Genomic DNA, 72,089 nt, shown 5'->3' on the forward strand with positions numbered 1-72,089 from the left:
AAAAAAAATCTGTCATATTTTATTGTGCTTTGGTGTGTAATGGTTTTACAGCAATAGAAAATATATATAAAAATGGGAACTTGTGTTGCTATAAAATTGTTTAGGTGTATAATATGCACAAGAAAATGCAACAGGTCCGGGTAAGAGAAGGTCGGTGTGACCGAAGGAAACGCGAGACTGAAGGGGTCTATGAGTTGAGAGGGTCTGGGAGACCGAGACGCCGACCATGACTGGTAACCAAGAGAAAGACAAAGAGATGGAAAATGTGAAGCAGACAGTAGTCCCAGGTCAGATCCCGACACCACGAAAAACCCCAGAAAGAGGAAGGCGGGCACTGGCAATGATCCGGTAGGGGAAGATGATTGTCGGGGAAGACAATAGACAAAGGAAGGGGGAGTGTAGGGAAGGTGACCTGATGGACGGACTGACTGGTCAGGTTTCAAAGGGGTTTGCACTTGTCAGGCAGGATGTCAGTTATGACGGAAGGGAAAACAGCTAGGAAAGTGTAGGTGACGTGCAGTACCTGCAATTGACATTAGAGGGCAGGGAGGAGTGTGAGCATAGGACTTGACATCAGCTTAGGGCTAAGAAACCGTTGGTCATGGGGGGCGGAGTTACAGGGAACCGGGAAAGCTATAAATTTGACAGGAGGGTTCCAGAAGATTCCAGTCTCCACAGGGAGCTCAAGTGACAAGAAGACTGTGACAGTTGGTGCACTGTGAGGAAAACCTAACTAGGGGACTGAGGAGAAAGGAAGTCAAGGGGGGTGGTCCTGACACGAAGTACCGCAGTATAGACGAGGCTCCGGGTGGAAAATACTGTATAAGGAACGACGTTTGATCAGTAAAATTACCGTTGGTGTATATGCCTAAGGCAGCCACGGTGACGGAGCTGCCAGAGTGTCACTAAGTGTAAAGGGACGGTGCGTAAATATACGTCCCAGGCAAAAAGTACGGTATGTCAATGTATTCTGTAACCGGAGAGCTGTGAAGAGGATAGTGGTGTGCTGTGAGGCCGTCAGGTGGACGGCGAGAGAATAAACTTGGACCTGTTGCACCTGAAACTTGCCTCCATCTTGTGTCTGTACGTCACTGCGCGGTACACAGAGGGACCACCCCCCAGCCCGGTCCAGCCCGACCCTACACACACATATTGGTCATCACACCCCTAGCAACCAGCAGAAGGTGAATGGGAAATGTTAGAAATTCTTTGCAATAAATCTGCTATAAGTGAATTTACCCTAAAACCCCCATACGCCCTCTCTCTCTCATATATATATATATATATATATATATATATATATATATATATATATATAGTATATGTGCACTGTCAGTCTTTGTATTAACAGGCTATGTATCAGCCACTTTGGTTGGACAATCGTTATGCAGTGATCTGGACTACTCATGGTTAAAATTGACAAAGTGGTTGAAAGCCAGTAGACCAAGAAAGCAAAGAAAAATGGTTATATTGAGTCAGTATCAGAAGATCTAGGTCAGGGACAAAATTGGGCAGTCAGAAACACAAGCCAAGGTCAGGAACAGATAATCAGAATGCACAAGAGGATGGAGCTAAACTAAGCAGTAGACCAAGGTAAGTAAACTTTATAACTGGCAAACGGCAAAAAAGAGAGTGGTCACACCCTCTATTTAACCCTGGATCCTAACAAATACTCATGTTTCCTCTTGTTTCTTAAAACACTTACAATGTAGAGTCACAGTCAATAAATCCATATGTCCAATCATATAGTCCTATGCTTTCTCTGAAGGGCATATCCAAGACTGACATACAACATAACAACTTCTGAAATAAAACCCACAATTGGTTGCCAGTTTCGCATAAGGCTTGGGCCACTTTGCGTCATGGCAGTCCGTTAGACGACTGCGTTACACCGCGGCATAACGCAGTCCGTTAACGCTGCCATTGACCCCCATTATCGGGCGCATGACGACGCCTGCCGTAAAGCGGCATGCATTCGTGATGTGCCGTCATTCAGTGATGGAGCCTCAGACGCGGGCTGCAGCGTCTGAAGCTCCGTCACCGCTAGCGCAGATGAATCATCTGCGCTAGCGAGTATAGCATAACGCGATCGATTGCGTTATGCTATACCGTTAACACAGCCCATCAACGCTATGTGTTGAATGGGCTGGTTAACGCAATGTGAACCTAGCCTAACACAGCATTACATCACTTCCTACACAAGTTTTGATAATTAATGCTAGTTTATTTTTATTATAATTATGTAAAACATCCTTTATAAAAGGTAAAAGGTGCAGCCTCAATAGGTTTATTTTCTGATCACATCACTAGGAAATAAGATTTATAAAAATCCCAGATAGACTATCTCAGCTGATACTGGATAGATGTATTTGCATAGTTGGCATGGCACAAAGACTTAAGCGGGTTTTACACTAAGCGATATCGCTAGCAATATCGCTAAAACTTCACTGGTTTTGTGACGTTATAGCGATATTGCTAGTGATATCGCTATGTGTGATACTTACCAGCGACCGGCTCCCCCGCTGGTTATCGCTGATCGCGCGAGAATGTCCGGCTCCATTTCTCGTCGGGCGCTTCCTGCTGACGCTTCCTACTGTGACGTCCAGCGACGCGTGGAGGCGGGCGGGAGGACGCAGGATCGCTGTGTGTGAATGGTAAGTATCGTGCGCTGCATCGCTGCTGCATCGCTGTGAGATCTTTCTGTATGAAAGCTCACTAGCGATCATTTAGCGATGCACCAGCGATCCTGACCGGGTCGGATCGCTGGTTGGATCGCTGGTTGGATCGCTGGTGCATCGCTTAAGGTACTGTCACACTTAGCGATGTACCAGCGATCCCGACCAGCGATATGACGCGGTCAGGATCGCTGGTACATCGCTAAGTAGTCGCTAGTGAGCTGCCACACAGGCAGATCTCACTAGCGACATCGCTGGGGACGGGGGTCGCTACTTACCTGTCACACCAGGCGATCCTGCGTCCTCCCGCCCGGCTCCACGCGTCGCTCGTCCTCACAGCAGGAAGCGCCACAGGAAGCTGACGACGAGAAACAGTCCTGAACGTTCTCGCGCGATCAGCGATAACCAGCGGGGGAGCGGGTCGTAGGTAAGTATCAGACATAGCGATATCGCTAGCAATATCGCTATAACGTCACTAGTTATAGCGATATTGCTAGCGATATCTCTTAGTGTGACATGCCCTTAAATGTAAAAGGGCCTTTAGTGTTAATAGGGCTTACAAGTAAGTGAGTGAGCCACACACTCTGGTAACAACAAGGCCATTGTCAAATTGTATATTGTCCTTTTAATGGTCTTACGCACATAATGTTATTAATAACATAACATTGATTTACTATGACCGTACACCTATACACCTAACAATGTTACAAGTGCAGTCATACCGAACACCAGATTACATAAAACATAGAGAATGTGAAGTCCAGACTCACAGACAATCATACCATACCCAGAAGCTATTAGGAATGTTCGCGTTTGGGCGCCTTGTGGTTACCTCAATAACTGTTGGATGATTAATGGTGTGAAAAATTGTGGTCAAGCAAGCATCTCAGTCATTGAGAAAGTAGTATCCTTGCTGCTTAGGTCTCATGAGATCCTTGTACTTTTAGTGCTCATCCATAGAGGCTGTTGTAGGGCAAACTTGGGGAAACAGACAGTAGATATATATAAAGGACATTAAAGTTATCAGACAACACCTTTAAATCCAATTTGTTAGACCTGCGGGAACATTACAGCAGCCTATTTCAGTGTTTGGTGGCCCTAAAAACAGAAGCTGTTGACAGCACATCTCATCATGCAGCTGAAAAATGATTTAGCCCTATAAATCCATGTAAATTTGCCTCGGCCATGTAGAAAGGTTTTAACCCTTTTCCTGGTAAGACACGGTTTAAGGAACTGAGACAGCTACAAATATAGCAGATATGCCTGTTTTATGCAGTCGGCACCTGCTTCTAACAGCAGCGATCGGTGCTAGCTCCAATTGCTGCTGTTTAAACACTTAAATGCTTCTGTCAAGTTCTGATAGCAATATTTAAGTACCAAATTCCTGTATGCCCCCCCTAATGTGTCTCCTCAGAGTCATGTATGATTTGTTCCTAAATGACTACTTGGACAACTCCTTCGTAATCAGCACATTTGTCCCAGTAAAATAACACTTCCATTTGTGTTAATTTTCTCTTTCCAGGGGCTCACATTAAACTGTTATTTCATGAGAGCCCCAGGAGAACAAGTGATGACACCACTGAAACAGCAGCGGCATCGGGGGTGAGTATAAGTGTTGATATCTTACAAGGACAAACGTGCTGATTGAGAAGGGGTTTTCTAAGTAATGGATAACCCCCTTACTTTAGTTGACAAATATATTACCTTCTACAAACTATTTTATACATCCAAGAAACAAATTTGAGAGGGCCTAGTCATTTTGGCTTGTGTCTGAGGCTTTAATTGCTGTTTCATCCCCCTTAATTATTAGCTAACAAGGTTTATTAGAGCTATTATTTTACTTATTGCACTACTATCATCTAGCTTGGAAGTGTAAGTGTGAATGAATTAGAGGGTGGTAGTGAGTGCATGAATTGATGTCTTTGAATTTCCCTGAGAATCTTTAGAAGGGTAGTCCGGTCTGGGTCTGATGGGTGTCGCGGTCCTGGTCCGGCGCCTCCCATCGTCTAGCGATGATGTACTCTTCTTTGCTTCCCGTCGTGGCTCCAGCGCAGGCGTACCGCTCTGCCCTGTTGAGGGCAGAGCAGAGTACTGCAGTGTGCAGGCGCTGGACTTTTCTGACCTTTCCCAGCGCCTGCGCACTGCAGTACTCTGCTCTGCCCTCAACAGGGCAGAGCAGTACGCCGGAGCCGCAACGGGAAGCAAAGAAGAGGAAGTCATCGCTAGAAGATGGGAGGCGCCGGACAGCGACACCCATGGCGCCGGACCCGGACCACGACACCCATCGGACCCGGACCGGACCGCCCCTGGGTGAATATAATATAACTCGTTTTTATTATCCTTCAGGTTACATCGGGGGCTTATCTACAGCATTACAGAATGCTGTAGAGAAGCCCCTGATGGCGATGGCCGCATCTTCTATGTGAAAAAATAGGTGACAGATTCCCTTTAATGTTCTCCTCTGGATGGTGGGCTTCATAAAAGACTATGATTTTCACTACATACTGCAATACTGAAGCTGTGTGTAGTGCCGGCGTCTTTGCCTTCTGCCCCCTCCTCCAGCAGAGTCGTCAACTTACTCACCACTGTGACCCCTGTCCTGCTCTGTATCCACAGATCCCAGGGTGCTGTGCTTATGGCGTGCATGCGCATCCTTCCCCTTTCTTAAAGGGGTTGCCTGAGTTTCCCTAAAATGTCCTCAGCCAATAGCTGGAGGTCTTCTGCCCTTTCAGGCACTTCCTCCAGCATGGCGGTGCTTGAGTAATGTTGTTTGTATGTCTAACTCGCTTGCTAGCTCTCAGGTTCCAGTACCTGCAACCTGTATACCAGTCCTAAACTACAGTTGTGTCAGCCATGCACGTCTGCCTTTCTATAAGCCGTACCCGCCTGTCCGCCTGTCCATCAGCTGTGCCCGGTGGCACTTGCCTACCAGGATATCTGTCCTGTCACCAGTACCAGTCCGTGTGTCACTTATGCCACCTACTGTACCAGCCGAGCCTGTCTGGACTTGCCCAGTCCACCGTCCCTGCCTCCATTCCCTTGTGGGTCAGCTGCCATCCACCTGAGGTCTGTCCTGATGTAGCACCTGGTTCCACCTCCTTCACCTCTCCTTGGATCACGGTGTCATCAGCCACCTGTATTCTAGGTTGGTCTTGGTGAGGCACCTAGTTAAGCCCTGCCAGGCTTTCCTTGAGCCTCGGCACAGTGCTTCCACCACCCAGCCCGTTACAGTGTTTCCATTGAAGTCTTATATACTGTATATAATGTATATATCAACATATAAAATTATTTATAACCATAAGGTAAATGCCATTGAGAAAAAAATGAAACCCCCAAATTGTCCTTTTCATTACTGCACATCGCTAATAAAAAGCGATCAAAAAGTCATATGTACCTCAAAATGGAATAAAATAAAAACTACAGCTCATCCTGCAAAAAAACAAGCCCTCACACAGTTCCATCATTTAAAACTATTCAAAAGCAATGGGTCTTGGAAGAAAAATTGAAAAGTGCAAAAACTAAAACTGGTCATAGCGGGAAGAGGTTCAACAAGCACCCGTCAGCTTGGCATATAGTCGATCTGCGCAACCTTACAGATTCCACCTTAATATATTGATCTTATTACAGTTATACATTTCCTTAAATCAAAACATGACACTCAGATGAATGATTGATTATTGAGTCTATTACCTGACTGCAATCCAAAAACTTAGACATAAATGGATTACCCAGGGAGAAAATGTTAGGAAAGGTAAGCGCAGAAGTATGTGAGCGGTTTCCACCGCTAAAGTCAGCAAAAAGCGCTTTCTCCTAACTATTAAAATGGATACTGCTCACACACCTAGTTGCACAGGAGCCCTGCCTTTACCCTTTAACCTTTATGAAGGGATGCGATCTTAAACAGGGACCCTGGGTTGAGTCCTCGGAGTAGTCACTGGAAGATGGTGTAGGTCAGTAGGAATGGTCAGATCATCTGTTAAGGACCAATAGGTATTGATAGGGACAAACTCGTCATGCAGAATAATAGTCATTAAATGAGCCGAGGTCTGAAATAGGAATATCCACTAGAATCACTATAGCTGAGAATAACAGGAATTAACCGGAGCTAAAATGGGCAACATGGTGGCTCAGTGGTTAACACCGTTGCGTTGTAGCACTCTGGTTCTGGGTTGAAATCTCACCAAGGATAAAATCTGCAAGGAGTTTGTACAGTACACTGTATTTTCCCTGTTTTTGCATGGCTTTCGTCTCAATTCTCCCACACTCCAAAGACATACTGATAGGAAATTTAGATTGTGAGCCCCAATGGGGACATCAATGATAATGTACAGTGGGGCAAAAAAGTATTTAGTCAGTCAGCAATAGTGCAAGTTCCACCACTTAAAAAGATGAGAGGCGTCTGTAATTTACATCATAGGTAGACCTCAACTATGGGAGACAAACTGAGAAAAAAAAATCCAGAAAATCACATTGTCTGGTTTTTTTAATTTTATTTGCATATTATGGTGGAAAATAAGTATTTGGTCAGAAACAAGCAATCAAGATTTCTGGCTCTCACAGACCTGTAACTTCTTCTTTAAGAGTCTCCTCTTTCCTCCACTCATTACCTGTAGTAATGGCACCTGTTTAAACTTGTTATCAGTATAAAAAGACACCTGTGCACACCCTCAAACAGTCTGACTCCAAACTCCACTATGGTGAAGACCAAAGAGCTGTCAAAGGACACCAGAAACAAAATTGTAGCCCTGCACCAGGCTGGGAAGACTGAATCTGCAATAGCCAACCAGCTTGGAGTGAAGAAATCAACTGTGGGAGCAATAATTAGAAAATGGAAGACATACAAGACCACTGATAATCTCCCTCGATCTGGTGCTCCACGCAAAATCCCACCCCGTGGGGTCAGAATGATCACAAGAACGGTGAGCAAAAATCCCAGAACCACGCGGGGGGACCTAGTGAATGAACTGCAGAGAGCTGGGACCAATGTAACAAGGCCTACCATAAGTAAAACACTACGCCACCATGGACTCAGATCCTGCAGTGCCAGACGTGTCCCACTGCTTAAGCCTGTACATGTCCGGGCCCGTCTGAAGTTTGCTAGAGAGCATTTGGATGATCCAGAGGAGTTTTGGGAGAATGTCCTATGGTCTGATGAAACCAAACTGGAACTGTTTGGTAGAAACACAACTTGTCGTGTTTGGAGGAAAAAGAATACTGAGTTGCATCCATCAAACACCATACCTACTGTAAAGCATGGTGGTGGAAACATCATGCTTTGGGGCTGTTTCTCTGCAAAGGGGCCAGGACGACTGATCCGGGTACATGAAAGAATGAATGGGGCCATGTATCGTGAGATTTTGAGTGCAAACCTCCTTCCATCAGCAAGGGCATTGAAGATGAAACGTGGCTGGGTCTTTCAACATGACAATGATCCAAAGCACACCGCCAGGGCAACGAAGGAGTGGCTTCGTAAGAAGCATTTCAAGGTCCTGGAGTGGCCTAGCCAGTCTCCAGATCTCAACCCTATAGAAAACCTTTGGAGGGAGTTGAAAGTCTGTGTTGCCAAGCGAAAAGCCAAAAACATCACTGCTGTAGAGGAGATCTGCATGGAAGAATGGGCCAACATACCAACAACAGTGTGTGGCAACCTTGTGAAGACTTACAGAAAACGTTTGACCTCTGTCATTGCCAACAAAGGATATATCACAAAGTATTGAGATGAAATTTTGTTTCTGACCAAATACTTATTTTCCACCATAATATGCAAATAAAATGAAAAAAAAACAGACAATGTGATTTTCTGGATTTTTTTTTCTCAGTTTGTCTCCCATAGTTGAGGTCTACCTATGATGTAAATTACAGACGCCTCTCATCTTTTTAAGTGGTGGAACCTGCACTATTGCTGACAGACTAAATACTTTTTTGCCCCACTGTATGTAAAGTGCTGAGGAATTAATAGTGCTATATAAGCAGTCAAAAATAAATCTATTTATATAATTGCCTTGTAATGTTTTCATTTCCTGTTCTGTCCAAATGTCACCGTATCCCAGAATTCCAAGTGGAGGAAGTTCACCGACCGCCATATTGGGATGGGTGTCTCAATATGGAAACTGCTGCTGGTACCAACCTATTGAGCGGTACCACCACCGGAACACCGTCGCACCACACACATACACACTCTATACACCGTATGCACCACACACACTCTCACACTCACAAACTCACACACTCAGTCACACTCACACACTCACAGTCACACACTCAGACTCACACACTCACATTCACACTCACACACTCACACACACACACTCACACACTCACGCAGCCTCTTGCGTGGTACCACCAGCAGAACACCGTCGCATTGCGCCTGCGCAGTGAATCATTCGGCTGATCCTGGCTGCAGATGCGCGACGTGTCTACAGGCAGAGGAAGCCGGTCACATTAAAGGGGTTTTCCCACGAACAAAAGTTCATTTTAAAAATTGTCTGTGTCTGACCGTGCACGGAGCATACCACATCTCCTGGGCAGGGGAGGAAGCAAAAGACAATACTGACATTACAGCAGGGGATCACAGAGGATTCATTTTGTGAGGTAAAATATTTAACTGACTGTTTTTAGACAATATTTTACCTCACAAAATGTATCCTCTGCGATTTCCTGCTGTAATGTCAGTATTGTCTTTTGCTTCCTCCCCTGCCCAGGAGCTGTGGTATGTTATGTACACGGTCAGACACAGGGGTGAGAGAGACAGAGCACAGGGGGGAGACAGCTCAAACAGGACAGCACATGAGGGGAGAACACAGCACAGGAAGGAGAGAGACAGCAGGCAAGTGGGATAGCACTTGGGGTAGACAGGTCAAAGAAGAGAGCACAGACGGGAGAAGTCAGCACATGGGGAAAGAGAGAGTGGATAGGTGGGTGAGCACATGGGGGGGAGAGATTCTCAACGCTGCAAAGCCTTCCCCCATCGGGACATTACCGCCCTCCCGATGCGATAGCATCGGGCCTCCATCTAGTAATAACATAAACTGTAACTGGCAGCTGGAGGTTTACATAGGAATGAATCTTGCCCATTGCTCCAGCAAAAAAAATATAAGTACATGAGACCAGGTACCTCACTGAAGGGAAGAGAAAAATTAGGTCCATGGACAGAAGTCCCAACAGAACTAGAGTTGTGCGTTCTGGTTTGACTTTGACTCCTCTGTTTTCATTCAACGTTCCTATGAGCTAAGCAACACAAATAGTTTTGTGCCATTTTGGCTACCAAGAGTATAGACCAGTAACTGTGACATGCTGATTTACACAAGTCAGTATATTAGGTTGTATATGTAAAATGTATAGAATGTAAAATGTATAGTAAAGCTATTCATATCCATACACACAACAGGAAACTCCCCCACTATAAAAAGGCACAAATCAGATGTGTTCCCATTGAGATATTTGGGATTTCTTTTGGTCTTCATTCTTCCTTTGTTTTCAATGTGATGTAGACTTAGCAGTCTTTGTGTCGCATAACGTTTCTCAAGTGCTGCCAAATTTCAAAGTCTGTTTGGCTGGCACCAACTTATAGATAAAGACCTGCCCATAGGGATTATGTCTGTCCCATAACTGCTCCCACGCCTATAAATTACAATGTAAAGGGGAGTTTTTACATCAGAACCAGGAAGGTAAGTGATGCTCGGTATCTGCAGGGACTGATCATTGGATGACTTGTATATTCATACTCTTTGTGTCTTTCCAGGTTTCAAAGATGCATTTTCTACATAAATGTACATTGCTATCACTGTCAATTATATTGATACAGACAAGTGCTACTGCCAACAGAGGTAAATAACATAATCTTATTACTGTTGGTATTAGTGTGAAGGGAACTCGTTACCAGCAAATTAGGAAACACAATGTATTTGTACAGTCTCAATATTGGAGCCGCTCTCCTTCTTAAGTGAATTACCGTATTTTTCGCTTTATAAGACGCTCCAGATTATAAGATGCACCCCAAATTTTGAGGAGAAAAATAGGAAAAAATGTTTTTTTAATAAAATGGTGGTGCTTCTTATAATCCAGGCGTCTTATTGCTTACCTCTCTGTCCCCGGGGTGCTGTCGCCCGCTCTTTCCCCGGGTGCTGCCGCCCGCTGTGTACCTGGTGCTGCCGGGTGCTGCCGCCGCGCTGGGTCCCCCGGGTGCTGCCGTCGCCGCGCTGGATCCCCTGGTGCCTGCCGCCACCACCGGGCTCTGTCCCGTGCTGTGTGGGGGGCTCTGCCGTTCCATCCATGCCTGTACGGTGGATTGCTTCCAGGAAAATGGCCGCCGCGCAAGCGCAGATGGAGATCTCTGCATTGAAATCCCGGGAGATCCCAATATATAGAACCCAATAATAGTTCTATATACATTGTAGAACTGCTTTACCTGCCTATAACATGGAGGAAAACTGTAATCCTTCAGCGATTGCTTCAGCAATTATTAGCACCTTTTACCCTCAGTGATACAGTACATGTCATGGAGGATAAAAGGGGTTAATGATCTTTATAACGTAGAGTATATAATATGTGCAGAGTTGTGGTTGTGCACATTAGGCAATGAAGTCCCTGTGGCACCACACTGCAGAGCTGTTAAAATTGTGTGTATACATATGTATACTGTGTATATATATATAAATATATAATTTAAATAAATAAAAAGGTATATGTATATATATATATTCAAGAATTATAAAAGTTTGAATGACTCACTTTTTCCCATCCAAGAATGGAAAAAATAGGTAAATTTGGTTTGATTGTATTCAGAAGGTTTCAATCTGCCAAAATATAAAATTATATAAGGTGATAAGACAAATACGGTACAGAAGAAAAAATAGAAACTACAGAAGAAAAAATAGAAATTACAGAATCACTGTTAAAGCAATCAGACTGTGGAATGCCGACCTTAGGAGGTAGTAATGGCTGACACATAACATTGCGGGTAAGGCCTCTTTCGCACATCCGTTTTGCACCGTCAGGCGCGATCTGGCATTTTTTTGTAAAACCGGATCCGGCGAAATGTAATGGCGGATCCGTTTTTTCCCATTGACTTGTATTAGCGCCGGATTGCGCCGCATGGCCTTGCGGTTCGTCCATTTTTTGCTGGACCCAGCTAATTATCTCATTCCGGTGTCTGGAAAAAACGGCTACTGTAACGTTTTTTGTCTCCGGCGAAAAAGCAGGAAGCGCCGGATCCGGCGCTTCCGGCTTTTTGTCACAATGAAAGTCTATGGACGCCGCAATGTGCTGGATCCGGAAAAAGACGGATCCGGCCACCGGATCCGTTTTTTTAAGTCTGCGCATGCTCAGATCCAGTTGGCCAGCTCCCAGGAAACAGGAATCTGCTAGACGGATTCGGCAGAAAAACGGATCCGTTGCTTCAGTTCTCCAAAATTTATGCTGGATCCGGTTTTTCTAAAAAATAGCCGGATCGTGCCTGACGGCACAAAACGGATGTGTGAAAGTAGCCTTATAGCTAGATTAGTGACGAAATGTACAGTTGGTGGAGAAACGCTGAACTTGATGGACCTTGGTCTTTATTCAACCTAAGTAACTATGTTTTTTGGTTGCTGCATATCCCCTCAAAAGTGCTATATAAAAGATTCAAAATATTATTGCACTTAGAATAAATTGTGCTATAATAATAATAATAATAATAATAATAATAAAAATATTGTATCTTCCCAAAATGGTACTTACAATAAATTCAGCAAATCAGCACATAAAAACAAGCCCTCATACAGGTTCCAATTTTTTTGAAGCCACCAAAACTATAAGTAAATCATGTTTGGTATTGTTGAAGAAAGATTTTACTGCACAATGAATCTTCTAAAAAATAAAAAAAACACATTTTTTTCCCCTTCACCTCACCCCGTTTTTCATTACCTTAAATGGTAAAATGAATGGTGTAACTCAAAACTCTAACTTGTCCTGGAAAAAAAATGCCCTCATATAACTATGTGAACGGAAAAAAAAAAAAAAGGAGGCAAATGTGGAAGTGAATCAAAATTGGTCACATCCTTAGAGGTTAATACAATTTAAATATAATAATGTGGGCGGACAGTGTTGACCACTTTGTAAATATGATGACCACATCAAACATTGCTGAACAGCCAGAAATTAAAAAAACATTCAAGATATATTTACTCAGTGATAATATTGATAATAACCATAAGTTATGTGTGCGAATAGACAAAGTCATTGTCATATTGTGACACACAGATGCCCAATTGCTTGGGGCAAGATAAAAAATAGGCATCATAGCAAAACTTAAAAGTCCTAAAAAAGTAATCTGCCATATTGACGGTGATGTCCACTGTCGATCATTTTATCATATCTGCATTGGAAACCAGTGTAGTGTCAAGTACGCCACCACCATGGTATCCATGGCAGTCTATGCCTCTGATGGTAGGCGCTAAACTACTTCAGAATGGCAATAAGAAATATGGACATCGTTGCATAAATGGGAATTGTACTATTAATACATTTACATAATTCAGTAGTGCTATATATTTTGCCAGAAAAATATATTTCATTCTCCACTCATGAGCCACTTTTTCCACTCCCCCTGCCTACCGATCTCATCCTTTACTCAGCTCAAATTCCTCTTGAAGTCTATGTAAAGGGGAGGAGGGTGGAACAGAGTGAGAAACGGACTGAGAGGCAGAGAAACAAATTGTACAGATTAAGTAAATAAAACAGTCTTTTTCAGCTCACCTGTCCACTCTGTTCATGGCTGCCATCCTAGGGAAATCCAGCACCAAAAGGATGCACTCGAACAAACTTTATTCCAAAATCTTCATATAAAAATATGGACAACCGACTGCAAAAAAATGGCAGAGATAACAGAGGTCTCAGACAGATTGTTACTAGTACTGTTTCACAGATTTGGTGCTGGATCCACATCTGCACTGCTCAGTACTGCTGGATAATTTCCTCCATGCCACTGCTGCTTCTTTCCGTGAGATCTCAAAGGGAAAAAAGAGCAAGAACTGTTCTTTCTCTTTGTTAAGTGTATGTCAGATATCATAGCAGATAGTCTCTGCCCACTAGCTGAGTATCAATTGCAAATTAGCAAACAATTTTGGAGCTGTAAGTGAAACACTAGCCCTCCCACTTGAAATTAATAGAGCCGCTCTCACAAAAAGCACCGAATGCGTTTGAACTCAGAAATAGATCAAATAAAAATAATTAGAAATGAAGGCTCTAATAAAAACTTTTCAAAGCTAAATAATCAGATATCAAATGAATTTCAAATGACCTTTTGAACACATTAAAGTGTAATGTACGAATGAAGCTACCATTTAATAGCCTTATTCCTACTGTGAGGGGGATCTGTTATATAGGTGGAATGTGGCAGCACCTTCTTACATGGAAAATGTTTCTTTCTTTGCCTCTTGATTTGTAAAATGTATGAACTGCCAAGAGAAGCATCCATTGGTTAAGGAAGTTTGAATCACCACGTCCCGGCTGGTGGTGTGGGATTCGTTTGCGAGTTGGTTCTGGTTTCACAGTCTATGGAGTATCTTGCTGATCAGAATTGATCCATAAAGAGCCTTCAAAGGGGAAACAAAAGAAAAATTCAGGATAGAAGTCATATAATGTCCAGAAATAGTGTTACTCATCAGATTCACACACAACAGCATATTCTAAAAAGTTTCGTGAAATTATAGTCCCATTAGAGACCATGCATCTCATTAATAACAGGAAGATCCCTGAGCCAATATAGGTTCATAGGGTGATTTAGGACCGGCAATTGTCATCAGATGAATGCTCATTTGGCCAACAAACAATTACATGCCTATGACCATCATTCATAGTAACTTTCTTATCAATTATCCGTATACCTAAAAGACTTGTAAGAGTAAACGATGATTAAGTAATGTTTGTGCTTAAAGCCTCAGATAACAAATCCAAGTGAATAGCGATAGCAAAGTAAACTTGTGGTTACATGAGTTATACTTTTGGCAGCTTTACTCATACAATAGTCCTGTTATACAATAGTCCACACATAATGGCTGATATCTTGTGTACTCTGCATCTATGGTATATTCAGATGTGGACATATCATTGGTGCAACAGGGGCCAAGAGGTAAGAGGTTTCTACCTCCAAAGCAGGTGCAATTTTGTATTTTTAGAATATCTTGGGCTGTAAATGGCCCATATATTGTTCTTGCACAGAGGACCTTTTCTTTCTGTGTGTCTCCACTAATTGATGTGTTGTATTACTGTATTTGTTGTTGCAATTTTTCCTATATAGGTGTAGAAAAGATTTTGAACAATGATATTATTGTGAATGCTGTCAAAGAAGCAAAGAAGATGGTGGACAAAGCTTACCTCCAGACGAGGATGAAGTAAGAGCAATAGAGAAGACAATGATTAACTACATTAAAGATAATTTGTCATCTTTTCTGCCACGTCTGCTTTAGTAGTTACTGTACTTGTATAATAACAGATTTACAGCTTTTTTTCTTAGCATCCAGTGTGCCATTCCTCTATTGTTCCTATTTTTGACTATATTACTCTCAAAGAGTTGCATCTCTAAGGAGTCACACTAGTATATCACATCCGATGCTAATGACACTCTGCGAGAGGGAAACGCGCGTCAGTGCTCTGTGCTCCGATCCTCTTGCATCAGAGAATGCAGGTGCAGAGGAGACAGTGAAAGTGATTTCTCTATCTCCTCCATTGTATGTGTCAGGGTAATTATTCTGTACTTGGGTGATATCTCACAGACTTATATGGGTGCGAGGGATCCGAATTTCGGATGCAATCGCAGAATTCTGCCATTGTTTTTGCATGCTGAATCGGCATGAGAAAATAATCGCAGGTGTGAGCTGCCCCATAGTTTAACATTCGGCCGAGTACAATACGATTTTTTAATGGACTGCACTCCTTATGATTACTTTGCAAAAGTGAGCGTGCCCTAAGAAAAGAATTAAAGTAGATATTAAAACCATTTACTTGTTTACTCATGTATAATAGATGGCTATCCAATAGGTCAATGCCAACAAGACAATAATTGATAGTCTATATTGAACCAATTTCATACCTAAGCATCAAAGATGAGCAATAAATTTGCAAGATCCTGGTCCAATGGCCACTTTAGTATCTGTCATAGAATCATAGAATCATAGAATCGTAGAGTTGGAAGGGACCTCCTGGGCCATCTGGTCCAACCCCCTGCTCAAAGCAGGATTCGCTAAATCATCCCAGTCAGATGTCTGTCCAGCCTCTGTTTAAAGACTTCCATTGAAGGAGAACTCACCACTTCTCGTGGCAGCCTGTTCCACTCATTGATCACTCTAACTGTCAAAAAGTTTTTTCTAATATCTAATCTGTGTCTCCTCCCATTCAGTTTCATCCCATTGCTTCTAGTCTTTCCTTGTGCAAATGAGAATAAAGTTGATCCTTCTACAATGTGACAGCCCTTTAGATATTTGTAGACAGCTATTAAGTCTCCTCTCAGTCTTCTCTTTTGCAAACTAAACATTCCCAAATCCTGCAACCTTTCCTCATAAGACAGGGTTTGCAGACCGGTCACCATTCTGGTCGCTCTTTTCTGAACTTGCTCCAGTTTGTTGATGTCTTTTTTAAAATGTGGTGCCCAAAACTGGACACAATATTCCAGATGAGGTCTGACCAAAGAGGAGTAGAGGGAAATAATGACTTCACGTGATCTAGACTGTATGCTTCTGTTAATACATCCTAGAATTGCATTTGCCTTTTTTGCTGCTGCATCACACTGTTGACTCATATTCAGTCTGTGATCTATTAGTATACCCAAGTCTTTTTCACATGTGCTGTCACTTAGCCCTATTCCTCCCATTCTATATATGCTTTTTCCATTTTTATTGCCCAGATGTAGTACTTTGCATTTCTCCCTGTTAAAAACCATTCTGTTAGTTGCTGCCCACTTCTCCAGTTTATTTAAATCTTTTTGAATCCTCTCTCTCTCTTTTCTAGTATTAGCTATCCCTCCTAGCTTTGTGTCATCAGCAAATTTAATCAGTTTACCCTCAATTCCTTCATCTAAATCGTTGATAAAGATGTTGAACAATACAGGGCCCAGGACAGAGCCCTGTGGTACCCCACTTGAGACATTCTTCCAACTGGATGTGCAGCCATTTACGACCACTCTTTGGGTCCGATCACTAAGCCAGTTATGAATCCACCTAACAGTTGCCTTGTCCATTCCATACTTAATCATTTTTTCAATAAGGATTGTATGAGAGACTTTGTCAAATGCTTTGCTGAAGTCAAGATATACTATATCTACAGCATTTCCTTGATCCACCCAATCAGTGATACCGTCATAGAAGGAAATTAAGTTAGTCTGACATGACTTATTAGTTACAAACCCATGCTGACTCTGTTTAATCACTTCATTCTTATCCAGGTATTGACATACATGTTGTTTAATAATTTGTTCAAAGATCTTTCCTGGTATAGAAGTCAGACTCACTGGCCTATAGTTACCTGGGTCCACCTTCTTCCCCTTTTTGAAGATAGGAACAACATTTGCTCTTCTCCAGTCTTCTGGCACTTCTCCTGTTCTCCAAGAATTTTCAAAGATTATAGAGATTTTCAAAGATTATGTCGCCACCGGACGAGAGCTCCGTGAATCACCTCCTTCCTGCTGGCATCCCTGGATCCGCTTTTGATTTGCCGTCCTGTGTATGAGCATGCCACAATGAGCATGTTGCGCTAGGCAAGAGAATCAACTAGGATCCGAGATGATTCACAGGGCTACAGTCCGGTGGCCATAAACACATGGGCCATAGAATATTGATGTAGCCACTGGATCAGGGTCCTGTTAATTGATTCGCCGATCACTAATAGACATTCAGTATTTTTTTACATATAAATATATACACGTGGAATATGAGAGCCACAAGACACACTATGTTTTCCTGCTCTAAAGGTAATTTTTCCTACAAGGAATGCCCCTAGGATACCTTTGCAAAGTCATGCTATATGGATGCACCATACAATTGCACTCAAAACTGTGCAGATTCTATATACATAGCTCTGTTATGCACATATGGAGCAAAATATTGCAGACTTTACATGTGCCTGTCGAATATTCAGGTTTCCATCTCATCTGGCAGAAGAATGCATTGAGAGTATGGCGCTATATGAATTCTTGCTGATATCACTGATCAGTTAAATTCTCTGAATTCTGAGTCAAATATTCTCAGTACCAATCAATTTGCAATCTAATTTTAGCTTAAAGACCCGATCGAGAAGGGAATCTGCAAGTTTTCAAGACATTTTGGCGTACGTCAAGCAACCTGTGGGAATGACCAGAAATGTTATCCGATCGGCAGATTACTTGGATGTGACAATTCAGCTTATAAATGAGGAGTTGAAGATTACCCATCCTGGCAGGTTCAATGTTTCAGGTAATAAAAATGGGGACACGGGTATAACAGTAACCTTAGCAGTCACACATGGGCCCTTATGCCTGACAAAGGATTGTTTGCCACAAATGACAACACCATTAATGGAACATGGTAGGTACGGACCCTTTTACAGAGAAGTTAAACCTCTGACGAGAGATTAATATACAACTAGCTACAGATTAAATACAGAATGCAAAAGATTCACACTACTGTGGTTTGTTGTTTACTTTGGCACTCCGTGGTTAATTCTGTAGAATTAACATCAATTATCTATCTAGTGATATTTTCAGGATTTTTTGGTTTTACAGGATGATGGCTACTTATTAAACTACAGAAAAAAGTAAATTTCAGTCTCAACAACCAGTCAAGTTACAAGTTTTTTCTTGCTTTTTTATGCTTTAAAGTTGCCAATATTAAGGGTTATGTCAACTTTGCCAGTGTAACCATTAAAGAGGATGTGTCTCTTGCTCAAATATATTGAGTTAAATACTTAGTAAAAATTCTTCAGCTCCCTTGACTCTGCTACTACGCTCCGTTTTGCACTGCATTTGTTGCTTAGTACATTTGTTGCTTTTGGAGCACAGTATGGGAAATCTCTGCTTGTAGTTCAACTGGGAGTGTCTTCAAAGTTTTCTCTGGGTGTGTGTACTTTCACCCCTCCTTGCAAGGCACTGTCAATCACAGCACTCAGTCTAGCAATCTCAGGCACTGCATTTGGGATGGAGGGGTGAATGCACACACTCCTAAAGATGACTATGAAGACACGCCCAGTTGAACTACAAACAGAGATTTCACATATGGTGTTCCAAAAGCAACAAAAGTGAATATCTCTGATATGGAGTGATGCAGCACAAAATGGAAATGAGCAGCAGAGTCAGGGGAACTTAGGGATGTTTACAAAGTAAATACCTCATTTTTTAACAATAGTAGGATATTTTTAGTCAAAGTTAAAGCATCAATTGGAGCCAAAAATGGTTACATATATTTTTTAAAGCATATTAGATCCTTATTAGATTCGTCTTTTGAAATAGATAAATTGTGAAATCAAATGAAGAAATTAAACCTATTGTATGATCATGTTAGTTTTATAGAAATGACATTCAATCAGTAATACTCACATTAAACTCTATAGATGTACTAACAGCAGAACAAAATGAAATAATTTCCCAACTGACTGGATGCGCATATCAGTACCTACCAAAAGTTTGTGAGCCTTCACCGTACCGCAGCATTACTGGAGAGTGTAATAATAGGTAAGGGATCGCTTCACAGACAGAAGAATAATAACCTGCCTTATACAAACCATCTGCCATAAGGTAATGTGACACATAAATGGGACCTTTGTGATGGTAGTCCACTCATCTGAGATCTGATCAGACACTTGTGATGGTAGTCCACTCATCTGAGATCTGATCAGACAATCACTGTAACGTGGCCGGTAATGAGATTGCTGTCAAGAAGCAGCTGCTGGGAGGCATGCATGCACATCATGAATAGCTGGCTGCACATGGAAATAGTGGTATGACTGTATAGGAATTTGTCCCATAACAAAAATTATACTTTGTGCCAATCATGAGAAATTTAGCCTAGACATCATGTACAAAGCAGGCTGAGCGTGTACTTGGGGTGTGTCAATTTCCTTGGACTACTGTTAACACACCCCTAGTGCATTTTCAGCCTGATTTATTTATGGCTTTTATTTTTCATTTTCGGCCCCTCGGATTTCTACAGAAAGGTATCATTTTTCTTTGGGTGCATTAAATATGCTAAAGATTCTTCTCTGAGGAGGACATTTGCATATATAAATTCCAAGAAGAGTATTGCATTGCCTATAAGTCTCCTTACATGGACTTGGCACTCTCCACAAGGTGAAACATTCCTTATTAGAGGGCAAGAATCTATACAGCTATAGTACTACTTTCATATATAAAAACACGCTGACAGTTTTTCTTTTAAGATTGTAATGCAATTCCGTAGCAGAATAAATTATGTTTTGCAATTCTGTTATCATTTTTACAGAAAGAAACCTATTCTTGGTGCATCCAACACTGGTTACAAACGTCTTCTCAAGCCAGAATATGAGGATGGTATATCATTGCCACGAGGCTGGACTAAAAGCCGTCCCATCAATGGGTTTACTCTTCCCTTGGTAAAAAATATCTTAGCAAGATGTTTTGACTTTCCAATTACCAGAAGTAGCTGCAGAAATAATTTGGATTCTGATTAAGTAGTCTATGTTTTTACACCCCCTAAAATTTCTGCTGACAACCATGTTGATAGTAGCACAGCTACATGCAGTTCCCTTTACTCTGTAATACAGTAGATTACAATGTGATCATTAGCACTAGATTCTCCATAACAGCACATCCACCACTGTGTAGTGAATGGTGTGTAAATACCTTAATTTATTCATGGAGAGTTAGAGGTGAAGTTTCTTAAGAAATTGCCATGCTATATGGTAACCTGTCAGGAGTTCTGTGGTTAAAAAAAGCAATGGCTGTGCCAGGCCGGAAAGGAAAGCACAGGTGCAAAGATACCTGTATAGCCACTGTAGGAAAACCAGGTAGGACTGGGTTAAATCCTAGTTCTGAAGATCTTGATAAGATGCACCTGACTAGCTTTGTCTAAGAAACAGGGCATGTGTTCACTTGGGAGCTCTAGTCTGCTGGGGATGTTGAACAGAGTGGAGTGTGTTGAAGCTGGTGAGTGACCAGCCAAAATGGGAGCTGTAGCTGGGGGAGAGACAAGCCTAAGTGTCTCTCTCATTGAAGACTGTACTGGTCAGCTAGAAAAGCTGAGCAGACTGTGTTTTGGAGCTGCAGAGTAACTTGTAGAAGCTGCAGCTTGTTCAGAGTGAACTGTGCATAGTGTTGAACATTTCTGTTTAGTGCTGGAAGCTGTTGCAGCTCAGGCTGACAGTGATATCGAGACTGGTAGGAACACATCTGTTCTTTGTGTAAAGTTTGCTTAGGGAGAATGGACTGTATATATCACCTTATTGTGCTTGGGAGGAAGAAAAGACCTCTGTTGTTGTTATCCAAAAGCTGAGAGGGAGTGGAGTGTAATCTGGGTGAGCTTGCACTGACATTTATGTGCCTGCTGAATTAACTGTTTATTTGCTGTTACACATATGTGCTTAGAAGAGGTTGTTTTGGTTTTGAATTCCTTTGAGTTTTATGAAAGCAATAAAACTGCACGTTTGGACCAAACCGCATTGCTTATGTGAATACTACCTAATGACTACCTGAGATTGTGAAGCCCTACACTACCTATACCTTTTGCAATCCAATGAAAATTAGCTTTGTTCTATTATGCAATTGAGGTGACAAAATCACCAAGTGACGTCTCCGACATTATCTATAGAGTCTGTTCAATGCTCGCACCTGCACAGTAGGGAGCAAAAGCAACGCAGGCGCAACAGACTGTGTTGTTCATGGCAGCCATTTAAATCAATCAGGAGGACCCCCATTACAGGGACTTAGCACGGTCCAGAGATGCCCACCAGACCGGATGGGGCCAATTAACATACAGTACAAGACAATTATAAAAGTTATCTTCTTAGGTATTTTGGGGTCTAATGAAGGGGTTGCAAGAATACTGTTAAAGATGACTAAAAGGTGATGAATGTAGTTTTTATAGTGAAAACCTTATGAAAGGTTACCTCTAATAATTCCTACTACTCATCTATAGGAAACATTTATAAGAACTGTATATTAGAAAACACATTTACCTGCATAGCATGTGTCATGAAAGAAAAATATGAAGTATGGGTTTACAAATTCACCCTAAATATGTAACAAATTCTTCAATAGGCTCGTGCAGTGTCAAATGAAATAGTGAAGTTCCCCACCGAGTCATTGACCTTGGATGAAAGTAGATCACTGATGTTCATGCAGTGGGGTCAGTGGCTGGATCACGATACTGACCTCTCTCCTGACACTCCCATAAGATCGACATTCTTTCAAGGAGTAGATTGTGAAAAAAGCTGCATGCAGGCACACCCTTGTTTCCCATTAATGGTAAGAGATCTTCTAAATCTGCTCATCTTCTTAAGGATAATTGCACAGGAAAAAAACAAGTCCGGTTTTAATTCAGAAAAAAATAACGATTTTTCACCTGTATTGTGTCACCTGTATGCCATTTGTTTTTAACATTTACAAGACCAAAAACTGTTTTCTATGTTAAAGAGGACCCGTAGTCAGGTCAAAATTGGCCAGTTATTGCCATGGTTTTATTCCCATTCCTCCAGAAGAACAAGAATAAAATAATTCCTCGTTCCAGAAATACAGGCCTTTTCATTTAGGCTAATTTTATGGTCTTTACCATGGGGGTGTGGCTCACATGATTTTCTGTGGACGTGTCTTTAGGCTGCTCTGCATATATCCCAGGGAGCACAGCCCCCTTAGTAAAGATCCTAAAAATTAGCACTAAATGAAAAGGCCCTTTTCTCGGGAACCGTATTGTGAATTTCAAAAAAACCCACAAAATTCTCTGAGGAGCAATAAAATAAGAATAAAAATGGTGGCAGGATGTCGTTCATCTACAAAAATTAGATGCTATACATCTAATCTCTATGGCACCCGATTTTTTTTCTGTGCATCCATTCACTCAAATAGGCGAGTTATATAGCCGAGACATATGGAAGAGTCTAGTGCATGCTGCAATTTTTAATTCGGCCATTAAGTCATCTGAACAGCCTAGTTGTGTAACATTGCTCAGATGATGTCAGTTCTTTATGCAGACAACACTAAGTCCTGCTTGTTGTTTCTTCTTTGGGCTTTGTTTTTACCGCTTTCTGTGTTACTGCGTTACTGCGTTGAAAATACAGATTAGATAGTAGAAAAAACTTTTTGGCAGTGAGGATGATCAATGAGTGGAACAGGCTGCCACGAGAGGTGGTGTGTGCTCCTTCAATGGAAGTCTTCAAAACAGAGGCTGGACAGACATCTGTCTCAGATGCTTTAGTGAATCCTGCATTGAGCAGGGGGTTGGACACGATGACACTTGAGGTCCCTTCTAACTCTACCATTATATGATTCTATGATTTACTAAGCTTTAAAAATGAAATAGCAACTTAAGTCTATGAGTCAATTTAGTTTTGGTGACACCAAATTTACAGGGTTTTTATTACTATTTTAAAAAAATTGCTTTTGTCTCATGTTCATAAGTTTTTCATGTTTTGCTCAATACAGTTGTATGAGGGCTCGTTGCTTTTCTTAGTACCATTTTGGGGTCCATTTTTGAGTGAGGTGATTTCTTTTTGAGATATCTTTTGATCTCTGTTTTAGTTCCACTTTTTGGGGGGCTAACAGCAACTTATATTGCACTATGAAAGCAAAAACACAATTGCCAGGAGCATCTAAGCTGACATTTTTATCACTTCTACCATCATTTTTAAATGTGCATTATATGTTCTGTTTTCATATTGTTAAGGGCAAGGCACACATTATTAAGGGAGTCTTAAAATGGTCTGATAACATTACAATTTTTTTTGTATTTTAGATTCCGTTAAATGATCGTCGCTACGTTAATGGTTCTGAATGCATCCCTATGATTCGCTCGGCCCCAGTGTGCAATTTGGTAACTCCAGTTCGTGAACAGATCAATGTTCTAACTTCCTATGTTGATGGAAGCCAGGTGTATGGCAGTGACATCAAATTAGCCACCATACTGCGGAACCACACAAACCAATTGGGTCTATTGGCCATTAATCAGCAATTTATAGACAATGGTTTCCCCTTCCTGCCTTTCACTGAGAATCCAGATGACCTTTGTGCCAAGGCAAACCAATTATTCGGACTTCCCTGTTTTCTGGCAGGTGAGGTTGAGCAAGTTTCTTCAATATTCTTGATAAGATTCAGTATATAGCCACTGGATTTCTTAGTTAAAGTATGAATTTTTATTAACTCCTTACCGACATTGAGCATATAGTTACGTGATAGGCCGGCTCCCTTACTTTTATGCGGGCTCAGGAACTGAGCCCACATCTTTGCCAACAGATAACAGCTGTGATAACAGCTGTGATAAAAAGCCATTATTTGCCTCTAACAGCTGCAAGATAAGCTCCATCTGCTGCTGTTACCTGTTAAATTCCTGTGTTATTCTCTGACAGTGGCATTTACGCTATGCCAGCAGGGGGGAACCATCACTCTATGTGCCCATCATCATCCCTGTGATGCGATAACAGAGTGCTGATTTGTTACCATGATGGCCAGGGGTCTGCTGAAGACCCCCGTCTCTGCCATGATGGCACTTTTTTGAATGCCAGCTTCTCAATGGAGTTCATAGAAGACCTTTGTTTTTGCTACATACTGCAATACTGTAGAATGGATGTATATAGCACAAGCGATCAGGTGATCGAAGGTTCAAGTCCCCCAAGGACACTATCAAATACAGTGAAAAGTGAAAAAAATTGTTATTTAAAATATGAAAAAAATAATAAAAACAAACGATCAAACCTTGGACCGCAGGTGAGGCGGAAAAAAGCTTTTGCTCGGCGGCACTGTTTCAAGGCGACAGGAGCCATGAACTTCAGATTCCCAGTGAGGGGTGCGGAATGATCCGCCGGCACCTCCACAGAGGCTACTTGAACACTGCCCCCATGCACCTTCCCACACAGTCCTTGCTCCAGCCCAGTATACTCCCCGAGGACCACTCAATATGGGGAGAATGGCAACGTAACCAGGGGAATTCAAGAAGCACCTGGTCGATGCCCTTAGGCATGATGAGCAGGGACAACATCTCGCGATGAGACGGGGAGATTGAGAACCCCAGGGGTGCTGTCTGGTGGGTAATCTAAGACGGTAAGGTAGATCCGTTAACCACCCTAACGGTCACGGGGTGAGGAAGTGGCACCAGTGGAATGGCGTGCTTTTGGGCAAAGACTGAGGACATAAAGTTTCCCTCTGCCCCAGAGTCCACTGTGACCTCTACCTCCCAGGAGGAAGCCCCGCTATCTAACGTCCCTCAGAACACTGGTTTGGAGGAGAACGCTTTCATATTACGTAGATCTCCACCAACTGCCACCGGAGGTGAACATTTTTTCGACCGCTGCTTTCACCTATTAGCCAGGTGGTCCGACTGTCGACACAGGTAGCAGTAAGTGGGACCCTGTGCCGGACGTGGTCTTGGACCGGTACGGGACACGTCCAATGGTTCAGGAGGTAAAACCTCCAGATCAGGAGGCTCCAGCAATTCGGAGAAGCCAGGAGTCGACCTAAACTTCTGTCTGGATTGAGTACGCTCCAGCCCGCGCTCCGTAAAACGGAGGTCTATATGGGTGGAGATTGCTATCAACTCTTCCAGGCTGATGGGAACCTCCCTGGTGGATAAGGCATCTTTGACATGCTCAGCCAACCCTCTCCAGAACACAGGGATGAGTGCTCTATCAGGCCACTCGAGCTCGGAAGCCAGTGTCCGGAAACGAACTGCATACTGACTGACCGACTGAGTTCCCTGCGTAAGCGCAAGTAACTGGAGAGAGGTATCGTGAGTGACCCATGGGCCCAAGAAGACCTGCTTTAGAGATGTTAAGAACTGAGCAGCGGTCCGAACGTCTGGGTAACCACGTTCCCACAGTGGCGTGGCACACGCCAACGCCCTGCCCGACAGAAGGGAAACGAGGAACCCCACCTTAGCCCGTTCTGTAGGGAAATGTGCGGCCAGTAACTCAAGCTGAATAGAGCACTGACTCACGAAACCCCTACAGGAGGCGCTATCATCAGAAAATTTATCGGGCAATGGGGGGCGGGTAACTGTCGGTGCAGGCATGGATGTGGACACACGTGAGACAGCCTCTGCGACTGCCTGAGCAGCAGCCTCAGTAAACTTCGCAGCGGAGGCGGCACTCTCGACAGTAGCCAACCTGCCCTCCAGCTGCTGAATGTACCGCTGAAGCAACTGCATGTCTGCCATTATTAGCCAGACCCTGGCGCTAGTATAATGTTAGGAACGGCGGAACGCACTAAATAAATAAATAATAAAGTGCGTTCGCCGCTCGGGGTCCACCGTGCAGTAGGTGTTAAAACCGCTGCTAAACAATGGCAGACGCGCTATATGGCGGTATAATGCGCTCGGGTTCAACATCACCCAATGAGCGCGGAGCGGACTCTGTTAAACTCACAGAGGCGCTGTAACAAAAACATACAAGTATACACTGAGCCAGTTTGACTTCACCGGACTCAGTGAAATTGCACGCATGGTATCTGGTCACAGGACACTGTTCCAAGACAGGGGACGGTGTCAGTCTAGACCTACCGTGCGTGCAGCGTCACTGCTGCAGACGCCGGTAAGTGCTGCTACATGCAGCGCGGCGGCAGACACAGCCGCTAAGCGATGGTGCCTTGAGAGACGTGACACTACCGGACGCTAGTGTAGAGGTGCGGTGTGCACAGTGGCGTATGGCTAGCCACTGACTGGCGCGGACTCTAACTATAGTTCCCTATCCACATGCGTAATATCAGAGGGAGGGGAATCTTAATGAGTCAGTCACCAGAATCATACATCCATCACCATTCACACATCTAGCAAGAATAGTCTAGCCCTTTTATAGCCGTGCGCTGCCGGGACCTTCCAGATCTCTGAGATGGACCAGTCAGATCAGGAGAAGGACCTGAGAACGTGACTCCCGACCTCCAATGGGAGATCGTCTCATGAGCATACTCAGAGGAGCGGCAGAGGGACTTAGCCTCGGGAGTAACTTGCTGTGAAGCAGTATGTGAGGCTCTGGACTCCTGCTGTGTAGCCGCAGGAATCCGACGCCTTACACAAAGTCTGTTCTTTCTGACAAGCGGCACTGTCATTGATCAGCTGTTGTCGGTTAGGTGGTGGCTGAATGTAAACAGTGTATGGAGCAATAACAACTAAATAGGATCCGAGCTGCACTGACTCCTTACATTTTTTATGTATTTCTGCTGCGGGAGTTGATTACAGTTGGTCGATGGCCTTATCATTTGTCAGAACCTCACTACTCTGATATTGATTATCATCACAGTGCTGGACAACTGATTTTATCCAAATTTGAGTTTATGTCCTTTAGTGCACCATGGAGTATGTTGACGATATGAATAAACATTGGGTGATTAGCAAATAAATAATTGCATTATAAGGTTTTCAAATTATATTGGGTAAAAAAGAGCAATTGCTCTGTGTATGTGAATTATTAAAAAGTAATAGTACATGTAAAACACATATGGTACTTATTTGACACTTTTGATGGAAACAGCATTAAAGCCATCCCACCTAGACTACAACAGAGCGAGAAATAGGGGAGTTATAGGAAGGGGTAACCAAAAGTGAGAAGATAAGGATAAACACGCAAACAAATTCCATGGAGCAATCTCCAGAAAAACTCTCCAACCTCTAACTCCAAACACTGAATTTTCTCCTTCAATACCAAACCAAGAAGTTGAACTATCACTGGCTACTCCCAAGTGGCAAGCATATATACCAGAGGGGAGTGGCCCACACAGAACAGCTGAGGCACTTCAGGATGGAGAACTCCAGGAGATAAACTGAACTGATTAACCCTTGCCATTATAAGGCAAGGAATACCTACACTGTTTAATTGGATAGTGAAGCAGTTCGAATAAGTGCAGTAGTTTAGGTAACCAGACACCGCAATCTTCTGGCCCCTATCTGTCGCGGTAACCCCCTGACACTATTACTATTTATTTATTTACTTACTTTACTTGGTCATTTTTTTATCTAATATATAAAGCTCAAGTGTGTGTATGTATGTATGTATGCATGTGTGTATGTCCGGGATTGGCATCTGCACCGTCGCAGCTACAGCCACAAAATTTGGCACAGTCACACGTCTGGACCCCGAGAGTGTCCTAGGATATGTATGATGGGTATATGGGCATGGGACTATGAGATGAAGGATGTGTGATGGGTATATGGGCACTCGACTATGGGATGGCGAATATGTATGATGTGTATATGGGCATGGGACTATGGGATGGAGGATGTGTGACGGGTATATGAGCATGGGACTATGGGATGGAGAATGTGTGATGGGCATATGGGCACTCGACTATGGGATGGAGGATATGTATGATGGGTATATGGGCACGGGCCTATGGGATCGTGGATATGTATAATGGGTATATGGGCACGGGACTATGGGAAGGAGGGTAATTATAATTTGCTATAACTAACCACAGTTAGTTACTATGCCCGGGCAGCGCCGGGCTCTTCAGCTAGTTTTAACTAAATTGTGTCAAATCAGCAAGGTGTGAGATTCCCTTTTATATAGACGATACCCATAAATAAGATCATAATCTTTAAGTAGAGTTCTTGTTGACTGTTATACCACAATTTATGAAAATAACACTTTACTATAGTTTGGTAATCATTTGAATTGGTTTCAGGGGATATTCGTGTGAATGAACAACCAGGGCTGACAGTCTTCCATACTCTCTTCTTGCGAGAACACAACCGTATCGCTACACAGCTACACAAGTTAAACCCAAGTTGGTCAGGAGAGACACTATATCAAGAAACCCGCAAAATAATAGGAAGCATCCTGCAGGTGCAGTATATATATAATTTTGCTAAATATACGGTAAGCAATAATTACATAATGCTCTTGTTCTCAAGCATGGTCTTTAGGGTCTATATTCCTCCAAGAGTGGGTGTTCAGGTGTGACTGCAACTTAGGTTCCTTTTACAGCTACACTTTTGTTCCATCTGTTGAATTGATATGTGCATGACATCTTTATTTTTGGCCTATAGAAAATAACACACAAGGATTGGCTGCCACTGCTGCTGGGTGAAGAGATGTCAAAGGTTCTTCCTAGATATAAATCTTACAATGAAGATGAGGACCCATCCGTATCAAATGTCTTTACCAACGCCTTCCGAATGGGTCATACCCTAATTCAGCCATTTATTTACAGATTAGCAGAGGGTTATTGTCCCTTTGACCCAGAGCCAGCAGTTCCTCTCCATGAGACTTTCTTTACCACATGGAAGGTGATCAGACAAGGTAACTCATTTTTAATTTGCTCCTGAATACACATAATGATGTATTTGATTAGTAGCGGATCATGTTTGACCCACCCACCTTCACCCCAGATCAAAACCATTAGAAACGATAAGTTAGAAAGCCTAAGGTGCAGAAGTGGATACCCTAGAGTGCCATAGCTCATTGGGTGTGGGACCCTAACTGAGTTTATGGCACATTTGCGAACATTTCTTCTTTAATTCTTTTTTAGCACACACCTATTCTCTGGGCCTTCTAGATAGGATAGGGGGAATCTTTAAATTTCCAGACTGTAGGTCCTGTCATTATTTACCCTGAAAACTTGTTCACTAATTATTTTAATTGTTATGCACTGTGTGCCACTTTTTGCAAATGTGTCCTGTCATAAGGACCTTTTAGTGGATGCGGTTCCCTCCCGATTGGTCCAGTGTGGAGTGTGTGTTTATCAGGTTCCAATTCCCCAAGCAAACGTCTAGCTCTACTCAGGAATGTTAGAAGCATAATATGCAGGGGTGGACTTATCATTGCTGCTGTCGCACAAGGGCCCAAGAGGTAGGGTGCCCACTAGTCCCTCCAAAAGAAAAGGAATTGTGTATTATGATGAGCTATTGGGCCATAAAGGGCCCATATACTGTTCTTGCACAGGGGCCATATACTGTTCTTGCACAGGGGCCCTCTCCTGACTGTGTCCGCCAGTGATAACATGTCTCCCTAAGCTTCAGCGAGGGGAAGCGACCGATCCCTATCCTTCGCTATGGCCTCGTAGTCTGAAGGGATGACAAAAGTTTTATTGGGGACCTTTCTCCTTTCGGAGTGGGCTGCGATAGACCACACTTTTTTTTGCAATGTTTGAATCTTCACATTTTTCAGAGTGTTTGGGTGGAGAGTACGATCTTGGTCATTCAATAAAGCAAAAAAGGGGATCATTTTGTTGTATATAGTACCCTGCTCTGCTAATATGCAGTATATTGTACCCTTCTTGCAGGTGGAATTGACCCTCTACTCCGTGGATTGATAGCCAATAAAGCTAAACTAAACCGCCAGAATCAGATAATGGTTGATGAACTGAGGGAACGTCTCTTCAAGATGATCAGTCACATTGGTCTTGATCTAGCTGCTCTTAATATACAAAGGGGCCGAGAACATGGGTTACCAGGTAAAGTAAGAATATTGCTGCACTCTTAGTTTACACAAAAACATATTTTATTCTACAAGGTTGCAATAGATGACAATCCCATAGGAGAAAATGGAAAGATTCCCAAGAACTCAAGATACCCCTCTAATTCCCCGTAATGTCTTGCCAAAAGCCAATGAAATTAAACATCACCATAATCCATTGCAGTATACACACATTCATTTGTAGCAAGGGTCTGGGACAAAAATATTTTTAGTATGGCTTACACTTTTTATGGTTCCTTTCATCTGTACTGCGTATAGTGCCGTGAATATAGAAGACTTACATTTAGCAATTGTACTGTGCGTGGCTGTATTTAAGGAACATAAAAAGCTTGTTTTCAGTGTAGTGGTTTATATGCCACATGGTTAAAAAAGACAAATTCCTAAGTTTGACCTTTTTCTGCCAATTTTATCCATGAAAAGTAAAACAAACCTTATTGGAATATTGTTGATAATTTCTGTCTCAGAGGGATCTAAAAATATCATCCTTCTTGCACCAAACGACACATAACAATTCTTCCTGAATCAATTGAACGTAATTATGCCCATTTGTGATATTTACTTCTACTATCTGTGGTACCACTATTTCTCGTAGTACATATTGGTAATATGAAAATCTTGTTTTCCTGTGTATTTGAGTAGTCATCATTTTCTTTACAACCCAAGGATACAATGCATGGAGAAGATTCTGTGGCCTTTCAGCACCACGAAACGTAGATGAATTGGCCACCGTAATGGAAAATAGGAAGCTTGCAGAAAGCCTAATACAATTGTATGGGACACCTGAAAACATCGATATCTGGGTTGGAGGGGTCTCTGAGCCTTTGGTTCGCAGAGGAAGAACTGGAAAGTTGTTAACATGTTTAATTGGAAATCAGTTCCGTAGAAGTAGAGATGGAGATCGGTAGGTATCCCTTTTTCAGCATAGTAAAGGAACATGGAAATATTTCTAAGGGAATCTGTCACCCCTTGGACATATGTAACCTATTAATCTGGGCATACAGGTTATAGAATGTTTAAAATAATCATACCTATATGTCTCATAGCTGCGGTCTTGTTGTGGAGAAATCCTCTTTTATTCATTTATGGCAATGAGTTCTTCCAGGCTCTGGTGCGTGCGGTGTCTGGAAGAAAACTTAGCCTACAGTCTTCATTAGTGTACCTACCCCCTTCCATTAGCATCACAATGCCCTGTGACATGTAGTGGTGGCCCTGGGATTCTGCACCTGCACCCACCCTGCAACACCGCAATTATACTTGATGATTCCGCCATTCTGCGCAGGCGCCAATGAATCACTGTAAGTGGGGAGAGCAGCTTATCACCGCACACGCCGGAGGTCACTGGAGCGGAAGTTGCAGTGATTCGCCGGCACCTGCACATAAGAAAGAAGATGTCAATGCTCATAGAAGGGCGGAAACTTCAAATATAATTGCGCTATTGCAGGGTGCAAGTGCGAGATTCTGGGGCCACCACTACTTGTCACAGGGCACTGTGACGCTGGTGACAGGGCAGGTACGCTTATGAAGACTGGAGCCAGAGTTTTCTTCCAGACACCGCACACCCCAGAGCCTGGAATAACTCATTGCCATAAATGAATAAAAGTGGATTTTTTGTCAAAAAAGACCGCAAATATGAGTCATACAGGTATGACTATTTTAACCATATATTATGCCCATATGTATACTTATATTCATAGGTTACATACATCCAACAGGGTCACAGATTCCTTTTAAAAACAAATTCTTAAATTAGTGGCCCATTTAGACATCCATTTAAAAAAATAAATAAATGTAAATGGGTCTGGAAATTAATAGATGAACCAAAGCTGCTGCCATGTAGGATGTAGCCTGGAAATACTGTGGGAGATGTAAGAGATTCTGCTTCAAGAAACTGAACACAAATTGAAGAATTCATGGAGGCATGGCAATAAAAAAAAATGTATTTCCATTTTAAAGCAAACTTTTTTTGTGCTACTCCAATCACTCTTAAAAAGTTAAAAGTTTTGTCTTGTAGAGTTGAAAGGGTTGTGATTTCCCCCCCAAATGTTTGATCATTCCGTCTTTGTTTTCAGGTTTTATTATGAAAATCCCTCAGTATTCTGTTTATCCCAAAGAATATCAATAGAGAGAGTGACTCTGGCACATATTATATGTGCTAACACCAACATTAAAGAAGTCCCTAAAAATGTCTTTCTCGGCAATCAGTACCCACGAGGGTTCATTAAATGCTCCAGTTTGCCAGCAATGAACCTGCAACCTTGGAAAGTTTTGGTCAGAAATGGTAAGTACGTGTCTATGCAGACAAAAGCTTTATAGGGCATAGTTACCTTGGGGGAAAATCTGGAGTTACATAAACAGCATAGCTCAGGTGTCCTTGGCTGTTTATCTAACTCCACCTCCAGGGATATTTGTCTGGATAGAGTCATTCCCATGTCAGCTATGACTGGTTGATGGGGAATAACCCTTTAAGAAACAGATCAATTCACTTACACAGAGCATCCGGAGAGTAAGTCTGTTGTTCTTCATTCTACAGCTAACCAGAGCTTATAATCAGAGGTACAAGGTGCATTTCACAAATTTAGAATATCATCAAAAAGTTAATTTATTTTAGTTCTTCAATACAAAAAGTGAATCTCATATATTATACAGTCACTACACACAGAGTGATCTATTTCAAGTGTTTATTTCTGTTAATGTTGATGATTATGGCTTACAGCCAATGAAAAGCCAAAAGTCATTATCTCAGTACATTAGAATACTTTATAACACCAGCTTGAAAAAATGATTTTAAAATCCGAAATGTTGGCCTACTGAAATGTATGTTCAGTAGATGCACTCAATACTTGGTCTGGGCTCCTTTTGTATCAATTACTACATCAATGCGGCGTGGCATGGAGGCGATCTGCTTGTGGCAATGCTGAGGTGTTTTGGAAGCCTAGGTTGTTTTGATTGCAGCCTTCAGCTCATCTGCATTGTTGGCTCTGGTGTTTCTCATCTTCTTCTTGACAATACTCCATAGATTCTCTATGGAGTTAAGGTCAGGCGAGTTTGCTCGCCAATCAAGCACAGTGATACTGTTTGTAAAGCAGGTATTGGTACTTTTCGCAGTGTGGACAGGTGCCAAGTCATGCTGGAATATTAAATTTCCATCTCCAAAAAGCTTGTCGGCAGAGGGAAGCATAAAGTGCTCTAAAATTTACTTGTAGACGGCTGCGCTGACTTTGGTCTTGATAAAACACAGTGGACCTACACCAGCAGATGACATGGCTCCCCAAACCATCACTGATTGTGGTAACTTCGTCTAAAAGGAAATTTTAGAGCACTTCATGCTTCCCTCTGCCAACAAGCTTTTTGGAGATGGAAATTTCATTCGCCAGCAGGACTTGGCACTTGTCCACAATGCCAAAAGTACCAATACCTCATTGTGCTTGATTGGCCAGCAAACTCACCTGACCTTAACCCTATAAAGAATCTATGGGGTATTGTCAAGAGCAAGATGAGAGACACCAGATCCAACAATGCAGACGAGCTGAAGGCTGCTATCAAAACAACCTGGGCTTCCATAACACCTCAGCAGTGCCACAGTCTGATCGCCTCCATGCCACGCTGCATTGATGAAGTAATTGATGCCAAAGGAGCCCCGACCAAGTATTGAGTACATTTACTGGTCATACATGTCCGTAGGCCAACATTTCGGATTTTAAAATAATTTTTCAACCTGGTGTTATAAAGTATTCTAATTTACTGAGATAATGACTTTTGGGTTTTTATTGGCTGTAAGGCAAAATCATCAACATTAACAGAAGTAAACACTTGAAAAAGATCACTCTGTTTGTAATGACTTTATATAATATATGAGTTGCACTTTTATCATTAAGAACTGAAATAAATTAACTTTTTGATGATATTCTAATTTTTTGAGATGCACTTGTAACTTAAAAGGAGTCTGGTAGCCCCGAAATGCAAAGAAATAATTTAATTTAAACAGTTATATAGGGTATATAGCCCCTATGAAAATAATATAATTGTTGTAATCACTTTTACCCCTTCACCCCCCTATCCTTCTTTCACATTTGTGACCAGGTCAATTTTTTCAATTCTGACCACTAATAACTCTGGAACACTTCAACATATCCTAGTGTTACTGAGTTTGTTTTTTTGTGATATATCGTGCTTCATGATAGTGGTAAAATTTGGTCGATATGATTTACGTTTTTCAAAATATCGAAAATTTGACAAAAAATTACAGAATTTTCAAAGTTTTAATTTTTATGCCTATAAGCCAGATAGCAATGTCACACAAATAGTTAATAAATTACATTTCCCACATGTCTACTTTACATCAGCATCATTTATGAAATATAATTTTTTTTTGTTAGGAAGTTAGAAGAATTAAAACTTTATCAGCAATTTCTTATTTTCACAACAATGCAGTATTTACAGAATCAATTTTTTTTAGAGGCCACATCAAAATTGAATTGACTTTGAGGGCCCTATGTGACAGGAAATACCCTAAAGTGACACCTCTTTAAAACCTAGACCCAACAAAGTGCTCAAAATCACATTCAAGAAGTACATTAATCCTTTAGGGGCTTCACAGGAATTAAAGCAATGTGTAAGTAAGAAAATGCAAATTTTTCTTTTTCCCACAAAAATATTCCTTTAGCTCTAAATTTTGCATTTTCAAAAGGGTAACAGGAGTAAATGGACCATACAATTTATTGTGCAGTTTCTTCTGAGTACATCGATACCCTATTTATTGTGGAAAACTACTGTTTGGACGCAGGGCAGGGCTCTGAAGGGAAAAAACAACATTCGATTTTTGGAGCGCAAAATTCCCTGTAATAGATAGCGGATGCCATGTCATGTGTTCAGAGCTCCTGATGTGCCTATTCAGTGGAGACCATCCACGAATGACCCAATTTTGGAACTACACCCCTCAAGAAATTTCTCTAGAGGTGTGGTGAGCACCATGAACCCGCAGGTGCTTCACAGAATTTTTTTAATGTTGATCCCTGAAAGTGAAAAAATACATTTTTCCAGCAAAAAATTTTGCTTTAGCCTCAAATATTTTTCTTTTCACAATGGTAACAGGAGAAAATGGACCCCAAAATTTGTTGTGCGATTTCTTCTGAGTACGACGATACCCCATATGTGGTGGAAAACTACTGTTTGGGCACACGACAGGGAAGGGAATGATCGCCCCGATTAATTCTGGAGAGCAGTTTTGGCTTTAAAGAGTCCCTGACATGTAAAAACAGCAAAAAACCCAACTAGTGACCCCATTTTGGAAACTACGCCTCTTGGAATTCATCTATGAGTGTAGTGAGTATTTTTAACCCTCAGGCGCTTGTATAACGTAGGGCTGAGTCAATGAAAAACTACCACTTTTTACACTAAAATGTTGCTTTGGCCCCAAGTTTTCAATTTTCAAAAGGGATAATAGGAGAAAATAAATGGTACAATTTGTTACCCAGTTTCTCCTGAGTATACCGATAAGCCATATATGGTCGAAAACTGCTTATGAGACACAAAAAGCTCCATAATGGAGTTCACATTTTGCTGGAATTATTTGAGGGTTTTGTCACATTAGCAGAGCAGCAGGAAAACACATAAGTGACCCTATTTTGCAATCTACACCTCTAGGGGAGCAGTGAATATGTTGACATCACATTTACCTCATAGGATTTTATACCATTGGGCAGTGAAGAAAGAATAATTACATTTTTTATTAGTAAAATGTTGTTTTAGCTCCAAGTTTTTAATTTTTATAAGGGCTAATAGGAAAAAAAAATTACATCAAAGTTTGTTGTGCAATTTCTCCTGATTTTTCCAATACCCTACATGTAATCGGGAACTACTTTTCAGGCACAGTGAAAGCTCAGAAGGGAAGGAGCTCAATATTCTAGTGCAGATATTGCTGTTACGGTTTGAGGGTGCCATGACTCACTGGAAGTGCCACTGAGGTTCAAACTACACCTCTCAATGAATTTTTCTAAGGATACAGCAATCATATTAACTCCATGGGTGTGTCACAAAATTTTCAGTTAAGAAAAATTTTTCACATTTTTACTAGAAAAAAATATTGTTAGACCCATTTTTACATGAGTAAATGGGTAAAAAAAGGCACCAAAATGTGTCACAATTTCTGCTAAACATATCAATACCCTATATCTGGCTATTCAGTACTGCTCAGCCACATGGCGAGACTCTTGGAGAACAAATTATTATAGAATAGTTTGCTGACTCCAAGGAAAGAGCCCCCAAGTGCCAGAAGAGCAGAATCAGCCCACAAGTGATCCCATTTTGGAAATTACACCCCTCTGGAAATTAATCTACAGGTGTACTGCTGTTTTTGACTCCATGTGTGTTTTCCAGAAACAAGCAGCAGTGGATGTTGCTGAGTGAAAATTGGAAATCTGCCATTGTAGTACCCGGACGTTGTAGTGCCCAGTACATTGTAGTGCCCAGTACATTGTAGTGCCCATTCATTATGCCCAGCTCATGCTTTTGAAGACATGAACTCTGTAAATTAGGTGTGCTATCATCACTACAGAAATATCAAACATATGGATCCTAAATGTGGTTTAGGCACACTGTGGGACTCAGAAGGGAGGGGAGAATTTGGATTTGGAAACAAAGAATTCACTGGATGTCTGGTTTAAGTTGAACCTTTTTTGGGGAACATTTAACTTAACATTTTGGATAACATTTATCCTGTGCTATACGCTGAGCACTTACATTGTGGTATCCATCTAAATCTCCAAATGACATGATTCAGATTAAACCCCTAAGCGATCCATTCACTATAATGAGGCTGCAAAGTTATTCTGGGCTCCATCAGGCCTATGTTCAGCATTGTCCTCCTTTTCAGAGGTTCACAAAACTGTGGCCGACTGCACTTTTATGCACTCTTAAAAAGATGGACACTGCTGGATCATAGGTCAGATGGCATTCACAGTGCCTCCATCTGCCTCATTATAATAATAATAATAATAATAATAAGAATTTTATTTCTATAGCGCCAACATACTCCGCAGCACTTTACATTATATAGGGGACTTCTACTGACAATAGACATTACAGCATACCAATAAACACATAGATCAAAACAGATACCAAGAGGGTGAGGGCCCTGCTCGCTAGCTTACAATCTATAAGGAAAAAGGGGAGACACAAAAGGTGGATGGTAACAATTGCTTTTATTGTTTGGACCAGCCATAGTGTAAGAATCGGGTGTTCCTGTTGCTGCATGAACCAGTTAACAGTCTAAATATGTAGCAGTACAGACACAGAGGGCTATTAAATGCATAAAGCATGTGAGAACATGATGCAAAGAAACTGGTTATGGTAAAAAATTTTGAAAGCGCCACACAGGGATATTTAGGTTAATGCGTTGAGGCGATAGGCCAGTCTGAACAAATGTGTTTTAGGGCACGCTTAAAACTGTGTGGATTGGGGATTAATCGTATTAACCTGGGTAGTGCATTCCAAAGAATTGGCGCAGCACGTGAAAAGTCTTATAGATGGAAGTGGGAGGTTCTGATTATTGAGGATGTTAACCTCAGGTCATTAGCAGAGCAGAGAGCACGGCTAGGGTGGTAGGCTGAGAAGAGGGAGGAGATGTAGGGTGGTGCTGAGCCATGGAGTGCTTTGTGGGTGAGGGTAATAAGTTTATAATGAATTCTGGAGTGGATGTGTAACCAGTGTAAGGACTGGCACAATTATACATTATTGGGAATTATAGGGAATTTTCTACCAGGGGTTCCATCTGAATCACATATTTCAAATATTTACACAGAAACACTGATGCAAGCGCTCAGCACAGAGCACAGGATAAATGTGAGCTGAGCCTTACTGTAATCTTTGGGTGGCAAATTGAACAAATCAACAGTAGGACAGCAGGTGAATAATTTGTTCTATTTTTACACCATTTCTCATGCAGTATAAGTTATTAGATGACTTTATTTGGGTCGATGCAATGACATCGATACCTCATACAGGTAATAACATAAGGTGCATCTCCAAAAATTAGAATATCATCAAAAAGTTAATTTATTTCAGTTTTTCAATACAAAAAATGAAACTAAAAAAATATAAAGAGTCATTACAAACAGATTGATGTATTTCAAGTGTTTATTTCCATTTCGTCCCTCCGGACAGCACCATGGAGGAAGTCCTCCCTTGACCTATAGCGGGACAGGATCACAGAGAGGTTAAAAGGCCCCTCCCACCTCCACCATCCAGTGTTTTTCCTGTCCCAAAGGGGACGGTTGTATGAGAGCTTGCTCCATGAGGAGTGAAGATAGAAGGTGAATGTTTGACGGGGCCCAGGGGGATCGGGCGGCTGGTCCAAACCTTCCCCCTGTCAAGTAGCCCGGGGCTGAAACCCTCCTGGGTGGGGGTCCCTCAGCCACAGAGACCAGGGCCAGGGGGATCGGGTGGCTGGTCCAAACTTTCCCCCTATCAAGTAGCCCGGGGCTGAAACCCTCCTGGGTGGGGGTCCCTCAGCCACAGAGACCAGGGTGCGGATGAGGCCCCTGGGTAGAGCCGCTTCCTCTCACAGTGGAGGCTCTCGGCTCCGCTGCCGGCCTGCAAGCCACCACTATTTCTGGAAATCGTGTGGCGGAGAAGGTCGTCGCTCCTCCGATGATGCCAGAGCAGGTCAGCGTGCATTCCACGGTAGAATGCAGAAATGCAGAACGAGACAGGCAAAAGGCTGGTTTCCTGGATCTCAGGGGGCACAGGAGAGGAAATCATTGGCAGTAATGCAGCATTCCTGATGGGACGCCGCTTCCCTCTATGGTGGGCTCTCGGCGTTATCAGCTCCCCATGGTTTTCTAGCAGGTATGGAGCCAGCACAGGTACGTGCACGGTGGAATGCTGTGTTAATGGCCTAAGCCTCTGGGCTGATGCTAGTCTCATGCCTTTGAGCCGAAGCTGCTCATGTGCTGAGGTATATTTTCACATATATGCAGCTAAGCCTTGTACCTCTGGGCTATAATAAGGCCATATGTCCAGGTTACATCCCACAAGTCGACTTAACTACTCCATCCATAGGAGGACACATGGAGTTAATGCAGCACAGTGTCTCCATGAAGACGGCCCTCCAGCTGCAGCTCAGTAATTACCTCCTTTGGGTGGGGTCAAGTGAGATTATCCAGAACCCTGAGAGATTGCTCTCTTTGATGCAACTGGGGGCCTGGTCTCTTGTTTGGCACCTTCAAGCAGAGCCGTAGTCTGTCTGTGCCTCTGCACTTCATATTGCATCATATTGCTTCTATGCATTATATTGAGTGCCTCTATGCTACATATTGCATTATAGTGCTGCTATGCTTTATATTGAGTGCCTCTGTGCATCATATTGCATCATAGTGCCTCTATGCATTACATTGAGTGTCACAGTGCATCAGATAGCTTTTATGCATTATATTGAGTGCCTCTATGCTTCATATTGCATTATAGTGCTGCTATGCTTTATATTGAGTGCCTCTGTGCATCATATTGCATCATAGTGCCTCTATGCATTACATTGAGTGTCTCAGTGAATCATATTGCCTCTATGCATTATATTGAGTGCCTCTATGCTTCATATAGAATTATAGTGCTTGTATGCTTTATGTTGAGTGCCTTTATGCATCATATTACTGCTTCATATGGCATTATAGTGCTTCTATGCTTTATGTTGAGTGCCTTTATGCATCATATTGCTTCATGGTGCCTCTGCATCATATTGCATCATAGTGCTTCTGTGCTTTATATTGAGTTCCTCTATGGATCAGATTGCTTCATGGTGCCTCTGAATTATATTGCTCATATTGCATCCATAGTGCCTTGGGCCATCATAGGGAGGCATAGTGCCTCTGTACATCATATTGTATCAAAGTGCCTCTATGCATTATATTGAGTGCATCACGTTGCATCATATCGCAGCATAGTTCCTCTATGCATCATATTGCATCATAGGGCTTCTGTTATGATTGAGTCACCGTAGGAGGCAGACACAAAAATAGAAGCTACATCCAGAAAACCAGAGAAGTTGGCAACTATCAGATTGCAGACCCCTGAACCTATCAACACAACTAGCAGTAGCCGTGGGGGGTTCCTACGGTGCCCTAGACCCCTCGATCACAGCCGGAGAGCTATATAGCCTAAAGACAGAAAAGGAAACCTAAACTGCCCCAGAGCAGACCCCAAAGCAAAAGGCAGCCCCCAACATATAATGACGGTGAAGCAAGATGAAAAAACACTCACACAGGCAGAAAGATAGGCTGAGCAAACGATGGGGCCCAAAACTAACTAAATAGGACAGGAAAGGACGGTTGCTGTCTGCAATCTGCAAAAACCCTCTCAAAGACATAAGCCAACAAGCTGATATGGAAAAAGACCCTGAAGCAGCTACGCTTCAAAAGCTATATCAGCACTCAGGTACTTTCTGAAGACAGAGCTAAAGGAATTCAGCTCACCCCAGCAGGGAATGGCAGAAATCCAGAAAAACAAGGCAAAACAAAGGCAAAGCAAAAATGCAAAAGGCAGAGCAGAAAACTTAGCTTTAGATGAGCAGGAATTCAGACTTGTCTCCAAGAATCCCACAGAGAAATCACCCGCAGGGCAAAAGGGCGTGGGCGGCCTTATATCCAGTCAGCAACTCCACTCAGCCAGTCATCATCATTAAGCTCAGATGTTTGATAATCAGGCTCACTACCTTTCTTCACCAGAAGAGGGAGTTCACCGGGCCTCAGTAGTGAAGGGGAAAATGAACTCACAACAGTACCTCCCCCTTGAGGAGGGGTCACCGAACCCTCAACCACACCACCAGGGCGATCAGGGTGAGCCCGATGAAAGGCACGCACCAATCTTTTGGCATGAATATCAGAGGCGGAGACCCAGGAATTATCCTCCTGACCATAACCCTTCCACTTAACAAAATACTGGAGTCTCCGTCTAGCCAGACGGGAATCCAGTATTTTCTCTACCTCATATTCTATGTTACCTTCGACCAATACAGGGTCTGGAGGTGCCACCCCCGGAACAACAGGTTCAACAAACCTTTTCAACAAAGACTTGTGGAACACATTATGGATTTTAAAAGTGACAGGAAGAGCCAAACGAAAAGAGACCGGATTAATAATCTCCAAAATCTTGTAAGGTCCAATAAATCTAGGCTTAAACTTAGGAGAAGCCACCTTCATAGCAATATTTTTTGATGATAACCACACCATATCACCAACCTTAAACTGGGGACCGATGGTCCTATGTCGGTTGGAAAATCGCTGGGCCTTTTCCTGGGAGAGAGATAACTTATCCACCACTTGGTCCCAGATCTGGTGCATTCTCTCCACCACAGTGTCAACACCTGGGCAGGCAGAGGGCTCCACCTGCCCTAAAGAAAATTCAGGATGAAACCCAAAGTTACAAAAAAAGGTGACATCAATGTGGCAGAACTAGCTCTATTATTTAAAGCAAATTCGGCCAAGGGCAAAAATGAAACCCAATCATCCTGATCAGCGGAAATAAAACATCTCAAATATGACTCCAAGGTCTGGTTTGTTCTCTCTGTCTGCCCATTGGTCTGAGGGTGAAAAGCAGAGGAGAAGGACAGCTGAATTTCCAGATTGGAACAGAAAGTTCTCCAAAATCTAGACACAAACTGAACTCCTCTGTCAGATACAATGTTCTCAGGAATCCCATGCAAGTGAACCACCTGTTGCAAAAACAGGGGCACCAACTCAGAGGAAGACGGCAACTTAGGGAGTGGTACAAGATGAACCATCTTAGAGAACCCATCACAAATCACCCAAATAGCAGTCATCCTTTGAGAGACAGGCATATCAGAGATGAAATCCATTAAAATATGGGTCCATGGCCTCTTGGGGACAGGCAAAGGCATCAACAACCCACTAGAGCGAGAACACGATTTAGATCGGGAGCAAGTCCCACAGGACTGCACAAAATTCCTGACATCATGAGACAAGAAGGGCCACCAAAAAGACCGACTCACCAGATCTCTAGTACCAAAATTACCAGGATGACCAGCCAAAGCAGACCAATGAACTTCAGACATCACTCTATTCTTCCACTGGTCAGGAACATACAACTTTCCACTGGGACAACGCTCAGGTTTGTCCTCCTGGAACTCCTCCAGAGCACGTCTCAAATCAGGCGAGATGGCAGACAGAACTACCCCTTCGCCTAAGATGGTAGCAGGCTTGGTCACCACAGGAGAATCAGCAAAGAAGCTCCTAGAGAGGGCGTCTGCCTTGACATTCTTAGTTCCAGGAAGAAAGGAAACCACAAAATCAAAACGTGTAAAAAACAAGGCCCACCTAGCCTGTCTAGGGTTCAAGCGTTTAGCCGACTCTAGGTAAATCAGATTCTTGTGGTCAGTGAGGACCACGACTTGATGTTTAGCTCCCTCCAACCAATGTCTCCACTCCTCCAATGCCTATTTCATGGCCAACAGTTCACGATTCCCCACATCATAGTTACGTTCAGATGGAGAGAACTTTCGGCACAAGGATTCATTTTAGATGTTACAGGATCCTTTTGGGACAAAACAGCTCCTGCACCAATCTCAGAAGCATCCACCTCTACCTGGAACGGAAGTGAGACATCAGGTTGCCGCAAAACCGGGGCGGAGGTGAATCTTCGCGTCAGCTCCTGAAAGGAAGAAACAGCCTCCGGAGACCAATTTAACACATCAGCACCCTTCTTAGTCAAATCAGTCAATGGCTTGGCAATACTAGAAAATTTTGCTATAAATTTCCGATAAAAATTAGCAAAACCCAAAAACTTCTGGAGGGCCTTCAAAGAAGTGGGCTGAACCCAATCGTAAATGGCCTGTACCTTGGCCGGGTCCATTTCAATAGTAGACGGAGACAAAATAAATCCCAAAAAAGAAATCCTCTGTACTCCAAAAAGACATTTAGATCCTTTGACATACAGGGAATTCTCCCTCAAGATCCGGAACACAGTCCGAACATGTTCCACATGAGAATCCCAATCCTTGGAGAAGATCAAAATATCATCCAGATAGATAATCAAAAATTTATCGACAAAATCTCGGAAAATATCGTTCATGAAGCACTGGAAGACAGAAGGGGCATTAGTGAGCCCAAAAGGCATCACCAGATACTCAAAATGTCCCTCCGGAGTATTAAACGCCGTCTTCCATTCATCTCCATGCTTAATGCGAATAAGATTATACGCCCCCTGAGGTCAAGCTTGGTAAACCAGCAAGCACCTTTAACTCTAGAAAATAGATCCGAAATCAGGGGTAAGGGATACTGATATTTAACAGTAATTTTGTTGAGGGCACGATAATCAATACAAGGTCTTAATGATCCATCCTTTTTGGCTACAAAAAAAAACCCAGCACCTAAGGGTGACGAGGATGGTCTAATGTGACCCTTCTCCAACGCCTCCTTAATATAGGATCGCATAGCCTCGTGCTCGGGTACAGATAAATTGAAGAGCCGACCTTTGGGAAATTTACACCCCGGGCTCAGTTCAATTGCACAGTCATAACTCCTATGAGGAGGCAGAGACGCAGACTCATTCTCACTAAATACATCATAAAAGTCCGCCAAATAAAAAGGAACATCATGCGACTGAGGAGAGGTGGAAAACACCGGAGCCTCACTAAAGGCACACCGACAACCCCAACTCACCACAGACACAGATTTCCAATCCAAAACTGGATTATGAATTTGTAACCAGGGAAACCCCAGAACAATGGTATCATGCAGATTATGCAACACCAAAAATCTGCAATTTTCTTGATGGTCTGGGGCGACCCGCATTACCACCTGGGTCCAAAACTGAGGTTTATTTTTTGCCAAAGGAGTAGCATCAATCCCCCTCAAAGGGATAGGCATCTGCAGAGGTGTCATCGGAAATCCACAACGTTTAGCAAAATCCAAGTCCATTAGGTTTAGAGCTGCTCCCGAATCCACAAAAGCCTTGGCGGAAAATGTGGACAGGGAGCAGATCAGAGTAATAGCCAGAAGAAACTTAGGTTGAACACCACCAACAGAAAACGTGTGTGCAAAGCGTTTCTCTTGTTTAGGACAGGCAGAAATAATATGTGAGGCATCTCCACAGAAAAAACACAACTTATTACGCCTTCTGAACTCCTGACGCTGCTCTCTGGACAAAACTCTATCACATTGCATAGGTTCAGACATTTGCTCAACAGGTGGCAACACCTCTCGTGCAGTCTTGCGTTCGCGCAAACGCCGATCAACCTGAATGGCTAATGACATAGAATCGTCAAGACCAGAGGGAACAGGAAATCCTACCATAGTATCTTTTACGGCTTCTGACAAACTCTTCCGAAAGAGAGCAGCCAAGGCACTATCATTCCAGGTAGTAAGGACCACCCACTTTCGGAATTTTTGACAGTACAATTCTGCAGCATCTCGACTCTGGTTCAATGCCAGCAGGGTCCTTTCAGCCTGATCAATGGCATTAGGTTCGTCACACAATAACCCTAAGGCTTGAAAAAATGCATTCACATTAGTCAGAATAGGATCATCTGGTTTCAAAGGAAATGCCCAATCCTGGGGATCGCCACGCAGCAAGGAGATGACAATTTTAACCTGCTGCGCGTAGCTCCCTGACGAGTTAGGCTTCAAGGCAAAAAATAATTTACAATTATTTTTGAAATTCAAAAATTTAGACCGATCCCCAAAAAATACATCAAGTGTAGGAATCTTTGGTTCAGCAGCATGTGAATGAGCAAGGTAGGCGGAAATTCCCCGCACTTCCGCAGCGAGCTGCTCCACACGATCAGACAATTGCTTTATCTCCATTGAGAGAAAAAAAAATTCCCCCTACGGCCTCAGAGATATAGAGGAAAAAATATACACACTTTTTTTTTTTTTTTTTTTTAACAATTCTTTCCTGCTATTGAGTACCCTAGGATCTGCGGTAGGGCGGGTGATTCTGTTATGATTGAGTCACCGTAGGAGGCAGACACAAAAATAGAAGCTACGTCCAGAAAACCAGAGAAGTTGGCAACTATCAGATTGCAGACCCCTGAACCTATCAACACAACTAGCAGTAGCCGTGGGGGGTTCCTACGGTGCCCTAGACCCCTCGATCACAGCTGGAGAGCTATATAGCCTAAAGACAGAAAAGGAAACCTAAACTGCCCCAGAGCAGACCCCAAAGCAAAAGGCAGCCCCCAACATATAATGACGGTGAAGCAAGATGAAAAAACACTCACACAGGCAGAAAGATAGGCTGAGCAAACGATGGGGCCCAAAACTAACTAAATAGGACAGGAAAGGACGGTTGCTGTCTGCAATCTGCAAAAACCCTCTCAAAGACATAAGCCAACAAGCTGATATGGAAAAAGACCCTGAAGCAGCTACGCTTCAAAAGCTATATCAGCACTCAGGTACTTTCTGAAGACAGAGCTAAAGGAATTCAGCTCACCCCAGCAGGGAATGGCAGAAATCCAGAAAAACAAAGCAAAACAAAGGCAAAGCAAAAATGCAAAAGGCAGAGCAGAAAACTTAGCTTTAGATGAGTAGGAATTCAGACTGGTCTCCAAGGATCCCACAGAGAAATCACCCACAGGGCAAAAGGGCGTGGGCGGCCTTATATCCAGTCAGCAACTCCACTCAGCCAGTCATCATCATTAAGCTCAGATGTTTGATAATCAGGCTCACTACCTTTCTTCACCAGAAGAGGGAGTTCACCGGGCCTCAGTAGTGAAGGGGAAAATGAACTCACAACAGGCTTCATAGCGCCTTTGTGCATCATAATGCTTCATGGTGCCTTTCTGCATCATATTACATCATATTGCTTCATAGTACCTTTGTGCATCATATTGCATCATAGTACCTCTCTGCATCATATTGCATCATAGTGCTTCACAGTGCCTCTGCATCAAATCGCCTCATAGTACATCATATTGCATCAGAGTGCCTCTAGGCACTATATTGAGTGCATCAGGTTGCACCATATGGCTTCATAGTGCCTCTATGCATCATATTGCATCATTGTAGCTCTATGCATCATATTGCATCATAGTGCCTTTCTGCATCATATTGCATCATAGTGCTTCACAGTGCCTCTGCATTATATCGCATCATAGTACATCAGATTGCATCATAGTGCCTCTAGGCATTATATTGAGTGTATCAGGTTGCACCATATGGCGTCATAGTACCCCTATGCATCAGATGGCATCATAGGGCCTCTGCGCATCATATTGCATCATAGTGCATCATAGTGCCTCTGCATATTGAATCATAGTGCTTCACAGTGCCTCGGCATCATATTGCATCAGAGTGCTTCACAGTGATGCTGCATCATATTGCATCATAGTGCCTTTGTGCATCATATTGCACCATAGTGTTTCACAGTACCTCTGCAACATATTGCATCATAGTGCTTCATAGTGCCTCTGTGCATATTTGAATCATAGTGCTTCGCAGTGCCTCTGCATCATATTGCATCATAGTGCTTCACAGTGCCTCCGCATCATATTGCATCATAGTGCTTCACAGTGTCACTGCATCATAGTGCTTCACAGTGCCTCTGCATCATATTGCATCATATTACATCATATTGCATCATAGTACCTTTGTGCATCATATTCCATCAGAGTGCTTCATCGAGCCTTTGTGCATCATATTGCATCGGAGTGCTTCCTAGTGGCTTTATGCATCATATTGCATCATAGCTCTTCATAAGTACCTTTTTGCTTCATATGGCATCATAGTGCTTCATAGCGTCTCTATGCATCAGATTGCATCATAATGCTTCGGTGCATCAGATGGCATCATAGTGCTTTGGTGCCCCTGTGCCTCATGGTGTATCATTAGTGTTTCATAGTGCTTCCACATTTTGTCTCGGGCCCAGAGTCCTTGAGTTTTGGACCCAGATCCAACTTCTGTTACTTCATTCTTGGCATCCGGGATAAACAAAAAGAAAAAAAAAACACCTATGCTTGAATTGGCCTAGTATAATAGCATTTCTTCCGTCTGGAACAGAACTCTCAGGGAGCTACTGCCTTGAGTGCTAAAGGCAAGTCTCTTTCATAATTAGCTTTAAAGGGAGACATACATCTTTGGGTTCATCCTACAAGGAACATACTACTGTCCTTAGAGCAGTAAATCCCAGGAGGGGGAAGGACAGAATCCTTCCCAGCTCCACATACAGCAATCAGACTAGTTGCCTTGATCAACATCCAGTAGACAGATTCTTGTCACATAAGTCTGTTGTATTATGTTTACCAGGGACTGCATCACTGCCTTTGTACCTTGTGGCGAAACAGCAGCACTGCATCAGGTGGCAGATGATCCCACACCCTCTGTTCTTGCAGCAGTCAGGGCTCCAGGGATAAAGAATCGGTAACCAGGACTCTTACAGTCCATAGTCCCATTGCCTCACAATAGGTAATCCTCTGTGATGGGGAGAAAACTACTCTCTCTAGCTATAGGGTATGGTTTCTCCCACCATGGCAGTCTAGGTGTGTGGGAGAGAGGGTACCAATCGAGTGTCTGGGTCGGAACCAAGGGGACCGTCACCTGGGTTCCGGGGGAAACTGTTTCCGGGGGACAGAGTTCAGGGACGGACCGTGGAGACTGACAGGTGGACTGGGGGAGGAGCTAATATAAAAGGGGCGGGGAACGCGAGTCACAGTGAGTCAGCAGAACAAGACAGAAGGAGCAGGAGATCGTGGGAGCGACCGAGAGCCAGAGCGACTCACCCGAGCCAGGAAGGAGGCCATAGACAGGAGAGATACTTCCCCTGGACATCAGTGGGATGGCACCAAGACGACCGTCCGAGAACCGCTGCCCCGCGACGACCAGTGGCCGCCGCCGCCTTCCTCCTGCCCGCGGCTGCGGCCTGCCCGCGGCCAACAGCGGCCGTTGCCGCCTCGCTCCTGCCCGCGGCTGCTGCCTGCCCGCAGACCCCAGCGGCTGCTGCCGCCTCCAGCCCGTGGCTGTGGCCTATCTCCCGCTGCCCACAGCCGCTCTGCCCTTACCCATGGTTGCGGCAAGTCCAGTGCCGTCGGCGGCCACCACTGTCCCGCTCCGGTCCGCGGCAGGGGCCGAGCCTCTGCTTGCCGCGGATTCCCCGTCGCAGCTGTTAGCTGCGCAGGTGGCCTGCCCCTCACCACCCCACATCACTGCCGCTTGCCCCAGTCCTGGGGCTGCGGCTCATCCGTCCAAGGACTCCGTCGGGGCCTGTGGTGCTCCAGTGTCATCAGAGCGCCGGAGCGCTCGAAGACTTTGTCAACGCTTCAGCAACTGGGCCCAACGACTGCTACGCCGAAAGACTACCATCCCAAATGGCGAGGGACGTGGACAGCTAAGTTGACTATATAATTAAGGACCCGTATTTGGCCATACCGCGGCCCTATAGTGACCGGCTATTGCCGGATGTAGTCGTGTTCTACCCCGTTTTGTGTTTGCTTGTATAGAGCCCCTGCGAGGGCAACCCTTGTTACCCCTTTTTATTGGTCAGGCTGTGACTGAGGATAGTTACCTCTAGGCCTATAAACGTTATTATATAAAGCACCAAACCGTCTCGCGACTCGTCACTGCATCCTGCGTACCTGCAAGTACCACATTTGGCGTAGTCGGCATGATGCAGTCTCCGAGCGTGGACAGTGAGGGCCCCCGGCCCAGTATTTCTTTGGAGGGCTATGCTAAGCAATCTACCCAGGTTCTCCGGCAGCAATACTATGCTGTGGAACTGGACGGAGTGAATGCATGGGTTATTTAGGATGCATCCGCTTACCCCTGACCTAGAGGCAGAAGTGGCCCTGATGGCATTGGACAGGGAAGCCTGGGATACCGTAATGTTGAGGCCCGGGGGCAGTGAAACACCTTCGTCGGGGTGTTACAGATCTTAGAAGAGACCTATGGGGACCCGACCGATGTGGGGGAACTGAGAACCCAAATGTTTGGACGCATGCAGAAAGAGGGGGAAACAGTGACCCAATATATGAATGTTTTGCAGGAACTGTTTTTAGCCATTGAAAGGAGGGATGGAGTCGGTGTGGGGACCGTGGACGTAACATTACATGACCTGTTAGTGACCGGGTTACGAGACACCCTGACAAGACAGGCTTTGCGGGAGCGGGTGCGAGTGGACCCACATCTGACCTTTTCAGAAATAGGGAAGGAGGCATGGGTTCGGGAACAGGAGCAAGACGTGATGGTCCCAGTGGGGATGGCTCGGAGTATCAAAGCATCCGTAAGCGCCCTGAGCGAACCCCACTGGGTACAAGAGGTGAAGCAAGAGATACAGAGTATTAAAGGTGAACTGGCCAAAGCCAAGAAAGCGGCCACAAGGAGTCGGCCGGGGCCGGGTATAGGAGGCATGAGCCATCGCGGCCCTCACCCAAGTCGGGCCCCACGACCATTCGCCTGTTACGATTGTGGAGAATTGGGACACTCCGCCCGAGAGTGCCCACGCTCCAGGGGAAACCCGCCCCGCTGGCCAAGAAGAGCAGAGGACCCTGAGCCGGAGACGCCGTCCGGAGCTGGAGCCCATCACACGGGGTGGAGGAAGGCACGAAAACCTGGTCGTGTGGTGCCCAGTGGTATGGGCAGAGATCAAAGGCCGTGCCGTGCGATGCCTAGTAGATACGGGATCGCAAGTAACGACCATGCCAGAGACTTATTTTCGGCAGCATTTTCCCGAAGCAGTAAGACCTCAGAGGGGGACCGTGATAAAGTTGGTAGCCGCTAACCAGCTACCAGTTCCTGTCGTTGGAGTAGCCTGGATGCAGATTTCGATAAGCGGCCGCCGGGGAGTGGTCCTGACCCAGGGAGACACAAACAGCAAACATCCGGTTACTCTGGGTATGAACATACTATGAGAGTTCGGCAACCTCCACCTCAATGAGCCCACACAAGAGACTCTGAGCCAATGGGGTTCTCACACGGCCCAAGGGCAGGTCTTCCAGCAGTTGGTGCAGGAGGCGCGAGTGCTCCAGGAGTGCCAGGAGGGTGAGGCAGTGGTAGCCCTGCCGATACACGCCCCGATGCCACAGGAGGGCGTGGAGGTGCAGGTGGAACCATGTTACTTGGAGCGCCTGCACCCTGGCATACTGGTAGCCCGCTCCCTGGCCACGGTGCGGGAGGGGACCGTCCTGGTACGTTGTGTCAACCCTGAAGACCAAAATATCGCCCTGAAGCCCCGGGCCGAAATGGCCAAACTAGTGAGGCCTTTGGAGGAGGTGCTGCCTGACCCCACGGTCCAGTTGAAGGTGCAGCCCGAAGATCCTTGGGCAGTAACCGTACGAACCCAACAGACTGCCGTATCCTCGACCCAGGAGAAAGGTCGAGCTATCCTGGAAAGAATGCGGGCCGAACTTTCCGGCCTAGCGCCAGCTCAACTCTTCCAGGTAGAGACACTTCTTGGACAATATTACAGTGTCTTCGCCAGTCATTAGGCTGACTTCGGATGTACCACGGCCATCACGCAAGGGATCCCCACGGCAGGTGCGGCCCCCATCCAGGAGCGATATCGGCAAATACCACCGCAGCTATACCAGGAAGTGAAAACCCTCTTAGCCCAAATGCTTCGGAAGGGGGTCATATGAGAAAGCCAGAGCCCTTGGGCAGTCCCCATTGTCCTGGTTCGTAAAAAAGATGGCACTCTGCGTTTTTGCGTGGACTATCGAAAGTTGAACGCCTGCACCATCAAGGATTCGTATCCGCTGCCCCGCATAGAAGAATCTCTGTCCGCCTTGGGGAACGCGACGTACTTTTCAACTCTAGACCTGGCCAGTGGGTACTGGCAGGTGCCGATGTCAGAGGAAGACAGAGCCAAGACAGCATTCATCCTTCCCATGGGACTGCTTGAGTTTAATCGGATGCCGTTCGGGCTGGCCAACGCCCCAGGAACCTTCCAGCGGTTGATGGAGCGGTGTCTAGAAAACCTCAACTTTGAAGCCACGTTGATATACCTGAACGATATTATCATCTATTCCGCCACGTTCGAGGACCACCTGCGGCGGTTGGGGCAGGTGCTCGGCCGGCTGCAGAAGTACGGGTTAAAGGTGAAGCTCCAGAAATGCCACCTGTTCCGCACCCAGATCGAATATCTGGGGCATGCCGTCTCAGTGGAGGGTGTCAGACCATCCCTGGAAAAGGTTGCTGCCATCCAGGGGTGGCCCACCCCCGAGACGGTGAAAGACGTGCGGGCCTTCCTGGGGTTGGCCGGCTACTATCGTCGGTTCGTAAAGAATTTTGCACGCCAAGCCCAAGCCCTGCAGTACCTGCTGAATGGACGAAATGGACGGAAGATCCAGTGGCAGCAATCGCAAGAGGATGCGTTTCAAGATCTCAAAGCTGCACTCTCGGACGCCCCGGTATTGGCATATGCAGATTTCTCACAATCGTCCATTCTGCATACCGACGGGAGCCTCCAGGGACTAGGAGCTGTGTTGTCACAGGTGTAGGACGGCCGAGAGAAAGTGATCGCCTATGGTAGCCGGTCACTGCACGACTCCGAACGCAACCCGGATAATTACAGCTCCTTTAAGCTCGAGCTCCTTGCGGTGGTGTGGGCAATGATGGAGCGGTTCGCAGAGTACCTGGCGGGCTCCGAAGTCGTGGTGCGGATGGATAACAATCCGTTAGCCCATTTGAAGAATGCCAAACTGGGGGCCCTAGAGCAGCGGTGGGTGGCTCGGATGGCCTAGTTCAACTACAAGATCATCTACAAACGGGGAAACGTGCACGCCGATGCACTCTCCCCAGGGAGGAATCAAGGCGATGAATTAGATGGGGAGGAGACGCCGTTTGCCCTCACCACTGCCGCGCTTACAGTCAACGCGCAAGAAGCGCCTCATCCGGAGCTCTCAGGAGGAATACTGGAACAGCCATGCGACAAATGGATTCAGCAGCAACAGGAAGATAGAGAAATTGGACTCCTGCACCAATGGGTGGCCACAGACAAGTTGCCCACTGGCTCACAGAGACAGACTTTGACCCAGGATATGTTGCTGATGCTGCGCCAGTGGGAAAAGCTATTCATCAAAAAGGGACTTTTATATCGAACAGCCGTGTCACGAACAATGTCGGCTACAATATGGCAGGTAATTGTGCCCGGAACCCATCTCAGCCAACTGGCTCGGGAAGCCCATGAGAAGGGGGCTCACTTTGGTGCTCAAAAGACTTTGCAATGGCTGCAGCAGATAGTGTACCATCCACGCTTGCACGCTGCTGTGGAAGAAGTTTGCCGAACCTGCCGCCCGTGCGAGCTCGCTAAACCTCCCGCGCAACGAGCCCCGGTGCAGACAATTGTAACATCAGCTCCCCTGGAGCTCCTCACGGTGGACTATCTGACCATAGGTCAGGCCTATCAGGGGTACGAACATTGTCTCGTTATGGTGGACCATTTCACCAAGTTCGCCGTGGTCCCCCCCACCCGAGACCAGACAGCGGAGTCGACCGCCTATGCGATTTGTAAAAACTTTATCCAAGTGTACGGCTGCCTGCAATGAATACATTCGGACCAAGGAGCGTGCTTCCTAGGAAGAGTCATGGAAGAACTACATCATCTCTATGGTATCGATAAGTCTCGGACTACACCGTACCACCCGCAGGGAAACGGGGCCTGCGAGCGATTCAGTCAGACACTAATCCAAATGCTGCATACCCTGGAGAGCGACCGAAAGGCCCGCTGGCCTGAATACATCCCTGAGCTGGTGTGGGTATATAATAACTGGGTGCACCGGGTGACTGGTTACACCCCCTACTCATTGCTGTTTGGACGGGAAGGCAAAGGAATCATGGAAGTGGAGCTAAACCCGGAGGAACCTCTACCCTGGACCGGAGTATCCTCGTGGGTCCGAAACCACCGGCACCTGCTGCAGAGCCTCCACCGAATCGTCCATACAAAGCTCCAGGATCTAGAACACCCGGGGGGAGCGCTGCCCCCACCAATTGACTTCCAGGCAGGGGATCGGGTACTCGTACTAGATCAACGCCCCCAAAACAAGTTAGAACCACGGTGGGAGGAGAACCCGTAACCAGTGTTGCGCCAGATAAGCCCCGACGGGCCTGTGTATGAAATACAATCGGAAAGAGACGGTGCACCTCTCACTCGTACTGTGCACCGAAATGTTGCGCCCCTGTGGGTCCACTGATCAAATGCGACCCGAGCCGATCACTCAGGTCCCCGACCTCCCGTCAACGGTCTGGGACCTGGATGACGAAGAGGACTTCCCAGCCACATCCGCGGGCCCTCCAAATAATGACATTGCAGCAGACCCAGTTAGCCTGCCAGAATCGATCAACCCACCACCATCCACCACCCCAAAAAGCTCCACCCCGGTCGAACTTAGACGCTCCGAGCGGTCTACAGCTGGCAAACCCCCTGAACGTTACGAACAGGACCAGTTCGTATTGCGACAAGAACTGTCATCTCCAAAAACTAACTCGAGTCTACTAAAGCCCTCGCCCGAGGACTGGCGAGCATACAGGGTGGGGAAGTGTGGGAGAGAGGGTCCCCATCGAGTGTCTGGGTCGGAACCAAGGGGACCATCACCTGGGTTCCAGGGGAAACTGTTTCCGGGGGACAGAGTTCAGGGACGGACCGTGGAGACTGACAGGTGGACTGGGGGAGGAGCCAATATAAAAGGGGCGGGGAACGCGAGTCACAGTGAGTCAGCAGAACGAGACAGAAGGAGCAGGAGATCGTGGGAGCGACTGAGAGCCAGAGTGACTCACCCGAGCCAGGAAGGAGGCCAGAGACAGGAGAGATACTTCCCCTGGACATCAGTGGGACGGCGCCAAGACGACCATCCGAGAACCGCTGCCCCGCCACGACCAGCGGCCGTTGCCGCCTCGCTCCTACCTACGGCTGCTGCCTGCCCGCGGTCACCAGCGGCCGTTGCCGCCTCACTCCTGCCCGGGGCTGCGACCTGCCCGCGTACCCCAGCGGCCGCTGCCGCCTCACTCCAACCCGTCTCCCGCCGCCCACAGCCGCTCTGCCCTCACCCGTGGGCGCGGCAAGTCCAGTGTCGTCGGTGGCCACCACTGTCCCGCTCCGGTCCGTGGCAGGGGCCGAGTCTCTGCTTGCAGCGGATTCCCCGTCGCAGCTGTTAGCTGCGCAGGTGGCCTGCCCCTCGCTACCCCACATCGCTGCCACTTGCCCCAGTCCGGGGGCTGCGGCCCATCCGTCCAAGGACTCCGCCGGGGCAGGCCTGTGGTGCTCCAGTGTCATCAGAGCGCCAGAGCGCTCAAAGACTTTGTCAACACTTCAGCAACTGGGCCCAGTGACTGCTACGCCGAAAGACCACCATCCCGAACGGCGAGGGACGTCTGGACGGCTAAGTTGACTATATAATTAAGGATCCGTAGTCGGCCATACCACAGGCACGTTTTTTGAAAGGTTTACTTACCCCTCATCATTATTCTAGCAGCTGTCAGCATTTTTTGACTACGAGATAAGTTCTAATAAGCTGCATTTTTTTCTTACTTGACATCGAGATAAGATTTACAGTACGAGATAAGTTTACAGCACTATAGCACTTTTTTAATCATTGTTTTCGGTATCATAGGTGTGTGTGGCTTCTTTTTTTGTGTCCTTTTTTGTATACGCAGGGTGGTCTAGCGCGGTACTAGGGACGCCGACGTTGAGCGGGGGCGCCATGTCGTCTACAATTAGGCTACTTTCACACATCAGGTTTTCGGCGTCAGGCGCGATCCGGCGTCGTGCCGGAATGCCGGATCCGGCAAATGTTTTGTAAAACCTGAAGTGCCGGATCCGGTTTTCTGCCGGATCCGTCTTGTTCTTGACAGACAAAACCGGATCCGTCTCATCCGGTTCATCCGTTTTTCTATCCGTTTTTCTATCCGTTTTTCGACGGATTACGCCGGATCCGGTTTTTAAAATTGACCCTTGTGGCCTTCCGAACGGGATTGGCTACTGGAAAACTAGATATAGCATGTTCCTACAGCCCTTCTTTGACAGGTTGTAGAGAAGAAAGTGCAGGTTGGAGAGAAGAGCAAGTTACTGGCGAAGATGGATGTTGTCATTGGAAATATTACCACTAGAAGTTCTGTGACAGTTTCAGGGACAATTTTCCACTATACTTTATGTCACCTCAAGGCAGAGTACACTGGGATGACAGAGTGTGAAAGATTTGTGCCCTAAACTTGTGTACCTTCTGGACCAACAGTATATACCTTTGCCAACCAAAGTTGGCTATCTTGTCATGGTCTTACTATTTTTACCTTTAGGCCACAGGTGTGTACCTGGTTGTGTTTTATGCAAAGTATTTCACCTTTTAACAAAAGTTGTGTACATTGGTAGGAAATCACCAACAATAAACACAACTTTTTAGGTGAAATACTTTGCTTCAAACACAACCAGGAACACAACTGTGGCAAAAAGCTAAAATTTACCCACAGTTATATACCTGGTTTTGAATACCTTTTTACCTTTGAAATACCCTGTATTTAACCTTTTTTTAAAACATAGTTCGCCGCAGAAAGAAATGACAGACAACCATTGTGAAACGATAATTTAACTTTTATTTAAATTTTTTTTTTTTTTGTAAAATGTTTTTAAAGTGCAAAAAACTTTTTTAATAAAGGTTTTAAACCCAATGGGCATTTTTATTACAAAAAACACACATTACAAATCTGTGTACTGTGGGGTGGAAATACTGCTGGAGGGGCTGCGGGACACTTCGACACTGGGTGTGTGGAGAGAGGACTGGGATCGTGGTGGGGAAGGAACAGTTAGAGGTGAAGGTGTGGAAAAAGCTACAGAATGGGTGGACATGTGGGAGGCAGAAGAGGTGGTGGGCGGTGGAGTGGAGGGTTGGGCAGGGACTGTAGGAGCAGATGATGTTGATGGAAAGTTGTATGGGGAAGGAGTTTGGTACGGGGAAGGAGTTTGGTACGGGGAAGGAGTTTGGTACGGGGCAGGTTGCTGGAAGTGGGGAGATGTCTGGTACTGGGGAGGTTGCTGGTACTGGTGAGGTTGCTGGTATGTAATAGGAGGGGGAGGATGGAAAGTGGCTGGAGGGGGTGCAGATGTAATAGGAGGGGGAGGATGGAAAGTGGCTGGAGGGGGTGCAGATGTAATAGGAGGGGGAGGATGGAAAGTGGCTGGAGGGGGTGCAGGTGGAGGAACTACAGTGGTGGGAGGTGGAGGTTGGGAGGTAACCTGCTGTAGAGCACCGTGGCACGAATGCATTACATGCATCTGCTGGGTAGGAGATAGTGTTGCCATGCGCTCCACAACAGACCTGAAAAAGGTGTGGTTTGGCGAAGATCTTGCTTCTGAATGCATGGTTTGCAGAAGTGTCTTCACCTCCAGAATGCTGGAGTTGATCTGCTGAAAGCCTGCGGAGATTTGCTCTGACAAGACTTTGAGACAGTTCTGGAAAGATGCATTCAGATGCAAGAACTCTTGCGCATAACTCTTTTCCTGACCCCTCTGCCGCTGCCGCCCAGTACCCGCAGGTGTACTAGAGGTGGCAGGGGCAGAAGGGTGGGGTAAAGGGAAAGCGATCTCCTCACCAGCAGCTTCATGTAATGTAGGCGGCCACGATGCTCCTGTGCTGGTGGATGGGACAGATGGGTCGAATGTGTGGGAAGGCTGGGAAGGTGCAGATGTACCGGGGCGGTCGAAGTGTCCCTCGGTGCCGGTCTCCTCAGGGATCGCCTCAGAAGGGTCCAATCGTGCAGGCTCCCGAGTGCTGCTCACCGTGCTGTGTAATAAAGAGAAAAAAAAACAATTAAAATACTGACATGGTATGGCCCTGGCTGAAAAAAAAAAGTTACATCTAACATTTTTTTCACATGTGGTGTGTAATATTTACCTTCTGGTGAGCATTGTTCCCCGGAGGAACGACAGGGCTTGTGCGTACTTGTACTTGCTCCTGCGTCCTCCAGATCCACTCGGGGCCCGCATCTCTTTATTGAACTCCTTCTTGAAACGATCCCTCACAGACCGCCACCGATTCACAATTCTGTTCCCTGAAACGAGAAAGGAGTGGTTAGTATACAACATCAGTGTTTCACAAACTCCAGTCCTCATGGTCCCCAGGGGTCATGTTTTCAGGATTTCCATAGTAAATAGAAATCCTGAACACATGATCCGTGGGGACCACGAGGACTGGAGTTCGGGAAACACTGGTTTACATCAAGCAACCGGTACTGTATATACTTACGCTCTTTAATCTGGGCCCGAGCTTCGAGGTCCTCCCAGCGGCCCACAAGGAGAGAACAGATTTCCTCCCAGAGTCGTCGGGTAACGATCAGGTCAGCGTGGCGGCGGTCAGCCATATTCCAGAGCGGCTCCCTTTCTCTGACGAGATCGATGAGGCGGTCCACATCAATCCCTCCATCCTCACCGTCAGAGTCGGGAGCACGCTGTGAAGGCTGTTAAAGAAAAAGACAAAAATAACATAATTAGCCTCCACAAAAGAAATGAAATAAAAAGTGCAAAAAAACAAAGCAAAAATATTTATACTTACACGCTGGTGACCGCCGCGTTGCTGTCGCCGACGACCCTGGGAGGCACTGCGAGGACCTCTTGGCCGAGCACCAGATTGGGAAGACTAGAGAAGAAAACAAAAAATGTTATGTCTTTGGATGTAGGCATTTGTTTGCTGTGTGTGGTCTGCAGAACATTGTTTTCTATGTGTTGTGTGTAGTGTGATGTTGTGTTTCTGCGTTTGATGCAAAAAACTTACCAATTGTGAGCCCACTCCAGGTGTCTGTCCACCCCTTGCTTCTTCTTCTGGGAGCTCCTCTTCATCTTGTGATTCCTGTTTTGAAATAAAAGGCAATGAATAGACATATATTACAGAGATGATGGATTTTGGAAATAAAAACTTACCGTCAAACGCTGACGATGCGAGGGAGGGCTCCCAGAAGAAGATGTGCTGTCCTGTTGATGGCCAGACTCCATGGCTGTGGGTATTGCTGCTGATGTTGCTGCTGCCAGTGATGCCATTTCTGCTGCTGCTGCTGCTGCATCTCTTTGGCGGCTGTTGAATAAAGAGAAACAAAGGGCCAATGAATATCTTGATATTCCATGGCCCTAGTTTGGAGGAATGGGGGATTTGATAATTACCGTCTCTCATCTGCTGCTGGACTCCCCTCCTCAGCATGTTCCATTTGCTGCTCCATTTGGGGTGGTGCTGATGGTGCTGCTGCTGCAGATGTCTGCTGCCTTCTCCTGCTCCTGGTTCTTGGCTTGGGTGGCATGTTGGGTGTGGCTGAGGGTCCCATTGTCTTGCTTTTATATATCTCCTGTGGGCAGAGCTACTGAGCATGCTCAGACAAAAAAACCGGATCCGGCGCATTGCGGCGCTCATAGGCTTTCATTGTGTGAAAAAGCCGGACGCGCCGGATCCGGCGTGTCAGGCTTTTTCGCCGGAGACAAAAAACGTTACAGTAGACGTTTTTTACAGACGCCGGATCGCGACACATTGCCGGATCCGGCGAAAACCGGATGAAACGCATGGCCATCCGGCGCGATCCGGCGCAAATGCAAGTCAATGGGGGGGAAACCGGATCCGGCATTGCATTTCGCCAGATCCGGTTTCTGTCAAAAGCGCCGGATCGCGCCTGACGGCGAAAACCTGATGTGTGAAAGAGGCCGCAGGGTGCCAACCTCCGCTTTCAGGAAGGGCTGTATTACGGTATAATAGGGTATTCTAGCCCATTGCCCCTCTGATATATATTGACTTTTGAAAATGGATGTTGTTTGATTGATATTGGACCCCCTGGAATTTTGTGACTTCACATATATATGTCTCTTTTAATCATTAAATTAAAAGTTATATTTTAGGGGTTCTTCTTTTTCTGCTTTCTGGTATACTACTTGATTTTTTGAACCCTAAATTATTCTCTTTAAGGTTTAGAATCAGTTCTCCTGACCCTGATTGACAAATGCTCACTTGGCCAGAGCGAGCAATGCTTGAACCTTTATGACAGCCCTGTGCATACTCACTGAAAATGGACCCATTGTGTGGCGATGGACCCCCTTTCATTATTGCCTCCTGTCAGTTCCCACCGCTCACTACTCTGATACATCCAGAAGTGTAGAGAGCGGCTTCAGAGAGAGGAGAGTGTGGAGATGATCAGTTAAGTGCCCTGCTTTGTTCAGTGCTTCACAGAATCGGTCAATATCAGCGTTGACATTCACCTATACTGTGATGCGTGAAGACAGAAGGAGCATGTAACTGATCTCCGCCATCTCTGAAGCCGCTCACTACAAAATAGCAGGTCATTTCATTTTAAGATGATACATAATGATAAACAAATTCATAATCACCTTGTTTCCACAGTGTGAGGCCCGGCTTCCCTCATATGCATGTATCGGCACTGTCACGTTCTACAGTACGCCTGTTAAGGGGGTTTTACACATAGCGATATCGCTAGCAATATCGCTGAAACGTCACCGATTTTGTGATACTATGTGTGATACTTACCTGCGACCGGCTCCCCCACTGTCCATCGCTGATCGCGCGAGAATGTCCGGCTCCATTTCTCGTAGTCTGCTTTCTGGTGGGGTTTCCTGCTGGCGCCGATGAGTGACGCATGGAGGCGGGCGGGAGGACGTCAGGATCGCTGTGTGTGAAAGGTGAGTATCGTGCGCTGCGTCGCTGCTGCATCGCTGTGAGATCTTCCTGTGTGGAGGCTCACTAGCGATCATTTAGCGATGCACCAGCGATCCTGACCACGTCATATCGCTGGTCGGATCGCTGGTGCATCGCTAAATGTAAAAGGGCCTTTAGGACACAGGTCCCACACCGTGCTCTCAGGATGCACTCACAGCCCTCTGAGGCAGAGTCATGGCCTTAAAGGCGAAGGAGATGTATACTCAGCAGCACACACTGTACGGCATACATACTGTAGATCTAGCATTCAATGAGTGCTTAAAATTGTTTTTTTTTGCAGGACATCAGACGGCAACCGCATGTTTGCAGAGAACAGAAAGGGGAATATAATCACTCTATCTTCTTCAATGACTTCTGGACGTTTGTATACTCTTCAAATATAGTCTCATTATGGCTCATTCACACATCAGGGCTTTTTCTTTTACATGAAACATAGACATTATTTTTCTAGCATGCTGGGTTCCTTTTTAAACCATGACATAGTTTTTACAATCCATCTGTCATCCATTTTTCTTGGATGAAAAATAAAATTATAGAGATTTTTTAAAGCTTCTCCTATCAACTACACAGTTATAAAACAGACAGCACTTCTCAAATCAGATCAAAATAGGACAAGCCTCCGTCTTTTTTTTTTTAAATGAATGTTTCTGTGTTATGACCATCCAAAAAACGGACAGAACACGTAGACAAAAAATGACGTGTGAATGAGCCCCTATTGTGTGTGATTTCAGAGTGCAAACTCCTATAGAAAATAAAAGTGATAGAAATAATATGAAAATAACAGAAGTGATTTCCAATCAATTTATATAACTATGAATGTATGTAGATACTCATCCTACCACTGTTAAATAAAGGATAAAAATTACATTATACATTCTTGTACTTTTTGGAGCATCTAGTCTGGAATTTGTGATGGTGGTCTATAAAGGAATTGGCACCCACAAATATCAAAAATGAAAGAGGGGACTCACAGCATTTCCACTTCTTTAAAATGATATCTGATTATTTAGCAACCAATAAAACAACAAAACTCCATTTAAAAATGGTATTCCACATCTGGAGTGACTAAGGACGTCTGTACGCATCAGTCTGAACCACACGTGGAAACCATTTTATAAATGGATTTTTTTAATGGATTGCTATATTAAGAAAGCCTATGAAGAATAGATTCTACTTTGACAGCGCTAGAAGCAGCAGGCACGTGATTGCAAGCATCCAATTTGCATACATGCGGTCACGTGCCAACTACATGTGCGCAGCCTCTCTCAAGTTTATTGAGCGAGACACAATCTATTCGGAATGTGTCTGGACATATGCAAATCACATATATGCAGTCAATTACCGCATCCTCCTGGTGCCGACATAGGAGACTCCTCGCAGCGCGCAGTGCGTGCAATGTAAGGATTCTTAAGTCTTGCAGTTACATAGAGTAAAAATCTTACATTAAAAATTATAAGTGAAGAACCAAAGTGAAATTAATATAGCTTTATTGAAAAACACAATATATAGATATATATATATATCTATATATTAAAAAAGTGAGTGAATCTGAATGAATCGGCATCCCTGCCAGGGAAGAGGAGGATGGGTATGGTGCAGGGACGTCGATATTACAGTACTCCCCCCCCCTTTATGCCCCTTCTTTTTCACAACCTCTGCTCAGGACCAAACCTCTTCCAATCCACAAGAAAAAAGTTTTATCCTTTTACTCTTTTTGTGGCCAGAATATTCTCTACCTCAAAAACATCTTCAGAGCTGAATGGAGCTGGAGTGGTACCCGTACCCTTGAAGAAGTGTCATGATCTGACAGTTTTAAATTGCACTGGGTGAACTTTTTTTTACTTTGGAAAGTTCCAAGGTGTCTTGACTGTCCCCGGTGGTGGTTAGTGGTATTGCACTTTAGGTTTTTGTGCACTTAATTATGGATCAGGTGTGACACCCTATAAAGGTGTGCTAGGGGTGTGCAATCACTGGCTGGTGATATTCATTCATTCATTGTTCTGAGTTGGTGAGAGCCTGGTGGAAGGATGGAGCTGAGGAGGAGTCCTGCGCAGCTTAGCCAGGGGGGACGTGTGTCAGCTATGGTGTCTGGACGAAGGGCTGGCATGGCGTGGTGGGGTCGCAGTGATGGTGTCGGCAGGAAGTGTCTGCATGGACTAGTGGAGTGGCGACTATGGAGAGTGGCACTCACCATGTGGGACTTGGCTGCTGAACTGGACTCAAGCATGCTTGCCTTCGTGGCAGAAGCTGAACTCATCTCTGGGACTCTGTTACTAAGCAGCAGCAACTGGTGGTGGACTCTGCTCCAAGGCTGCACTATGGTGAAGGATCCTGTTATGGTGATGGATCCGGGTGGAGGAGAAGACGCACGCAGGTGGAGGGCTCTGTTGCAGGAGCATAAGCACAGAGCATAAAGCTAAGTGGTGTTTCCCCTGTATTGTCTCTTTCCCTCATGTGTGTTGTTAGTGCAGTGGTGGGATTAGTTTCCGCACCGACCAATTCCCTAGTGAGGGTTTAGGGTCAGGGCGAGCTAGGGCGTTGAGGTACGCGTGCGGCGCCCGGTGCGGAACCGGCATAGGGAACGTTAGGAGTGCAGGGACACTGGCTCAGGGGAGCTCAGGAGGTCTCCAATTCCCTTTTCCCTATCGCAGGGCCCACCATTGTTAATGTTTCCCATGTTCCCCCTTTATTATTTAAATTCGCCTTACTGGAGGCGGGGTTTCCAGAATTATTGTATAACATGTAATACCTAAATTCGCCAGGTGGAGGCGGCGTATCCACCTGCACGCTTTATTATTTAAATGCGCCCCACTGGAGGCAGTGTATCCAGGGTCACGTGTGTCACATGGGTTCGCCTTGCGGAAACATCTGCATCCAGACACACGTGATCATGACTAGAAGGAGCTAAAGACGACAGGCTTGAGAGATACGTGGTATGAATTGCTGATCTGTAAAGAGGCCTGGAGCTGGAGCTCGTAGGATACGGCATTTATCTGTTTCAGAATCTCAAATGGATCGATAAAGCGAGGACCCACCTTGTACAAAAGTAGCTTGAGACAGACAAACTTCAAAGAAAACCAAACCTTGTCCCCAGGATGAAGCAGGCAAATCTAAATGCCCCTTGTTGGCGTGTTTCTTCATTCATTCCGAAGACTTCACTAATGCGGCCTTGGTGCCCTTCCAAATTCTAGAGAAGCCCTTGGTGAGAGTCTCAGCAGCAGGAACGTTGGTGGAAGCAGTTACAGTGAACGGAATATTGGGGTATTGACCTTACACAATAAAAAAGCTCACTCACATGGTTGTAGTAAGAGAATTCAGCCCAAGGCAGGAGTCCGACCCAATCACTGTGTTGAGCATTGACAAAATGCAGCCGGAAGTTGGTTAGGATCTAGTTGACCTACTCTAGCTGGTCATTGGATTAGGGATGGTAGGCTCAAGAGAAGTCCAGGGTTACATTTAGCAGCCAACAGGTAGCCCTCCAGAATTGAAATGTGAACTGGATGTCTCTATCAAAGATTATATACACAGGTATTCTGTGAAGACGGAAAATATACTCGATGGACTTCTCAGCAAGCACAAGGGCAAAAGGGAGACCGCACAATGGAGTAAAGTGGACCAACTTTGAGAAGCGGTCTACAACTTTCCAAATGACGGTAGCTCCAGCCAATACTGAAAGATCTGTAATGAAGTTCATTGCAATGTGCTGCCAGGGAGCTGACGGTACGGGCAGAGGAAGTAACGGACTGTACGAAAGCTGTTACAGAGTCTTATTCTGGGCACAGGACAGACGGGCAGAGATGAAATCTGCAATATCTTTGTGAAGGGATGGCCACCAATAATGCAGTGAAATGAAAAAACCCGTTTTCTTCTGTCCGGCATGACCAGCCACTTTACAATAGTGAAAAATCCACTTCCTGTCTGGTTCAGAGATGAAGGTCTTTCAAGATGGAATCCGAGACAATTCCACCGGAGCGACGGTAAGCATCTTGGAGGACTCAATGATGTGCTGAGGCTCCACTTCCTGGTCAGAAGACAGAAAGGACCTAGAAAGTGCATCCGCAACTTAATCGCCAACAGTTCTCTATTTCCTATCAAGCAGTTGCGTTCTGGATTTGAGAAGGCTTTGGTAAAGAAACCGTAGGTCACCATACATCCAGTTGGAGACTTCTAAGTAAGAACAGCACTGACTGCAGAGGAAAAAGCATCCACCTCCAAAAAGAATTGCTTATTACTGTCCAGTCTGCGCAGCACTGGAGCAGAAGAAATGTCTGTTTTAGGGATGCAAAGGTGCTTTCAGCCTATGGAGTCCAAACCCTAGGGTTATCACACTTGCAGGAATAAATTGGGTGGTCCGCAAGGAGAAATGTGGAATCAACTGGCGGTAGTAATTAACGAATCTCAGAAAAAGCTGAGGTGCTTTCAGGCCATCTTGATGTGACCACTGGACAGCAGACTAGGATACATCCTCAGGCTGGTCTCAGAAATTTGTTCGAAGACGCACTTCTCAAACTTGGCGCCCAAATGGTTCTTCCTCAACCTGGCAGATATTCCTCCAGAGTGTGGGCAGATCAGGGGAGAACACCAATAAATCATCCAGGTATAATACCACACCAGAGTACAGTAGATCCCGGAAGATATCGTTCACTAGTTCTTAGAAGACTGCTCGGGCACTGCAGAGTGCAAATGGCATTACACAATACTCATAATGGCCATCCCGGGTGTTAAAGGCAGTCTTCCAGTCATCCTTCTGGCGTATTCGGATCACGCTATATGTTAGTTTAGTAAAGACTCTTGAACCTCTAAGTTGATCAAACAACTCTGAAATGAGGGCAAAGGATACTTATTCTTGATCATTATCTGGTTGAGGCTCCTATAGTTGGAATAAGCCATCCTTCTTAACAAAGAAGAATCCTGCTTCAGCCGGAGAGGATGACTTCCGAAGAAATCCCCTATCTATGTTTTCCTTGATATATTCGGACATGGCTCAGGTCTCTGCCTGGGAAAGAGGGTAGATATGGCCTTGAGGGGGAAAAAAACAGGAAGAAAGTCTATAGAACAGTCATATGGCCTGTGTGGTGGTAGCATTTGCACCTCCTTCTTATCGAAGACTTCCATGTAGATCCAATAAGCGGAAGGCAAATCAGGTCAATTTGATGGAGTAGCTGAAGGTAGAGCATGGGGACAAGACATTCCTCATGATAGGACTGACAACTAAGGACTCTGCAAAGTATTTCTCCAGATCTCCAATGGAAGACAGGCTCGTGTGCTCGTAGACATGACAGGCCCTGGAACAAAGGATGGTACAGACCTGGTAGCACATAAAAGGAGATCTTCTCTGAGAGCAACGTTCCTACCCAAAGTTTTACAGGTTCAGAAACTAAAAGAAAGGCTTTGAATAGAAATCTCCCATCTACAGATGCTACCAGCAAAGGACTCTGAAGACGTAGGATGGAGCTCTGATACCAATCCACCACAGCCTGTTGTAAGAAATTTCTTGCAGAACCAGAGTCCAGATAGCCTGATTCAAGGAAATGGATGTTGCCACAGGAAACGGACACTGACAGAGTCAGTGGGAGTAGTTTTCACCCAGGGTAGACTCTCTTACTGAACCTAGGTCTTGGAGTCTCCCTACTTCTCCGGGCAAAACTGAATTAGATGTCCAGGACTAGCACAGAAGAAACGCCCCAAGGCACGACGGACCTCCTGATAATGCTTGTGAGATTCACCGGTCGGCTTGCATAAATTTGGAGGAGAGTGTCGAAGCTGAAGTCTGCAGCATGATTGGCTTTTGGAAGGTAGGAGCCAAGCACATAGGTCTTTTCTTTGGGATCACATCTTTGGAGCGCATCTGTAACCTGAGTGTGCATCTGAAACCTGAAGTCGATCCGAGTAGACAGGGATACCAGGTCATCTAGAAAGGTGGGAACATCTTGACCAGCCAGCTCATTCTTAATTCTCCCCGACAGGCCCTCACAGAAGGCAGCTACAAGCGTCTTATTATTCCAGGCGGGCTCAGAGGACAGGGTACAAAAACTGAAGAGGGAGGATGCTGTGGAGGAAATACCTGGCTCATCAAAGACATTGCGGAAGGCTTCTAGGAAAAGTCTAGAGGTTGGAAACTAGGGGATCCCCTGTCTTCCATAAGAGGTTAAGCCATGTGAGAGTTTTGCCACTAAGATTGGACATGATATATGCCACTGGTTGATGAAACCATGGCATTGTATAGAATCACCGTCAACTCATAGTGTACAGAGAGATGGGATCTGGAACCAAGGACATAGCCGGTAGACTGGAGAGTCACAGCTGAGGTTTTCGGAGCTTGGATGGGAGCGGATTCGGCCGCAGAAGACAGCGTGTCCAAGTGGGTGCCCACAGTCCATGATTTTGATCTCCTGGTCTTTCTGACAAGCAACCTTCTGGTACAGGTCAGAGACTGGAAGGGACGGAGAGCTAGCAGGTTCCATGGCCTGAGCAATCTGTGATGTATGTAGTAGTGGAACCACTGTGCCAAGGAGAGTCTGGAGGGGCATGACTAGGGAAACACCTCTTTGCTAGTGAATCTGATGGTATGGTTAGACTTTGCTTCAGATGGACGCCAGGTGCTACTACAGGCAGGCACGGCAGGTATACAGGAATGGTAGGTGCTGGAGGGTATGGTTAGTATACAGGAAGGGTCAACAGGTAATGGCAGGCACTTCTGGTATACAGGGCGATATGGCAGGTGCAGGCAGGTTCGGCTGGTATACAGTAAGGCACGGCAGGTGCTGGCAGGTTCTGTTGGTATACAGGCAGGAACAACAGGTGCTGGCAGGTATGATTGCAATATAGCCAGACACGGCAGATGCTGGCAGGTAAAGACAGGAATACTAGAACAGGGGTCTGTGAACTAGCAAGCATGCAGACAAGCAGAGTGAACATGCTACTCAGGCACCTCCCAAAAGTTGGAGGTACCTTAAAAAATAAGTGTCTCCCAGCCATTGACTGGGGCACTTTAGGGCGGTGCATTCTGTCTTTTTTAAGAGACTGGGAGCACGTGCACACCCTAAGTTCGGTGCGTGAGGATCTGACAGACCCCGGAAGGCCCAGCAGCAGGAGGAATTGCAGGCCGAGGGCCAGAGCTGTGAGTGAGTCGACGTCCCTGCTGATGGAGAAGAGGATGCAAATTGCACATTGACGCCGCCGTTACAGATATGAGGATCACATCAATATTGGTAGAATATTGTAAAGCTCCAATTGATAAAATGCTAACAAGATAGGATATATTATCTCACCCTATACATGAAATAGCTTAGTATGATAAATATATTGTGTAAGTTATACTGTATCAGGTGCATAAATCTGAGCAATTATATACACTGTATGCATCAAATTGTGTATGAAATCAAAGCTATAGTTATAGATATTTAGCATCATGTAGACAGTATGACAAAGTCTTAGTCATAACAGTAAAGGAGCATGGTGGGAAAGAAAAAGTCCACAAAAATGTCCACTTATGTCCTCACCTACTGCAAAATGTGGTGTGAAACTCCAATGCGCGTTTCGGCATACTGCCTCCTTCCTCTTAATGAATCAAGAGTGCCTGACTCCAACACATCCCCTCATCAAGACTGATAATTTTCACCTTTTTTTGCCATAATTTCCTGTTTGCATCCCTTTTCAGTTGGGTAACATGGTCAGTTCTAAAGTAGTTGAATGATATTGAAACTGGTTAATCTAACAGCTTTCTACTTATCACAGGCTTTGTGTCCAACTGTATGTGATAATCCTATTATTTCCTCCTGAAGAAGAAATAACACAACTACCGTACTATGTACACTGCATAACACAACTGACAAGCATAACTTTTATGAATCTGAAATTTCTTTCCTGTCCATGAATGATTGAATGCAGGCTCGGACTGGCCCACAGGAGCACAGGTTAATCCCCTGGTAGGTGCCCCCCCCCCACCTCATCTATATCAGCAGCACAATTCACTTATTTCACTATGTACAGGTAAAGGACTCATCTCATCATACATTTAAAAATACCCAGTTTATTATTATATGTAAGCATAAGAAAAATTGTAAATGGGGTAATATATTTGCTTGTAACTGAACAATGGCCCCCAAAGTCAGTGTTACTGGTGAGTCCTTGGCACCACAGTCCAAAATGATTGGATTTACTAGCTTTAACCACTACAAAGTCTGCAGCTCAGGGGGACATCCTTTCCAAGAGGTCTTTTCTTAAGATATCGACAAATTTCCTTTAGAATTGAGTTCTATTCTTTACGTACAATGGTGGTAGATACTATGTAACACCAAGGGAACGCGATTATCACTCTTAGTTCTCCTTTGATTTTCAATAAAAGAATGAGTTCACAAAGATAGAAGAGGGCCCAGGTGCAAGAACAGATACTATGCATGGTCTCTATATACTATAGTGTTTCAGACTGCAGATTTAGTTTATTAATTACATACAGAGTGACTCTCTTAGGTTGCACCTATTCACATTTGTCTTTCTGTTTGGAAGTGATGGTCAGTCTTTTGATATTTGTAATACACACCTTATGACTGAGCTCCTCCCATCAGCATATGGCAGTTTTAAATAGAGCTTGATCCTACCTGCCAATTAATTGTACGCTTTAAGCCGGGGAGAGGCATCATGTTAGGTCAGGGTCCCAAAAAAAAGGGTACACCTTGTTGGGCTCACATGAATTGGCCAATTTATGCGCTGAGTACCTTCATTTTTTAAGTTGTTTTTTACAGCAGTAATGCATTTCCAATTTCATATACCGTATTTTTTGGACTTTAAGACAAGTCTGGCGATATTGTTACATGGCCGGTCTGTTCCTCTGTTACTGAGAAATCATAGTTTGGATTGATATGCAAATAAGGCTTAAGAGTTAGAGCCTTGTCACACATAGCGACGCACCAGCGATCCCGACAATGATATGACCTTGTCAGGACACGCGGGTAATAAGCGACGCACGTCGCTTAGTTACCCACTGTGTACCTTAGTTACCAGCGCGCTGGTGCAGGGAGCTGGTAACCAAGGTACAAATCGGGTTTCTAAGCGGTGCGCGGCACTTAGAAACCCGATGTTTATCTTAGTTACCAGCGGCAGCTCGCTGATCGCTGGTCTCCCGCCTGTCACACGCAGCGATGCGTGCTGGCCAGCGGGAGACCAGTGATCAAAAAAAATGTCCTGGCCATTCCAGGACGATCAGCGATACCCGGCAGAGCGACCGGTCGCTGGTAAGTGTCACACACAGCGATCTCGCTGTGAGATCACTGTTGCGTCACAAAACTTGTGACTCTGCAGCGATCTCGCTAGCAAGATCGCTATGTGTCACCGGGGGTTTATTTGCAGACCTGAAGCCTCTGTCACTCCTGTTCTGTCCCCTGCCCAGCGCTGCCGCCTCCTACTTGACTGACAGCTCCTTTGCCTGCAGTTACACAGCATAAAGGCTGTCAGTCAAGTGGGAGGAGGCGACTGGGAGTCAACTCAGTAACAGAGGATCGGACCAGCCATGTAAAGTAATTGCTGGACTTGTCTTTGAAAGAACTACAAGCACATATAAATAGTTTGGAGAGTAAAATGCTGCTGACAGATTCTGGTAATTATAAACAGAATGGAGTAAGATGGGCTACATTTATTGAAGCATAGATGTCTCCTGTAATAGAAGCTGCAGGGTAGTGACGGGCCCTGCCATGTCCTATCTCCTTTTTAAAAAAGAAGAATGGTGTATAATTGGAAAAAAAAGATGGACATTATTAAGCAAAATAGGTGTATCCACAAAGTAGATTGATTAATTTCTCGAAAAGGGTATAGTCAGGAAAGAAAGGAGAGGTTTGTGGATGATTTCTGCGCTTGCTCATCAATAATGCGGCATATATCCCAGGTTGTCAACTGGATAGGAGTTTATTCTACGTGTTTCAAAGTACAAAAGACTTCTTCATCAGGAATTACCACAAGTATGATACTTGTGGTCTTTCCTGATGAAGAAGTCTTTTGTACTTTGAAATGCATAGAATAAACCACTATCCATTTGACAATCTGGGATATACATCTCACCATTGATCAACAAGTGTGGAAATCATCATTTCTTTCCTGGATATTGTTTGGTCATTTACTGACCAGTGGATCAACTGCAGCTGATGTGCTTTATTACACGCTATATAGATATTCATAAAAGTTGAGTGTAATTTTGATTTTATCACCTGTTATACTCCTCGGATAAGACTCTATGTTGCGCTTATCTCTCCTACAGCTCTGCGAAAAGTGAATAGTCACTAAGTTTTTGGATGTACATTTTTTTTACTTAAAAATCCACATAAAAGAAATGCTTAGGCTGGCATCACACTGTCATGATCCATTCTTGGATCTGTGGCAGAGTCTGGATTCTCTTTTTCCTTTCAGGCCCTTGGGGGTTAATATGAATTTTTGCCCCCAGTGGCCGCTGGTGTTACTACAACTTTAGTTGGTCGGCTGCTGGGTTTTCCCCCTCCGGTGTTGCTACATTTTAAATTAGTAAGCAGGTGGTGACCTCCCCACTCCTTCCTATAAAAGGTCACCAGCTGCTGCAGCTCCTTGTTGGTAATATTGGTCATTCATTAACCAACCTTTCTGAAGAGAGGAGCTATCTGGAGCAGTGCTGTTGCAGCTTATCTGGAGCCTTGGTGTTTCTGCTGGAAACTGTGTCCGTGTGCCTTACTCTGAGGTCCTGTGCATGACTGCAGAGCAAGCTAAGTGTTGTTTCCACCTCCTCCATGGCCTGACTCCAGGGCCAGACTGGAACTGAAACTCAGCCCTGGCATTTGAGAGCACAACGGCCTACCCGCTGCGTGGTGAATGGGAAATATTTCCATGCACTTGTGGGTTATGGCTGATTTGGGTATATGTCACATTTTTTAAATAAACATTGCTGTAAACTGCACTTCATCATTAACTGACAAAACTGAATTGACATAATGTCAAATGTAAATTTCCCTCCAGGAAAATGTTAATTTCTTTCAACTGGACTAACAGACTTATTTGTAATAAAGAGCTCCAGGACCCCAAAAACACTATGTTTGCTAGCACCAGAAAAGTGAATGAGAGGTCTGAAACCTCATAGAAAAGCACCTTATTTTTTCCTTGCAGATGTGAAGCAGTTTCATGTCTGCAGCATTTTTCTTCCATTCTAAAGAACAGGAAAAAAATCTCTTAAAAAAATTTAACAATAGCAAAGTGATTCTCCTGCCAAGTGTTTTTCCTGCCAAGAGACACATTTTTGGAGCAGAAATGTCTGCAGCAAATACTTATCGTGTGCACACACCAGCGCCATTTCATTACCAGTAAACATTGCAGACTATGGACTGTTCTCTTTATCAGTTATCTCACTGCAACAATTATCTTGGACAGGAGAAAGGTGCACGTACACTGGCAGGCTGCAGCCGGTAACGGCTTTCCACCGCTTTGTCATGTAACCACAAGTATGTGATTTCCGCAGTCGCAGTTTCGTGCTGAATAGATCCTCATCATTTTCTCTCAATGTTCTGCTGAGTAAAGCCGATGACAATCTGGTCAGAATGTGACCACAATATAGCACAAATCACATTCCTGCAGTGACGTGACGACCGACAAGCAGAGCCGAATCCTGACATTGTATATAGTGCACACGGTCAGTTACTCCGTATGCTGTACAGCTTGCTGAAATATTCCTTTGGGGTGAAAAACCCCTATAATGGCTGTGGTTATCCTGGGTAAATGATCATTGATATCTTTGAAGAAATCCGATTTGTCGTTTCTCTTTAATCCCCATGTGAAGTTTTCTGCTAATGCGATTTCGGTGCACAGGGGCCGGACTGTGTAACTAGTCGGTGTTCCATAGACTTCATTGTTAAAAATGCATCCAGTTGAAACCATTTTTTTTAGCTGGTCAAAACAGTTGGGTCTGCACAACTTTTTTTTGTTAATGGATTGCTGCTGGATCTGTTCTAACTGATGATTACTGGACATGTGAACAGAGCCTTACATTAGGGAGTATCACTTTTTCTGTCCTTGGTCCATGGTAATGTCTTATCTCCTCAGCTCATTCTAGCAGCGCGAAACGATCGTTGTCACTCCTGCTCCCTTGCTTCCATTCTCCTGTTGAAGATGTACCAATAAAGCGCTAAATTACACCCGGTGAGTGCCATTCATTTTCTCCTGTTTTCATGTTTTCACCTGTTGTTTTATCT

General features: G+C 44.8%; 1 protein-coding gene across 1 annotated transcript; it reads left to right on the forward strand.

The window, feature by feature from the left end:
* The first annotated feature begins 226 nt into the window (after positions 1–226).
* On the forward strand, positions 227–32,576 carry LOC141078618 (myeloperoxidase-like). The gene is made up of 13 exons (XM_073565207.1): positions 227–287; positions 4,198–4,277; positions 14,874–15,046; positions 17,922–18,097; positions 19,230–19,350; positions 20,117–20,246; positions 21,910–22,116; positions 23,600–23,915; positions 28,471–28,631; positions 28,835–29,087; positions 30,070–30,240; positions 30,927–31,164; positions 32,333–32,576. The coding sequence occupies exons 1-13, from the start codon at positions 227–229 to the stop codon at positions 32,574–32,576; spliced, it is 2,331 nt and encodes a 776-aa protein (XP_073421308.1).
* The last annotated feature ends 39,513 nt before the right edge of the window (positions 32,577–72,089 follow it).

Source organism: Dendrobates tinctorius, unplaced genomic scaffold (assembly GCF_039654945.1).
Source record: "Dendrobates tinctorius isolate UK_male_01 unplaced genomic scaffold, ASM3965494v1 ptg000016l, whole genome shotgun sequence".
Taxonomy (NCBI): Eukaryota; Metazoa; Chordata; class Amphibia; order Anura; family Dendrobatidae; genus Dendrobates; species Dendrobates tinctorius.

Excerpts from the sequence above, each read along its gene's own strand:
- LOC141078618 (XM_073565207.1), top strand. The coding sequence starts at position 227 with ATGACTGGTAACCAAGAGAAAGACAAAGAGATGGAAAATGTGAAGCAG. Across the intron at positions 19,351-20,116 it reads ACTGGAGAGTGTAATAATAG|AAAGAAACCTATTCTTGGTG; the intron begins GTAAGGGATCGC and ends TCATTTTTACAG. Across the intron at positions 20,247-21,909 it reads ATGGGTTTACTCTTCCCTTG|GCTCGTGCAGTGTCAAATGA; the intron begins GTAAAAAATATC and ends ATTCTTCAATAG.